This window comes from Astatotilapia calliptera, chromosome 19 (assembly GCF_900246225.1).
Source record: "Astatotilapia calliptera chromosome 19, fAstCal1.2, whole genome shotgun sequence".
Lineage (NCBI taxonomy): Eukaryota > Metazoa > Chordata > Actinopteri > Cichliformes > Cichlidae > Astatotilapia > Astatotilapia calliptera.
The window spans coordinates 9,153,460-9,225,548 of record NC_039320.1 but is presented as its reverse complement, the minus strand read 5'-3'; the positions used below and the strand labels follow the sequence as shown (position 1 = coordinate 9,225,548).

The window sequence follows — 72,089 nt, the reverse complement described above, 5'->3', positions numbered from 1 at the left end:
TCCTCCACCATTCTTTGCATCATCACCCACCTCTTTAAAAGGGAGAACACATGAGCATGTCAGGATGCTTGTGTTTTACATGTGAACTTCTGAATTAGACATAGGGGTTAAAACGTCTTCAGTGCCACACAGGAATATCAGACAGTAAACGGTAAAACCTGGGAGAAGCCAAAGAAGAAGAGGACCTAACTCTTCTGCTCCCTGATGTAGTTTTACTTCAAGGTAAGGTAGACACGACTGGGTAAGGCAGGGGACCTTTGGTGTGCCCCCTCTCCTCTGTCTCGCTTTTCTTTTGCATCGTCTGCTCCACCGACGCTGCGCTGCCTGATGTGATGTGACATTTATGAAAGGACTTCTGCTTGATGGAGAGAAAGCTTGTAAGGATGTGGGAAAGCAGAGGACGTGTTAGGAAGTAAAGAAGGCGAGATGTTGAATGTATATTAGAGGCAGCCGGGGATGCTAAAAAGACACAGCTGAAAAATAAAAAAATAGATTCATGAATCTCAAAATCTCCTCCGGCTGCAGCTGCTTGTGTGTTCAAGCCTCCTTGAGTTATTGATGAGCCTGTCAAAGCTGCTCTTCATCAGGTTGTACGAAGCAGAGGTGTGTGTGTGGTGGTGTGTGGAGTCGAATGGAATGGATGGGAAAAGGGAGGATTGGAGGTTCAGCTGGAGGTCTGCTGAGCCAAAAACAGGTTCCCCTGATAATGGTGAGTAATGACCAGAAACAGAAGAGACGGTGACAGAGGAGCGAAAGCCAGACAGAAAACTAGACTTAACGGTGGAGCTCCAGGAGCAGGGAGAATTAAATGAGAAAATAATAATGGAGTTGAGGGATTTGAAAATAACTGAGGGAAAAACTGATATCCTCTAATGTGGTTCATCCCATTTTAATGCCCTGGACATCTCAGCTGTAATGTAATGTCTTTCTGTTCATGCTGTTTATTTTTATGTGTAAACTCATTTTTGCACCAACCAAGCTGAAGACCGTGGACGAAGTCCCTGTGATTTTCTGCTGTCTGAGGTTACAACCGAGCCAAAACGGAGTGTGCAACTCCACCGAAGCTTGCCACAGAAAACTGAGTCATCCCTTCAGCCAGTTGGCTCGTCCTAGATGACCGATTGGGGGGGGAGGCAGCAGCCCTGCAATCCGCCTGTCAGATTCAAACATGACCGTGATTATTCCTCCTCAGCACAATCCAATCCTGTGGAGTGGAACTGGGAAATATGTGACCTATTTTGTATGGTTTGGTTTTGTTTTACCCCCCACTTCTCTTCTTTAGCTTGATATTTAGGTCACAAGGGGACAGCGTTTTCCAGGCAGAAGCCAGGAGCTTACTGTCCACTTGTTCCATTGCCGCCGATATGTAATTGAAAACATACAAATGGATTAGCTGGAGAGAGTTCAATGCCAGTGGGTCTACTGCGGCGGCCAGTGCATTCGGACCCTCTAATACCGCAGAGGGGGGTGGGAGAGAGAGAGACACACACAGACAGAGAGAGAGGGATTTAGGTTCTTGATCAGCTGGAACATGGCAGGACTGGTATTAAAATCAACATGCGCTGGAGGAAAACATGCAAACACACATATATAAGATATACCCACTGCTCCAGCCTGCAATGCACGATACACTGGCTACAGCAGCAACAATGGATGCTCTGCTTCAGTGTGTTTAGATGGAGAACAAAGCTGCTTTCAATACAAAATAGACCAGCAGAGACCAGAAAGTAACCATCCTATTAAAATATCAATAATTACACTATGTAATTAATGATAATTTACTTGTGCTTACCTAAGGAAGAATGTTTTGTTCTCAAAAGTCACCATGAAAACTGAAAATGTTTAGGCTGACTTATTAAAATGCCTTAATTTATCTGCAAATAACCACTAAATGCAACATTTATCCGAAGAACGTTTGAATTCCAAAAACATTTCCTAATCAGCTTAAACTAATTAAGGCAATCAGCAGCCTTTTTTTAAATAATTGCATTTTTTGTTTATTATAGTTAGCTAAAAATGAAGTGAAACGAGATTTTTGCCAATAATGAGAGAAGATAATGGACTGAAGTAAAAATGAATTATATTTATATAACTATACATAAAATGTCCACAGTTTTAGTGTTCATCAGTGTTGCCATATTATACTAATAAAAAAAAAAAAAGAAAAAAAAAAGCTTACATTGAAACTATTGAACACTAAACTGAAACTTTATTTTTATTTAACCACAAAGATCCCAATGAGATTGAAAACCTATCTTTCACGGCAAACCTGGCCAAAATAGGCAGCAGCAAGTATCTCACAGTTACAACAACTACACAATTAAACACAGGCAACAACAACAACACACACAAAAACAACTAAAATGAAACTTCAATTAAAATGACAAGAAATCTAACAGTTGCATGTTGTGGAATTAGTCTCAAGAAGCACTTAATAAAATGAATTCTGTCATTTTCCAGTAGTTCTGCAGTCCGTTCCAAGCCAGCGGTGCTACACAGACAAAAGCACTTTTGCAAAGTTCAGTTTGTGGAAATGGAACAGAAAGCAACAGGTAACCTTGCAGATGAAGAGAATAACCACCAGCATGTTTCACTGCAAGCAGGAAACATATCTAGTAAGGCAGCAATCCGAGTATTGCCTTATATATAAAACTGTATAAATGAGAGTTCCTCTGACTGGCCAAAGCAGGCCATCCTCACAGTGGTGCGTCTGAAATTTATAGTCAGTGAGAATAATCCAGCACAGGACACTTAGCTGACACTACTGGACTCATAGGACACTGACACAAACTGGAGACTTAGCTGAAACTAAATTGTGTTTAAAACAAAAATTTAAAGCAAAAGGTTTACAGGCTAACTTCTAGGTGATGACTCCAAACATTCTTGCTATTAACTGGACATATATTCTGTCTGACATTATGGAAAAAATCATTTATAATCCACATTTCCATCTTACTCAATGTGTCATTACTTATCAGGGTCACCTATTTTTTCCCTGTCGGTCACAGACAGTAAAAAGAATGGTCATAGCTACCAGGGATTTGACAGTCACCATTTCGTGTTTTCAAACCGGGAAGTGAACGTGAGGGGAAACTGACAGTGGAACCACACTCTCATTCGCTAACGACATCAGTTATGTTATCAGCCAGCAAACATATCCTGGATTATCCCTCCTTCTTACTTAGACCAAAAACTGCAAACTGGATTTAGTGCTTTATTTAGTTGGACTTGAAGTGAGTGACTGAGCCCATACAGTCATCAGTGAAGCTTTTAGAGAGGTTACGTCGAAGGTGGTTTTCTCATAGACATCTATAGGGTCGAAAGACTTCTTGTATCACATCTATCGCCCTCTAGTGGGCATTTAAAAAATACAAGTAAAAAGTGAAGGTTTCCTCCATCTTTTATACAGAGTGTGATATCAGCCAGCACTCTTCTCAAATCAGATTTTAAGAATAATCTCTACCAAGGGCATCAACACCTTGTAGGTGTTTATCACTCCTGGATTAAGCCACCAAGTAAAAAGGGACATTTTCATAAATGCCTTTGAAATGATGAGTAGTCCGATGATAAGAATCTCAAATAAGCATCTGTATGTTGAACTTTCTCATCTACTGCTTATGAGGCGGACACGGTATTAACCTGTGATGGCATAAGGCTTATTTTAAATGGTTCATTGCTTTGTGTTCTCAGTCTGGGGTGTCAGACTGACAGATGTGTCACACAGATACACACAATCTTAAAGAGCTCCAAAGTGTGCATCAGGAGGTTAGATGGATGGCTGTGTGGCAGGTCACATGCCTGTCTGCACTTTCTGTGTGATTTAGGATGTCGATAAGGCGCCACAAATCTGCAGGATTTTGGTGTTTTAAATAAAAAAGCCACTCTTGTATATACTAGCATAATATATGCATGAAACAGAGTTACAGATAATAATGATGATCCAACTCAAGACTGGATTATTTTTTGAGGAACAGTAAAAAATTCCTTCATTTTAATTTTGCATCCCTCTCTTCCCGATGTTCCTGGTGGCATCTGTTCTGTCTTCACTGACACTGTGGACACGCTCACAAGGTCACTCTCTGCTAATGTGGTGCTCAGAGCACCACAGTTGGCTTGGAGATGGTTGTAAAAGGCACTGACAGCATGACCTTCTCCTTGACTGATGATGGTCAAGGGGGGCATTAGTAGCTTATCTACTGGCTAAGGTATGTACAGCTGTGGTTAAACATGACTGCAGGTGTGTTTTTAGTCACATGTAAAAATAATCAGAATCACGAGTTGTAAAATGTGGGACAAGAAAAGGGGAAAAAATATGGTTCTAAGATTGGGAAAGATGCAGACAGAGAGGAGATGTGGAGAGATGAGAAAGCAGAAGATGTAAGGAGAAAGGGAGTAGAGGAATACAAATGAGAGGCGAGGAGGGGGGCGAAGAGGAGCGAGAATAGTGGAGGAAAGAGGGGAAGGAAAGCTAGCTGAGAAGACAAAGAGGAGAGAGAAAAAGAGACTCGGTGAAGCCGCCGTCTCAGAGACTCTGTGACCTAGATTCTCCATCTCTCCCTAGATCCCTCTCTCTCATGAATGTTTGATTACGCCTCCAACAATAGCAGTATTTACACCAAACACTTTTTAAATTACAATTCAGCTCTGGTGGAGGAGGAGAAGAAAAAAAATCAAATCCGTTCGAGGTGGAGGGAGAGGAAAAAGAGAAATTGATTTGAAAATTCTCATTTCAGTCGAGAGGCAAGATTTTTGTCCCTTAAGACCAGACAGTGCTGATTGGTGCCCAGTCAATGCTGTTTCACACATGCTGTAGAAAAAGGATTTGGGAGGCTATTAAATACAACTGATTTAAATTAATCTATCAGTCAGAAAATGAAATATAAAAAAGTTATAACTTCACAGCCACCTGATCAACCTTGGTTGGTTTAATTACCTGTATTGATTTTCTCTCCTGGACACGCTTTTTATCCCATCTCTCTTTAATCTGCTTGATAAGTGATGATGCACTGGCTCTGGTTTCATTTTCAGAACACCTTTAAGCTAGGGTATAGGCACTGAAAGCCAGAATGGAGTTAAACAACTGCACATTGTCATGGAAGATACATGAAAGGTTCGTTTTACCATGCAGAGGTTGTGATGAACCTCGTTTTTGACAGTTGTAGTCATCTCTGGCTTTGCACGTTTCTCTTATTTGTACAGCAGCTTCTAATCTTACCGCAAAATAAAAAGAGAGAAGCCCATTCAGAAATGCCTTAAAACTGCATTCTATTTAATGGCCACCAGGGGTGATACCTGTGGTTACAAAAAGATTTGCAATCCTATAGAAGTCAATGGAGAAATGGCCGTGTTATAAATTATGGTCTCAGTCACTCCTTTAAAGTCATAGTGAAAACAAAGTTGCAATTAGCTCACTGGCTAACAACTTGTGATTACTGATGCTTCTAAGTGCTTTATTGTCACCATCTAGCAGTAAAGCAGGGATTATATTTCTGCGTTTGTGACTCCAGTATGGTCCACTCTAGTCCACGCGGATGTCTCCTCGCCCCCTTTTTTTTTAATGACCACGTGGAATCATTGGTGGAGAGTTTACATCACGTGTTCCAAGCCAGTGGACTTGAAGAGCGTAAGAACAGCTGAACAGTCATTGGGTCTTACGCTGTCCATGTTCGCAATGAGTATAACCTACGCTTCAGATGTGCAGCTGATGATAAAAGATGGAAGAGCATATAATTAGACACAGGTTTTAAAAACTGATTATGTATGTTTAGCCGTTGTCTTCCTTGCAATGTTTATTTCAAACAAACATGTAAACAATATACAGGTACATTTAGTAATTTTCGGTTGTGAACAAGTCCTCTGCTACGGTCGCTGGGTTTTTTGTTTTTGAAGTTTGGCTTTGAAGTTCGGGTCCTTGTTTTGTCTTTATTTCGTGGTTCTTTTAGGTTATTATCATTCTTGCCTCTTCAGCGTGAGTTTTTTTTTTTTTGGTTATTTCTGTCTTCATTTGCTGTTTTTCTTACTAATAGATTGTCCTTACTTAGAGTTTTGTCTTGATTATGTTCAGCTGTGTCTTCTTCTCTTCCTGTGCCCAACCTCTGAACAAGTTTTGGAGGCTGGACACAGGTTGTTTCTCTTAAATATGAGTAACATGGTTAACTGTCACAAATCAGATGTATTTTATTCTGTTCTTTGGCCTGTCTTCACTGACTAGTGTTTTAGAAATGGTCCAAGTTTTTGTTTATTGGCCAAGTTTTTGTTTTTGTTTTTGGCCTAGCTTAGCGCTGTCACAGTCAGCGGATGCAGGCTGCGTGGAGTGGAGAATAGAGGATCCCAATGCAGACAAAACACAGTGTGGAAACAAACTTAATATTTACTCAAAGCGAGCTGTTTATTAGAGGCTGGTTTTAATTTTATAAAACAAGGGGCAAAGGTAAAACTAAACACTAACCTAAACTGGTTGAACTAAGGCTAAACACAAAAACAAAAACCCTGAATGTGAACACGAACACCTGAACGGTGAAGACTTGGCGTAAGTACAGATGATTGAACAAGGAAGGAACGAAAACACAGACTAAAAGCACACAGGAGGTGATCAGGGGAAGTGGAAACACATGGGGAAACAGCTGATTAGAATGAACAGTGAACATGGGACACCAGACCTCTTCAAAATAAAACAGGAAACAACGGGACGCATGACTTGAGCAGGACAGGTTAAGACACGCAGACTCAACATGACGAACCGACAAGGGAGACTTAATTATAGGTGGTGATAACACAAAGAAGTATAACTGAGAAACGTAGGAGCTTAAGATGTCTAAATAAACTTAAACATAAACATCAAACTATATTATAATTCAAAGCGCTGGGTCAAACGGCCCAGGATTGTGACAAGCACCAGCTTGTCGCTAGTGTTGTAAAACCTCCTTTCCATGGATGTCTGAAGACTCTGCATCATTGTAACAGCTCACTGTTTGTTTCCTTTTGGGAACTTTGCACCCAGAGATAGCTAAAGCGTACTCACTGTTTACTAAAAGGGGAGAAAAATAATAATAATTAAAAAGCTGTTAAGGGAAATTCAATCCCAGCTCAGTGACTCACTGCTATATTTATTTCTAATATAAAAATTATTGCTGGGTATGTGCAGAGAGACATGGCTAACAAATTCTGCACCCTCGCAGTCGAGAGTTAATATTAGTCTCTATTTATATGTACTTGCACAGTGAATTCAGAGATGTTCCTTTGGAGATTTATTGCTGTTAAATTTAAGCACTCTTTACTCAAATTGTGATGAAATAAAAATTAAAATGTAAACATTAAAATGTATGAGGTCCTATAGGTTTGATTTTAACAGGGCAGGATTAATGTGTTTGTCAGGCACCCGGCCAGAAAAGGACAAAATAAACCACCTCCACTCACGCATGCATGTCCCTGCTGATGCTTAGAAATAAACCACACAGACCACCTTAAAACTGAGCTTTCAGTGTTTGTCCATCTTCTTCACCAAGGTGTGGCTGCCCCCCGCCTCAGCCGTTTGCTCTGACTCCACCGACTCCACCTCATCCCCTAACCACAGCAAGCCACCTCACAGTGCATCAGCCGTCGCCATGGCCACTGATAAACCTCTGTCAGTGTTGCCATGGTTACCATGCTGGGCAGTTAAGCCCGTCGCTACACGTATGACTGCCATGAGAGAGAGATGGAGGGAAGAGCCATAGACGGCACCAAACAACAAAATGGCGGCAAGATTAAACAGACGATTCTGGGCTAAGCCACATTTATCAGGCCAGACAACAAAGGATGCTGGGAAAGCACAAACACACACATGGCTGGCCTCTCTCCATGTCTCCCTTTTCTTTTTTTCACTTGCTCTCCAGCTTTGTCACACATGCACATATGTGCATGCTTGCATAAACATACAAACCTAAGGCACACACACACACACACACAGCAGCAGCAGTTAATCCCGTTCCAGTAACCAGAGAGAACTGGTTCAGAGTCAGTAATCTCCAAAAAGCCTGGTTTTTGGAAGCTGCATGACATCCGGCTCCAAGTAGAACAATCCAGACAGCCAGCTCGTTCGCCATCGCTGCCCTGTTTTTATTCGATTTGTTCAAAAAGAACGAGATTAATTTTACAGTAGCGCCAACACTTTCTGATGGCGGTACTGAAAAATGCACTTTTACTACATTGGTAGTTTCTCCTATTTAACTTCTTACAGCTGGTGTACCGGGTCCAGGCCTAGAAAAATGTCACCAGTGGAGACTTTTAGGAGAGATATGCACCACTCAAGGAATTCTGAATTTAAAATCTGTGGTTGAAATATAACTACAGCTTTTTGTAAAAACTTTAGATTTGATGGGTAATTCTGTACATGCAGTTTTTCTGTGCTGGTGACCAGTGAAAACCATTTAAGGTTATTTTGATAATGCATGAAAAAATACCCCAAAAGGTTTTTTCTGATTGATCAAAGTGGCAACACTTGCTTCTAGATGAACTGTGCAATCACTACATGACTCGAAATAGCTCTACAGTTATTTAATAGAGCCCCAGTTTAGTGAATATACTTCCTGTTTTTTGCCAGTTTTCAAGTTCTCCTAAATGTCTCTTATCCTTCGAGCCCATTTTGGCCTCACACTTTAATTTTTAATTTGGAGGTTTTTCAGCTGCATGTGTCGAACAGTAGTCTAGAGTTTAACAGGTCAGTTCTGATTTAAAATGCCCTTTGAGATTGAGATCCTCATTTTGGAAACTGCGAGTCGACAGAAATGAATTAAGTCGGTGTTGTGTATGTATTCTAACATTTAAACTGACCCCAAATCATTCCCTTATTAAACTCCTCGTCTCTATTTTTTCTCTATCATGAACCAGTAGCGCCACCCCCACCACCACAGAGGTGGTGGAGGCCTCGTCCCCTCATCACCACAGTCTGGCTCGCTCCATAGACCGAATCATTCTGTCTACCCCCTGCACCACAGTTTCCACGGAAACCGTATGTGTGTGTGTGTGAGTGTGTATGTGTGAGTGTGTGTGTTGCTGCTGGGGGATTGGTTGCTGGGGGCTAGATGCTTTCCAATCAAACCTGTTACTGGGGTGTGCCGACCCCCCTCTATGAAAAACACAGAGACAGAGCGAGTGGAGGAGGGATGGTGCCGCCTGTTGGGGCAGACTGTTATCATGATACAGTGATGTTTGGACGGCGTAGCACACAGCATGCAGGCAGACATCACATCACCTTTACTTATATTGAATATGGATATTTGGCTTTCTGTGTGTGTCTGTGTTTGTTTTGGCCACATCAGTGTGCAGCATTGAACCAGCTTGGATATTATGACACCAGTCAGGACAAAACACAGTTACAGCATTATATTTAAGGGTGTATGAGTATACCAAAATGTAAGACTCCCATGCAGATGAAACCATCACGTTTTTTCCGAGGTTTTGGTTTTGTCTTCTCATGTTTCACATGTTTCTTCTCTTGTTTTGTCTGCTTGGTTTTGTCAGTGTACCAAACCCTGATTTTACAGTGAACTCTTACCCGATCTCCCAAGTTGTGGATTTGAGTCCACACGAATGGTGCAAACCAATTTAAAGTTCTGCTTGTGCAGGTTAAAATAACCTAGCTCAAATTCATTTCTTACTTTCCTTTTTATTTGCTCATGTTCTGCTTTTTTAGGGATCTGCTGTAAGCCCCCTTTCCTTAGTAGAACCTTGTTGAGCCTCCAGTCATCTGTCTTCATGCCCTCAGTTGGATAAGTGGTTAAGAAAACAGATACTATAGAACTGCAGATTAACCTTCAATTCAGTGTGAAGTCTCATATTTGTTGCAGATGTTGCTGAGGCGCTAACGTCTTCCAGGTTGCATGAGAGTTTGCGCTGATTTGAAATTCAGTTGAGTTGTACTTCCACTGTTTATAAGGACTGCTTTCGGCAGTGCGTCTTGTAGCTGCTTTGATTAAACCACCAGGTGTGTTATTGTTTTGCACTGTATTTATGGTTCTCACTTAGTGCTGAAATGTTTGTTCATTTGCAGTCGGCTCTCATGTCACGTTCTTCTGTCATAAACGTCCTGTTTTCAATTCCACACAAATTAAAAAGATACGTTTTCATCTTTTTAGATTAATTAGGCACAGTACCAATTTATTTTCTACTTTATTTTAACACTGAGACCAAATGCAGACCTGCCTAAGGTAGCAGCAAACAATATTAAAAATGCTAAATATTGTAAAATACTGGATCTATAACATGGGGGCCCTCAAGAAAAACGTCCACACGCCTCCTTCACCACATTCCTTATGGTGCTTTTAATTTTAATAATACGTATAAGCACACTTAGGTCTTTCAGGAAGGTAAACCCATGTCCAGCTCCATCAGACCCACCAAAACACTTAAAAGCAATGATCTGGAAGACCATAGCTGGTAATTATTGGGATAGAAAAGGGTAGGAAGGTAAACTGGAAGTTTATCCAGTAACATTTTACAGATGAAAACATCACAGGTGTTTTCTGCAAGTGGTAAAACTCTGTGAAACTGAGGAGGTGAGGATGACCGAGCAAAAAGTTGTGTTGTGTTATTGGTGCTGTATAGTTTAACAGCCCAACTGTGTCTCAGGATGATGAAGATTCTCTGTGAGCCAGAAGGACTGTGCTGCACTGCGACTCGGTTCTCTACCTGTCCCTGTTGTCAAAGACGCACAGAACTGCGACAGAGTGACGGACGGACCCTGCAGGACGCCATGCTTCACGGGCCAGCTGGAGACAAGCTGCTCCAAACTGTGCAGGTTGAAGTATTGTGGTTTTCTAGTTTGGCTGCAGGTGGAGGAGAGAAGTCTTGCTGGGAAAACTACTGCACCTGAACAAACCCAATGAGTGCTTTGTGCTGATTTGACAGCCATGTCATTCCTAACTGTAACTCATTATTTAGTCTGACAAGCATGTCACTGTAACCAGTCATTAACCAGCTGAATAAAAACAGTGATTTAAGCCGAGATGTTATTTGTATAGACTAAACCACAAACTGAGTTATGTACTGGGCTTGTTCAAGATCCTGCATTAGTGTGGTTGCATTTTAATTAGAAAATTTTCAATGAAGGCTGGAGGTTACTTTACTCAATATTTTTAAGACAACTTTACTGAAAACTGATAAGAAGTAATAACTTTACACCAACTCCAGGACTCAAGCGTCGATGTACTTGATCCAACACAGCTGATTCAAATGGCTAAATTACCTCCTCAACGTGTGTTGAAGTTCTCCAGAGGTCTGGTAAAGAACTAATCATTTGATTCAGGTGTGCTGACCCAGGGTGATATCTTAAACCTGCAGGACACAAATAACACTAATATAGGTGGGACAGGCCATCACAAACAAAGAAGAAAGTAAAAAAAAAAAAAAAAGAAGGCAAAGAAAAGCAAAGGAAATCGCAAACAATTCAGAAATCAAGGATGCAATTGAGACCATGACACATACCTTGAGTAGATGTAACCATTTTCTCTTTATTTTAGATGAAATGCTAACCAAGTATGGTGGATGATATAAAAGACTATTTTAATAACCTGATAACAACCCGTTAACCTGGATTAGTTAATCCACATCCGTGGTGGGATCCAGGATCTCATGCACCCTGACAAAAGGTGCTTCGTTCCCAAAAGTCAGATCAGATATTAAACAAATCCACAGCAACCATTTGGTGTCAGGTTTTCAGCTTTCTGCACTCTCTAAACAAGCAGCACCTTCCTCTAATCCAAACAGACTATTTCCAGAAGTCAGAACGCTCCTGAAATTATTTCCTGATGTGTTCTGCATGTGAGACCGGACAACGGCAAACTCATTGTCCTGATGTTTTCTGGAGTTCTGTTCCAAATTATTATTTTTTCCACAGTTTGTGTTTAATGGCACATTTTTCTCAATGTGTAATAAGATAAACTTGGGAAAAACAAAAAGGCTTCCAACCAGATGAAAGTGACTGATCCCCGCATGCGTTTTGTCTTTTCATATTAGCCTGCTTGATCCATACTCACTGTTGCCATCAGATTTAGTAAATTGGTGAATTAATTGCTAACTAACCAAAGATATTAGTTTGATGCTGTCATCATGAGGTCTTTCCAATCCATTTGAGACTGTAGAGTCTTTAATTTTCCGATCACCAGAGTGTCTTTAAGACTAAGAGGTCTGAATTGAGTTGCTCTGGTCTAACTTTGCTCCTGTGGTCCAACTACAAAGACCGTCTGTTTGAATCTATCGATGTGGGTGCCTGTCTCGTTTTTCGTGTCCTTCTTTCTTCTTTATCTGATCCACTTTTGCTTACTATACTAGGAGTTCTGCAGCCATCAATCTCTGCCGCTCTCTGTTTCTGTCTTTGTCCCTCATTCTCTTCTTTGTCTCTCAAGTGCTGTCTCTCCCAGGCCTGCTGCCTTTAGATACCCTATATCTTCTCTTAATCTACTTCTGAATTACAGCATAGCCAGCATCCCAAAGGAGTGTTTTAGACTGCTTGCAGAGGAGAATGGGATAAGGAGAGAAACTGAGAGAATGAGTATCAGATAAAGGGAGGAGATGCCATTTGCAACAAAAGATTTCTTAATGGGATGATTTATGTCGTACAGGAGAACAAAAAGACTATTGATTCTCCAGTTCAGTGGAGGAAAGCACACGGAATTATTAAACGACCCAAGAGCGAGAGAAGAAGAACGACAGAGGCGGGTAAATGAAATAACAGAACCGACTTTCCATTCATTCCCTTTAGAGAAGCAGCCATTGTCAAACTGATGGATGCATGATACGCAACATATGACTTACAGAGATGACGCACTGTAGGTAATTGCATTGTTTTTAGGCATGCAGTTTGTTCGCGCCGTCATAATGAGACACCCAGCGCCATCTCTCACTCTCCTGACATTCAGGAAAATTCTGTTGCTAGGAGCCACCGCAGGAGGATGGTGGGAGGTACGTGTCGTAGTGATGGTCTGACGTATCTCTGTAGCACCAAGACTTGCTATCACAGCCTGAAACATGTCTATATTTATAATACTCACCCTGGCACTCCTCTGAGTGATGATAGAATCAACAACTACTCACTGGATCGTCGTAGTAAAAACTGAGTCCAGCCCGTCCAACAGCTACTTACAGCCCAGCAGTAGCGCTTGAAATGCTTTAACAGCGAAATCTTTTTGCAGTCTCAGTGTAATGCATACAGTATACGTCTCAGAGTGGACTTTTCCCTCCAGCCCTGGGGTCAGGTGTAAAATATTCACTATGCGTGAGTCACAGTGTGTTAAACAGACACAACACTTGTTGTAGCAGGGCGCCCACGCAGATGACTGCAGCTATGGATAGCCTCAAATATTCGACAAAGTGAGAGCGGCGATAACTACAGCAGGTTTGTCACAGTGGAAGTGGCAGCGCTGATCGGCGTCAATCAAAAATGTCCCAGCGTGGCAGCAGAAGTGATCGCTGCAACCCTCAGAGAGTTGCAAAGTGTCACTATTGCTTTTCATTGTGTACTGCTGTGCCACCAAACAGATCTGATCCCGGGTGTTAACAGCACCCATCACGCTCTGCCTCACCTTTGCTTCTAAGTTGTGTCTTCTATGATTGGTCATTGTGCACAATGACCAGCTGGGCCATATGGCCCTATGCTCTGGGCCAGGGAGTCAAGGAACAGCAAATTAATTCTACGTACTGAAGGATTAAACTGCTCAGGCTCCAAAGCCAGCGAAACTGTGTCGCTGTGTGACAGTTTCACAGGCGCACACAGCTGCCTCTGCACTACAAACACATGGACACTTCAGATACTGTGCGTACTGTACACGCAAGCAAATGCACAAATCGTTATTAAGGAAATAGATTATTGTCATCTCATTATGTTTAAAATGGTTTTGAATTTGCCACAAATAAAAACACGATTTAAACTGCTACCAATAAGTTTACAGTTACTCTGTCAAGTATGTTGATCAACTGCTGCTAAACAAAAGTGTCTCTATTAGCAACGGAAACCAGTGACTTCAGTTTTTGGCTGCAGGTTCTGGAGAAGACGAGACAAAAACCTGTTTGTACACAATATACGTGACTTACGCAGAGGTGGGACCAAGTCATTGTTTTGCAAGTCTCAAGTAAGTCTCAAGTCTTTATCCTCAAGTCTCAAGTCAAGTCTCAAGTAATGTCAGGCAAGTCAGAGTCGAGTCTCAAGTCACTGGTGTAAAAGTCCGAGTCAAGTCACAAGTCTGAAACTTTGAATTTCAAGTCCTTTCGAGTCTTTAAAAAAAAAAACAACGAAAAAATAATGTTGCAGTTATGCTAAATGTAAATATTAGACCATGTAATTTTAAAATCTGTGTTTTTCTCAACACATGACAAAATAGTGAACTTAGAAAATATACACAAATTGTGAAATTGCACCTCTTTAAAATGCAGCTCAATTAAACCTAGCTCCAAGAATAATTTTCACCGACAGTTCTGAGATAAGCTGCATGTTATTCTTGGATGCGCTTGTAGGACCGGCTTTAAAATCGCATGACAAAAATATCATACACATTAAAAAAAAACTGTATCACCAACATAGCCTGGACAACATTTGCTAGTTAGATGAAGTCAGCTATCTCATCGTAGCATATTTATATGCATATTTATAATCATACGGTTCTTGGAGTGAGTGCACACACTCATGAAGTTTAGTAACTTCAGGTCACTGCAACAAGCCCAGGTACAGTTTACCGACGGATGGGTGCAGGACCTTGAAATGCACCGTGTAGAACGAAAGACCATCGTACGTATCATAAGTTTACCAGTCTCACAAATTGTCGTCATAAATACACATTCCTTAACCGTTTATTAATAGGACCTTTGAGCTCAACGGTAATTAATTAGTAGTGGAAATAATTTCTGGTAGCATCACAGAAATGTAGCAGTGACAATAATACTGTATGCTGTAATCGTACTGGGCAATTAGTGATACAAAAAACCTGTTTTATCCTGTGAATAAAAGCATATGTTTTTGTCAATGTACCATAATAACAGAAGCGAAACGCAATATTGTGTCAGGACAATTCACTATTTATGCACAATAAATAAAGGAGCATAGCGCGACAATTTCTGTTCAGCGCCAGACTTGCTTGTAACCTATATCACCAGTTATGTTATGAAAATGACGTATTAACTACTAAAAAACACTGACCTTCGTGTAAATGCTTGGAGCAGACTAACCTGTGAGCTGGAGTGTTCTGGGACGTTATATTTGATCTTTGAATGGCTGCAATCCAGGCCACCCGTCGCCTCTTTGTTACTTCGGAAACATGGCTCAAACAATTTCTCTTCAACGACGTAATCCGATAACAACCGATCTCTTTACCCGTCGGCTTCCCGTGGCTGTCATGCGACCGGCTATTGCAGTTAATAATACAACAGCTTCTTGACATTTTTGTGTTTCTTTTTATCGCTGTGTGACTGATTTCAATTGAAAGCCTGCGTGCGCTAGTACCGCTTGCCACGAGTTCCCAGAATCCTTTGCGGTTCTACCCGTGAATGACGTCACATTTTCAATCTCTATATAATATGCATGTTAAATTTTATATTTGGGGTAAAATATCAAGTCTTTTCAAGTAAACCGGTTCAAGTCCAATTCAAGTCCCAAGTCATTGGTGTAAAAGTCCAAGTCAAGTCACAAGTCTTAGAACATTTTTTCAAGTCAAGTCTAAAGTCATAAAATTAATGACTCGAGTCTGACTCGAGTCCAAGTCATGTGACTCGAGTCCACACCTCTGGACTTACGTCATCAGAGCAGCTTCATCCTCAGGCAGTGTACACAGCAAGAGTGAAACCAGAGGTGTCTGTAAACAAAAAGGGAGGCCATGAGTGTTCACAAGAGGATCCAGTAATTGCCCTGGCTGCAGGCTTCACAATCACTCTTCTGATGGAATTAGGAGATCAAATAATGGGTTTAATATACACCAGGGACACAGTTCAACAGATTTATTGACAACAGAGGTTTTTGTACAGGAATGAATGTAAACAAACTGAACTCTTGCAGGAGACGTCCAAGCTCAGAGGTCAGTGTTTCTGAAAGAGAGAAGAGGTTGAGTGTAATGGTTGGATGACAAAAAAAAAGTCTCAAAGATGTGGGATAGTTTACTTGGAGCAGGAGACGATGGAGCTTGGATCACTGGTTTGTTCTCCAAAAGAAGTCTGAAAGTTAAAGGAGGATGGGCAGACAGGCAGGGCGAAGTGGTACATCTCCTTGAAAGAATCCTCAGCAATAAAGATTGAGAAGAAGCAACTGTCTAGCAGAAAGGTGCTAGAACATGCACAGGAGCATAGTGATAAGCAGTGTTGGTCAAGTTACTTGAAAAAAGTAATCAGTAACTAATTACTGATTACTCCCCCCAAAAAGTAATCCCGTTACTTTACTGATTACTTATTTTCAAAAGTAATTAATTACTTAGTTACTTAGTTACTTAGTTACTTTTTAAAAACACGATTTACAACCTGAAGAGGTGATAAAGTGATAGCTCTTTCAGCCCAATTCTACTTTTTCTACATAATCCATCATGTAATCAAATGGAAAAGTCTCTTTTTTTTAACTTGTTTTATCAGTTTTAATCTTTTAACTTTATGCATCAAGCAAAACATTTAATTATATGCAACATTCTCTGACTTGAATAAATTAGTTTAACATTTAAACCTATTTTCTACACATTCCAGCACATAAAATAAAATATTTTTTGTGTTTTCACTCACTCTTTCAAACAGATGCAAGTAAAACACAGCAGAAAATAAATAAAGTCAAAGACTCAGCGGTCCTTTTGCTCTATTTTCACCTGTAAAGCAGGAGCAGGGTAGGCGGAGGGTTACCCTGGTGTAGGTGTGCTGCGGTCAGTTGAAGAATCCGCGCGAGTGTCTCTGTGAGTTTCCCATCACGTCGTAGCTACTCGGTGCTTGCTCGGAAGTTTAGGGCTTTTTTTCGCTGTAAAAAGACGTTTTCTTCCCACGCACGATGGACGCTAATGTTTTTGTCACTTTTTATGGAATCAAACTCAAAGTAAGGTCAGTACTTCCACACTTTAAACGCTGCACACTCATACTCTCTCCCGCACTCGATATATTATCCATTGTTGATCTGCACACAGCTGCTGTCACCAACGTCGCACTTGCTTACGTCACTGTCATGAGACATTCTCGCAAAAAAATCACGGTTTTAGTAACGCAGTAACGCAGCGTTCCTACGGGAAAGTAACGGTAATCTAATTACCGATTTTGCAATAGTAATCCCTTACTTTACTCGTTACTTGAAAAAAGTAATCAGATTACAGATTACTGCCCATCTCTGGTGATAAGTACATGGGATTACAGTGAATGGCCAAGAACAAGCCTGATTACACGCTGAGATAGAAAACAATCTGGCAGAGACGTGATGTTAAATACCAGCTGTGGATGAGACCAAAGAGTCACAGGTGCCAAAGAAGAAAGAATTCAGGCTCCTCCGGCTCCCCAACCCATCTTAGACGAAATAATATAAACAATATAAATACAATTCAGTTTAATTTAACAGAAATCTGAACACCTTAAACCAGATCGTACTACGACAAGGTCAGATGTCACTGTTTTTAACATGACTTTAGGTATGGCAAGAAGTTAATCACCTAAATCTCATTCCATACTGGCAGCTTTCATAATATAATACAGAGCACAGGAATAATTTCTCTTATATGTTGAACCCATTGGTGATATAACCCACCAATAATTCTATGACTAAAACCCAGATCTACAAATAAGTAATTTACATTTGAAAAGTTAAAAATTCTCAAATCATTTACAGACTCTTTTGCCTGACAAAAAAACAAACAGGAATTGAAGAATATTTTCTTTGATACACAACAGCAGTCAGTTATCCCGAGAAAAATAGCAGTCTGGCACAGAAGGCTTTCATTGTCAGTGTCAAACATGTTGAACACTCTGGTTTAGACGCTGTTGAAGGAATGTGTCGTTTTGGCAGCAACGACTTAGTCGCTGACACAAAAACTTCATTGACACAAATTTTTATCTGAATTACAGCACTTTGCAGGTTAAATGTGGTGTTTAGTGTATTCGAGGATCCATTCATCTACCCAAACTTCATCCCTGAATAGATCTTTGTGGCTCTCCTACTGCACTTCACTTCCTTTTACTCTCAAAATTATAGTAACAGGAAGATGTTGTCAAAATGAAACTTAATAGGTGTAGTAAGGTGCTTACCATAACACCTTATATTTTCTTTTGCAATACATTTAGAAAGCAGCGAGATCCATCCTGTCCCTCTGTCCAAGAGGGACAGTGTGGATTATAAGGTCATAAACCTTTGATGTCCATTAAGAAAATAAGTCCTTTATAAGCCTCATGAACAGAGAGTAAGGTGAGATGGACTGCAAACCACTCTTGTGTGATTGGATTATGACCTTAAAGTGCCTCTTTCTGCTCATTTCCAGCTCAATGTTTGTATTCCTGGTCTCTTAGTAGAGTAACTTTGAATGATTAATAGTTCAGGATGCTCATTATCTACTTTATACTGTCCTTCATGCAACCATTGAGTTCATCCACTGATGGAAATGGGTTGTTTTTACCTTCTGTCCCTTTGAAGGGACAGAAGGTGTCTGGTCAATTCTTTCACTTCTTCACTTCTCATTAGTACACAGGGATCTGAGAGTCCCCATCAAGGCTTTCCCCAAACCGCAGCTCTGATTAAGTCATTCACTGTAAAACAGTGTAAAACACTGCCAAACCTAAAAAGAGGATGTGGGCCCAGCCATAGCTGGACTGGCCATCGGGCATACCGGGCAGTTGCCCGGTGGGCCGCTGGCGATTTTTTGTTTTTATGGGCCGATGGATTTATTTTTTTTTTTTTAGGAAGGGTGTATATAATGAAAAGTGTTGGATTGGCCAATTGGTCATGATCGACTCTGGGCTGGACCAATTACAGCCGAGGAGGCCGAATGCACCCGCCCCCTTGTTTAGCAATCACGTGATTTTTCGCGCATTGCATGCCGGGAACTCGTGGCGAAACAATCCAAGTACCGCATCAAATGCAAGCATTTGCAGCACCACAAAACGTTCATTCTCCGGTTCCAATACCTTCTTGTTTTTTCTTTGCCGCACAAAAAAGGAATGTACAAAACAAAAGGAGAACAATGCCGGTCCGTACAAAGACAGACTCGACGAAAAGACAAAGAAAAGATACGAGGAAAAAATCAAAGGTGTGAAAGGGTCAGACCCTTACGAGCACACAGAGTGGACAAAGGACGTTAGCATGCTGCCCAACTTTCACCACGCTCAGATTTATAATTACACGGTTCTTGGAGTGAGTGCATGCACTCATGAAGTTTAGTAACTTCAGGTCACTGCAACAAGCCCAGGTACAGTTTACCGCCGGATGGGTACAGGACCTTGAAATGCACCGAGTAGAACGAAAGACCATCGTACGAACAAAGGTAAGTTTACCAGTCTCACAAATCGTCGTCATAAATACACATTCGTTAACCGTTTATTAATAGGACCTTTGAGCTCAACGGTAATTAATTAGTAGTAGAAATAATTTCTGGTTCATTACAGAAATGTAGCAGTGACAATAATATTGTATGCTGTAATCGTACTGGACAATTAGTGATACAAAACAACTGTTTTATCCTGTGAATAAAAGTATGTTTTTGTCAATGTACCATGGTAATAACAGAAGCGAAACACAATATTGTGTCAGGACAATTTACTATTTATGCACAATAAATAAAGGGGCATAGTGCAACAATTTCTGTTCAGCGCCAGACTTGCTTGTAACCTATATCACCAATTATGTTAAGAAAAATGACGTATTAACTACAACAGAAGACTGACCTTTGTGGGAATGCTTGGAGCAGACTAACATGTGAGCTGGAGTGTTCTGGGACGTTATATTTGGTATATCCAGACCATCCGTCGGCTCTTACTTCGGAAACATGGCTTAAAAAATTTCTCTTCAACGACGTAATCCGATTGAAAATAAAAAAAACGATCGGCTTCCCGTGGCTGTCATGCGACCGGCTATTGCAGTTAATAATGCAACAGCTTCTTGCCATTTTTTGTGTTTCTTTTTATCGCTGTATAACTGAGTTCAATTGAAAGCCTGCGTGCGCTAGTACCTCTTGCCACAAGTTCCCAGAATCCTTTGCGGTTTTACCCCTGAATGACATCACATTTTCAATCTTTATCCTGGTGGGCCGGTCTCTAGTCAAAATGCCCCGGCCGATTTTTTGTCCCAGTCCAGCCTTGGGCCCAGCTAGTGAAAGTCTCCACTGTGTTTTACAGATGACAATTGACACTTGCTGTTGTACCTTTGTCCTGACAACTTTGTACATGCTTTTTGAAACACAAATCTCAACTTTGGATTCATCCATAAGGCCTGTTTCACTGATTTTCAGTCCAGTTCTTGCGTAATTTGGCATAAATCAGCCTTTCCCCCCTCGTTCCCTTGCTTAAGAATGGCTTCTTGGCAGCCAAACTTCCACTGAGACCATTTCTGATGATTCTTCAGTGAACAGTAGATGGATCAACTGTAGGGCCATATCTATATTTCAGGTCCTGTCAGGTCTTTGCTAGATTTCTTTCCTATTTCTTGAGGACATGACTTTCAGATACTGCTTATCTGCTGTAGATAGTTTTTTTTTTTTTTTTTTTTTTTTTTTAGGCCTGAAACGTCTTCCTTTGTCCAATTTCCTGGACAACCACAGCGTGCACACCATCCCAAAATATAATCCAAGATTTTGGCTGGTAGCTCATTGAGAATCACCTTTTTGGTGATCATTTAACCTGTCAGTTTGTGTTTTTTCAGGCATGTTTTCATAACTTTAACTAAAGAAATTTAATAAATGATGTGTTTGCTAGAGGCTGCTGGTAACAAAGTGCCCAAAGATACAAGTCTGGATCCTTGGAAGAAAAAACACGCAGCAACGAGGGGTGGCTCAAGACTTTTGCACAGCACAGTATGACAGAAAATAAGGAAAAGCATAACAGATCCATTTAAATAATATAATTTTTTACCATGTTTGAGAAGAAGAGTGTTTGCACTGCACTGGGCTTCGTAAGAATATCCAATATGGAATTAGCTCCTTTTCATCACAACCCCGCTGATACCAATGTCAAAGGACGCCAGCGTTTTACAATCCAATCAGGCCCGAGCAGCTCCAGTTTGTGTAATTTGATTGAGGGAAAAAGGGCAGCTCCAAATGGCTACCTCACAGCTGTTTGAGGCTCTAAAAACATAACACGGCTCATGTGAGTCCCTCGTTTCCAGCTCAGACAGTAATTCACAGCTTGAGCCCAACATCAGAGCCCGATCACAGGGGAAGCTCTCCAGAAGGTGCAGATGGTATTTCTTCTCCTCTGGCAGCCAGAACAGGTCAAACATTTAATAACAAATTCTCAAAAATTTGGCCCTGGAGCACACACACCAGCCAATCAGTGTAATCCAAACCAGCAGACGGCTATAAGCAAGTGTTATTTGTTTCTCATTGCGTCACATATGTAGCCAAGTGAACTAATACTACGCATGGAAAGGGTTTAAAAAGAGGGAATTGTGTTTTTGACTGGTTGCCTGTCTACCGGAGGTCTGTTGTAGGGTTGTCATGGTGATGACTAGACCTCGCGTTTTGGGGGTATACTGTCCCTTTAAGAGCCGCCGTAAGCCAGAGCACGCATGCACTCAAGTTTGTGTCACACTGAGCGCTGTGAGCGGGAGCACTGGAGAGTTAGAGACTGCAAAAGATTCTGTGGCTAGCTACACACGAGGTAAATGTGCTAAAAAGTGTAGCATACTGCAAAATATTGTCACCAGTGCTGTAGTAGACTGTAATTAGCTAAGTTTCTTTAGCAATGACTCCATGTTTGTGACCATTTCTGTACAGTTCTTAACGCGCGATGGGTGCATGTTTAATGGTCACGTGCTGTGAAAGGGACTGAAGAGCGGGTTGGCGTGAGTAGTTACAGTGTCCTAACAGATTTCAAAGTTGTTAAGTTTGTACTTTTACTCACTTTGCATAACTCTGTATGTTTCTGTTTGATTCAGAGGGGAGATTACTTGCTGTGTGATTCCTGCGTGTGTACTTGTCCTAGCACAGTAGCTGTGTGGAGAAACCGAAGTGAGTTCATGATGTTCTCCCATAGAAATGTATGTTTAAAGGTAGAAAGGTAGAAGCCTGGGGATGCTAGTGTTAAAAGAGAGTTTACAGTGCACTTTATTGCCAGTTGACCTGCGAAGTTGTGGGATGTAAACAATGTGTTTATTTGTTTTGTTTTCTCTTTTTTTGTTGTATTTGTTTCTTGACAGGTCACTACTGTTGTCTATACTGTTTGGATTTAACATGTACATATGATAGTTACTGTTGTCTCAGACCCTGAAAGGCAGTTTAGGCTGAGCCAGTGGAATAGTTAAATTTTGCCGTTTCACTCAAAACTACAGAATTAAAACTGTGCTCCTCCGAGTACAGTCAGAGAATAAAAAAGCCCACAAAAGAGTATTTCCTGTGTCCTGTCTCATTCCCCATGACCGGGCCACATAGTTTGGTGTCAGAAGTGGGATTCTCAGGTTAGTTTTGAGTTTCAGTATAGAGAGACACAGTGAGTGGGGCTTTATAGACAACAGTAGTGGCTTAGAAGATCCCAGTCCTTCCCAGAGGGCGGCAATCGCAGTGTGGACGTCATGAGGTGGTTCGGTGCAGTGGCAGTTGGTACAACAGGAGCCTGCTTCAGCCATTGGACGAGGAGGGCGCCTGACACAGATTTTGGACTGTTGAATCTCATCTACAAGTGACTGTGGGAATCTGCTGCAGTAAAGACTCAGAGACATTGCAGTATGTCGCAAGAGGACGAAGGGGAAGGTCCTTCAGGGGCCGGAGCTATCCCCACTGAAGACAGTCAAGCTGCCTCGTTGTTTGACAGTGCAGGTAACCCGTTGGTGGAGCTACAAACAAAGATTAACGAACTGAGTAGGAAACATGATGCTGTTATGTCTAGTATTGCTAACATGGGTAATGTTCCAACCAGATCTGTCGTGTACATTCCAAGAGAAAAGGTGATTGTACCTTTTAGTGGGGAACCAGCTAAAGATGCTTACACTGTTGATGAATTCATAGAAGAGGTGGAAAGAGCAATAAGAACTAGGGGTCTGCGTGGAGAGGATCAAACCGACTTTATCCTCTCACAGCTGAAAGGGTCTGCCCTAGAGGAAGTTAAGTTACGTATGGCAGGCCAGGTGAAGCAACCGAGTGATCTCTTTTCATATTTGAGGGAGGCATTTAGAGAGAAGCGCACCACACCACAGCTCTTGCATGCTTTCTATGCACGCCGCCAACTAGATGGGGAAGACCTGCGAGATTATTCACATGCACTCTCTCAGTTGCTCAATGCTGCAATACAGCAGTCCCCTAATGTAGTACCCAACACACAGCTGGCACTTCGGGATCAATTCATTGAAGGTGTGCATGCCCCAAATCTTCGGCGTGAACTACGTAGGCTCACTAGGGACAAGCCTGAGTGTAGTCTCTTTGATGTTAGAGAGGAGGCAATCATGTGGACTATGGAAGATCGTCCACGCAGCACTAATGTAGCCAGACATAGAAATATAGTGAGTGACAGGCCAGATGAAAGCTGTGAAAAGACAACCTCCACCAGTGATGTACAGACAGACTTTACCATGGCTCTGCAAGAGATGGTTAAAATAATCACACAACAGGGTAAAGCCATAGGGGAGTTAACTAATGCAGTGAGGGAGCTCACAACACAGACTGCCAGTTCTGAAGACAGTAGAGGTGTTAAAGCTAAGCCCAAGCCTAAGTACACTAGAGAGGGTCAGCCTATTTGTCTCCGATGTGAAGGGGTGGGACATATGGCCAGACACTGTAATGCACCCCAACAACCTACGAGCCAGTCTGCAACCATGTCCAGTTCCTCGCTAACGGGAAACGGGAACCCTCCATTGCTATGAGCCGGGCAATGCGAGGCAAATCAGAAGGCTCAAAGGAAGCTCTAACCAAGGAACATTTTCTAGAACATGCTGTTGGTCAGTGCCCTGAAGTAGATATCCAGATAGGTGGTGTATCCCTTAGATGTCTGCTTGACACAGGAAGTAATGTAAGCATTTTGACAGAAAGCTTTTTCAGAAATCATCTCCAGGGAGAGGATGAAGATATGCACTGTACTGCCAAGTGGCTTAAAATCACAGCAGCCAACCAGTTGCCGCTGCCCTATTTAGGCTATGTAGAGTTAGATGTACAGGTCATGGGGCTCACTATACCTGAATGTGGTTTTCTTATAATCAAAGATGATAAAACAGAAAGAGACAATCCCAAATGGTTGGATTTGTCACCCCATGGCATTATAGGGATGAACATTGCAAAACGATGTAGACAGTTAGTACTCTCAGAGTTTGACACCACTCTAGGGGGAGAGCTGGAGTCCAGCTGGAGGAAGGCCTGCCACTGCGTACAAGCTGCTGAGCTTGTGGAAAAGGTGTCTACTGCCCGTGTTGCAAGCAAACACAAAGTGCGGGTGCCTGCCTCATCCCTGACCACTGTCTATGCAAGGGGCCATGGCAAGCAGTTTGGTAGCGCATTGGTTGAACCAGGGAATGTTCAGCTCCCCAGGTGGCTTATTGGTGATCCCAACTCTAGTGTCAACTAACAGCCTGGTATTCCCAGTACAGGTGATGAACATCTCACAAGAGGATGTCTGGCTTCCACCTAAGGCTAGACTAGGCATTATTAGTCCTGGCCGCTGCATTGAGGGTGACCCATGCGAGGTGAAATTTGAGCGCATATCTGCCAACCACGAGGAGGTGACTCTTAACCAAAAGGACTGTCAGGGGGCCAACAGCTGCGTACAGGACTTATTGGGAAGATTACACATAGGTGGCACACCAGGACAACAGGCCGAGGTCAGAACTCTTTTGAAAAGGTATGCGGATGTTTTTGCACTTCATGATGAGGATTTGGGGTACACTGATCGTGTGAAGCATGAAATTCCTGTTGTAGATGAAGCCCCTGTTTCTCAGCCATACAGGCGCATTCCACCAAATCAGTACAAAGAGGTCAGGGAGCACATTTCTGAACTGTTGAGAAAGGGGGTGATTCAGGAGAGTTCGAGTTCCTGTGCTTCACCAGTTGTTCTGGTACGCAAGTCAGATGGGAGTCTTAGACTGTGTGTAGACTACCGCAGACTAAACGCGAAGACCAGGCGTGATGCGTTTCCACTCCCTCGCATTGAGGAGAGCCTGGATGCCTTGAGTGGTGCAGAGTTCTTCTCAACCATAGATCTTGCCAGTGGCTACCATCAGGTAGCGGTACATGAGAAAGACAGAGACAAAACAGCCTTTACCACACCATTTGGCCTGTATGAATACTTAAGGATGCCTTTTGGGTTATGTAATGCCCCCGCGACGTTTCAACGTCTTATGCAGGCCACAATGAGTGATTTGGTCTTTCAGATTGTATTGATCTACTTGGATGATCTGCTTGTGTTTTCATCAACATTCCAGGATCACATTGTGAGACTGGAGACTGTTTTGAAAAGGCTGAGGGATACGGGGCTGAAGGTTAAGGTTGAGAAGTGCCATTTCCTCCAGCCCAAGGTCAAGTTTCTCGGTCATGAAGTGTCGGCTCAGGGAATAAGCACAGATCCTGACAAGATAAGCGCTGTGGCAAAATGGCCCATCACTAGTACTGTGAAAGAGCTAAGGTCCTTTTTAGGATTTTGCAGCTACTATAGGAGATTCATTGAGGGCTTTTCCCAAACTGCGGGGCCACTCCATGATGTGGTGAATGTCTGTGTTAAGGAGATAAGTCCTGTCAGGGCTAAACAGCTTTTTGCTTCAGCCTGGACACCGCAATGCTTACAAGCTTTTGAGTTGCTTAAGGGAAAGTTGACTAGTGCCCCTGTTCTAGGCTATGCTGACTTCAGTCTCCCTTTCACGCTGGAAACGGATGCTAGCAGTCTTGGATTAGGCGCTGTCCTGTCTCAGAAGCAGGGGGGAAGGAATAAAGTCATAGCTTATGCTAGTAGGAGGCTCAGAGGGGCTGAGAAGAATGATCAAAACTTTAGCAGCATGAAGCTCGAACTCCTAGCGTTGAAGTGGGCAGTCACCGAAAAATTTAGGAGTTATCTGCTGGGGTCCAAGTTCACAATCATAACGGATAACAATCCCTTGTGCCACCTGCCCACTGCTAATTTAGGAGCCATTCAACAGAGGTGGGTAGCTCAGCTGTCTGTGTTTGACTTTGATGTTAAGTATCGCCCTGGCCGCTGCAACACTGCCGCTGATGCCCTCTCTCGGCAACCAACAGTTGACACGGCAGAACCTGACAGTGAGGATGCAGAATATGATGGCTCTATAGCCATATGTAATGTGCTAAGGGCAGGTACAAGTCTAGGCTCAGATCTTGTCATGGCTGGAGTTGAGGCTTGTAGGATCAGACTGCTGCAGGCCTCCGAACCAGATGGGGAAGCAGTCAGTGAGGCTGTGCTGGGCAACACCCCAACGATGCCTGGTTATTCCAATGCAGAACTCTATCGCTTCCAAGTGTCAGACCCAACAATTGGTGTCTTGAGAGAGTTTTGGAGCAGACAGAAGAGACCCACCTACAGAGAGAGAGGGGGTCTGTCTAAACCGGTACGTTCTCTACTGAAGCAGTGGCCTCGGATCAGAGAAAAGGATGGACTGCTATACCGTGTAATTGAAGATGCTCACCTTGGACAGTGCCATCAGCTGCTACTACCTGCCTGTCTTAAAGAAAAAGTGCTCAGGAGTGTGCATGATCACATGGGACACCAGGGAATCGAACGCACACTGGGATTGTTGAAACAAAGATGTTTCTGGGGAGGCATGTTTGAAGATGTTGAGCACTGGGTGAAGAAATGTCAGAGGTGTGTGTTAACAAAGATGCCTCAACCCAAAGTTCAGGCACCCCACGCTCCATTTTTGGCTACCCGCCCACTTGAAGTTGTTGCTGTTGATTATACCACCCTTGAGCGGGCTACAGATGGTCGTGAAAACGTTCTTGTAATGACTGACGTGTTCACTAAGTTCAGTCAGGCATTTGCCACACGAGATCAAAAAGCAGATACCACAGCTAAGGTTATCCTGAAAGAGTGGTTCCTGAAGTATGGGGTACCAGAGCGCCTGCACTCAGACCAGGGCAGGAATTTTGAAAGCGCAGTGATTGCTGAGCTATGCAAACTGTATGGAGTGAAGAAAACGCGTACAACACCCCACCACCCTCAGGGTAACCCACATTGTGAGAGGTTCAACAGGACTTTACACAACCTCTTGCGTACACTTCCCCCTGAGAAGAAGCGGCGCTGGCCCGAGCATCTGTCAGAGCTGGTGTATGCTTACAATGTCACGCCGCACTCAACGACAGGGTATTCTCCCCATTACCTGCTGTTTGGGGTCCACCCACATCTACCCGTTGATGCATTGTTGGGCCGGGAGGAAGTGAAGGATGACAAACTGGACTGGTTAGCAGTGCACCAGGAGCGTCTCCAGGATGCACATGCCAGAGCCAGAGAATTTGCAGAACGGAAGGCTGCAGAGAGAGTGGTTCAGCAGCAAGGAAAGGTGTTCTGTCCACCTGTTGACATCGGACAGTTTGTGTATCTCCGTTACCGACCACCAGGAAGGAATAAAATTCAAGATGCCTGGGCAGCCCCTGTGTACAAAGTGGTTGATATCCAAGGGACAACATACACAGTAGTGCCACTGGAAGGAGGGCCGGTGGAAAGAGTCCACAGATCTAACTTGAGGCCATGCGTGGGGTCTATACCTGCACCCAACCCAAGGCTACGTGACCAGGAAGTCAGTTCTGCAGATGAGCACCAAGTGTCTGATACGGAGCTTGAGCATCCAGAGTTTGCCTTGATGGAGGAGGTCCAGTACCCAATGGAGCTGCCAGTGGCTCAGGGACCTGGGAACTTGGTTCCGACGGTCAACGAGCCTGGAAACCAATTGGAGAATGGAACTGAAAATATGGGTGAGGATCTGCTAGGGCAAGAGAGCAGCGACAACCCTGATGACCTCGAGGTGGAGCCAGCAGCTTACCTTCCACCTGGGCCAGGAAGCATTGGATTCTCCAGTGAAGAACCGGTGGCAAAACCTGTTCCAGCTCCTAGGAAAGGAAAGAAAGAGAAAGCGGAGGCCGGTCCACCCACACCTGCTACACGCAGGAGTAGGAGAGAAACTGCAGGGGTCCACACAAACCCATTTAATCTACCTAGGTCAGCATGCAATGCAGTATCCTTCAGTCCAGATGTACTCTCCCAGGTGTTAGCCGGTATGGTTCTCTACACCACCAAACTCAGGGGAATGGTGGATGAGCAGGGGGTCACCGAGGACGTTGACTCGTAGCAGGGGAGAATGTAGCCAAGTGAACTAATACTACGCATGGAAAGGGTTTAAAAAGAGGGAATTGTGTTTTTGACTGGTTGCCTGTCTACCGGAGGTCTGTTGTAGGGTTGTCATGGTGATGACTAGACCTCGCGTTTTGGGGGTATACTGTCCCTTTAAGAGCCGCCGTAAGCCAGAGCACGCATGCACTCAAGTTTGTGTCACACTGAGCGCTGTGAGCGGGAGCACTGGAGAGTTAGAGACTGCAAAAGATACTGTGGCTAGCTACACACGAGGTAAATGTGCTAAAAAGTGTAGCATACTGCAAAATATTGTCACCAGTGTTGTAGTAGACTGTAATTAGCTAAGTTTCTTTAGCAATGACTCCATGTTTGTGACCATTTCTGTACAGTTCTTAACGCGCGACGGGTGCATGTTTAATGGTCACGTGCCGTGAAAAGGGACTGAAGAGCGGGTTGGCGTGAGTAGTTACAGTGTCCTAACAGATTTCAAAGTTGTTAAGGTTGTACTTTTACTCACTTTGCATAACTCTGTATGTTTCTGTTTGATTCAGAGGGGAGATTACTTGCTGTGTGATTCCTGCGTGTGTACTTGTCCTAGCACAGTAGCTGTGTGGAGAAACCGAAGGGAGTTCATGATGTTCTCCCATAGAAATGTATGTTTAAAAGAGAGTTTACAGTGCACTTTATTGCCAGTTGACCTGCGAAGTTGTGGGATGTAAACAATGTGTTTATTTGTTTTGTTTTCTCTTTTTTTGTTGTATTTGTTTCTTGACAGGTCACTACTGTTGTCTATACTGTTTGGATTTAACATGTACATATGATAGTTACTGTTGTCTCAGACCCTGAAAGGCAGTTTAGGCTGAGCCAGTGGAATAGTTAAATTTTGCCGTTTCACTCAAAACTACAGAATTAAAACTGTGCTCCTCCGAGTACAGTCGGAGAATAAAAAAGCCCACAAAAGAGTATTTCCTGTGTCCTGTCTCATTCCCCATGACCGGGCCACACATAATTACCCACCTCCTCCCCAAAGAGAGCTGGAGCCAAGGCAGCTGCGAATGGGAGGATGAGAGGTAAAGATAGAGATAGATAGATGGACAGATGTTCACTTTACATTCAGTGTTTAGAGATCAGGAACCGAGGGAGCTGGGGAAAAGGACGAGGAGGAATTACTCACGGTTGATAAAGCCATCCAAGTCACCTTACGCACTCCCCATCCAACACATTCTCACTCCCAAAGCGTAACATTTTACACTAGGTGAGGTCAACATATTACGTTTTCGGCTACCCACCACATTCCTAAATGACGACCTCGGAAAAAAGAGGGAATATGAGAACCGTCTGGACTCCATCTACACATGTTTGCTCTTTCTCTTCAAATCGCTTAGAAACACACTATTTAACATCATTAAAGTCCTGGTTAAGATCAGGAATAAGGTTAGGTTTAGGGCTGGAATACAGGGCTGGAACGTCTATTACCGCAGGAGCGTCATTGCACTGGATTCCAGGCATCACCCGCCGCGCACCATAAGAACGCCGAAGGTCTCCTTTCGCGTTCCTCAGGAACGCCGCGGGACGTGACAAAACGTCGACATGTTACGCCTCGGGAGTGAGAACGGGCCCCATCCCACCCATTCGTCTCAACCATGTACAAGAGCCCACGAGCCAAGACAGAGCCGGGGTGCGGTGGGCCTTTTGAGAATACACTAATACTAACAGGATGAGGCAGTTTGGCTTATCTCTCTGACACGTTTGTTTTTTCTGTCTCACTAAAACAGTCCTGAGTAAAATCATGTTAAATAAATGCATTTAGTCTGGTGTGGGTGGATGAGCAGGGTCACTCTCATCATCTGGTTTGTAGAGCAAAAATCATGCATGCAGAGTGTTGTGGAGCCATGAATATGACTTGAGGATATCACTCAGTGCTGCTCTGCATTACTGGAAAACAAACTAAAGGTCAGTTGGAGCTAATCAGGCGCTGTATTCCAGCCATTTCGGTTCAGTAATGAGATCTTGGAGATTCCCTGCAGTTGAGGAGGAGGAGATAAAGAAGATGAAGAAGCACAGGGTCAAAGCAAGAAATACATGAACTGCTGGATAATTTCATTCAGGGAGAGGGTTATCAAGAAAGCAAAAGCAGATAAATTTCTCATGCTCTTCATCACGGTGGATCTGGATGAACAGGTGGTGACCAAAGAAACCAAGAAAGACAGAAATTAAGTCAGTGGTTGTAATGCCAAAGATGGGATTACAGGGAATTTGGTCTTTACAGTTATCCCATCATTTTTTGGTGCGGGTGTGAAAAAAATAATTTTTTCACCCCCGTCCCACATTCGATCCTGTGGCCTCGAGTGGCTCAAACCCCCAAACAGTTTTTCCCTGGATGTAAACACTTCCATATGTGTGTATGGAATGTTAAGGAGTGGACTTAATACGCAACCACAATTCTCTAAAGTGTGGACGTCCAACAAAACATCTGTGATGATTCATGATACAAGTCCTCATCATGCATGCATTGCTGTACACATGGGGATGGATAGTTTGTAAGTGAGGAGATGAGGGGTGCAGTAAAAAAAGGGGGGGAGGGGGGAGTACTGGAATGAAAAGTGTCTTGTCAACAAAAGTGAAATATCTGAGGCTTGGCGTGGGACCAGAGTTTGGGGTGGGGCGGTTTATTGTAATCCTCTGCTTTGGAACTCCAGAGCTCGCTCTTTACTCCGGACTGTGGAGTGGTCGAGGATGGGATGCCCTGGGTACGAGGTTGTGCTGTTCACAAAAGAACACTTTGATTTGACTGGGTGTGTTGTGGCTGCAGTGTAAAATGAGGAATGTGCTATGACAGAGGGCAGAGACGTTTTAACGTGTTGCTTTGCATATTTCACCACTGAATTGAGAGACATTTACTTGTGTGATGCATTTTGATGTGGTGAAGGGTGTTCATTGGCAGGTGTGGCCGGACCCCCCCCCCCCCCCCCCCCCCCACACACACACACACACACACACACACCGGCCCACCCCCTCCTGCACACCACATCAATGAGGCTGCTGCGTTAGTACATCCGAGACGTCAGGAAGGCACGTTCATTTGTCACGTACACTCACTGGCCACTTATTTGCCTACACCTTGCCTACACCTCTGATTCCCTGTTGGCTTAAAAACTGCCAGAAATTTTCAAAATTGATATGACAGCATCACACAGTGCTGCAGACGTGTCAGCTGCTCATCCATGATGTAAATGTTTTTTTCCACCACATCCCAAAGGTGCTGTATCGGATTGAGATCTGGTGACTCATCAGCCAATGACCATATGGATAAAACTACTTTCAGAAATTTGCAAATTGAACTGACTTTTTTATTCTTTTGGCTTTTGCATGTAGCTTTGATTTTCAGACCCCAGCGCTACGTCCATCTTTTATTCCATCTGAAACTAATTATCCTCCTCATAACTTTAAAGTAGACTTGTAGTCAAGACCGCCTAATCCGAGACCAAGACAAGACCGAGACCAAGTCGAGACGAGACCAAGACCGAGACAAAAAAGTCTTTAAACTGCAGCCAGATGCTGCTACGTTTACGGGTGTCAGGCATATTTATATGCTTTTGCTTTCGCACAGCCCTCCTCACCGCTGTCAACTGTCTCACTCACTTACTGAGAGGAAAGACAGATGCTCCACTTGACTGTCGCATCTCTCACCCTCTCTGTTTTTCACATAATGATATTATCCTATATCCTCGCATGTGATTGGCCACAATATAGAGGGATTGGAACATAGCTGAGCCACTGTGTGAGAGCTGAGCAGCAAAAGGAAATTAAGTGAGGGTAGAAATGACTGAAAGATTAATTGGCTCTGTTTTGAGTTTTGTTCAAAAAAGAATGACTTCATATAGGGAAAAATATATATCACATATGCAGGACACCTTAAACTAGTTTTTAATTAAGCAGCAAGGCAGAACAAAGTCGGGCTGTATCAAGACACAGGGACTAAACCCCAATTCAACCAGACCCAGAACTGATCCGGAATTAAAACAGGACTACAACAGTTCAAAATCAGGACTACTTAGGACTTAACCAAAACAGAACCAGAATCAAAACTAGATGATAGTAGCACTAAAAATCATCATAGACCTGCACTACACTTATTTTTTAATTCTACCAAAGTCCACTATTTGAGAAACGTTTATATAATTATTTAGCCTTCATAAGCCTGCATAACTTAATAAATATAGAATTTGAAAAGTAACAAATGGTATCTAAAAAGTTACACTAGACACTGGATGCATGTTCTGATGAGTTTTGGCAAACAACCATTTGACTAACATGTGTGTCTCACCTGCTCTTGTTCCATCTCTGTTCTGTCCTCATTCTCCATCTCCCTCTCTCTCCCCCTCTCTCTCCCTCTTTGTGCTGACAATCAAGCCAAACACCAACATCATCAAATATACAGTCGAAACCAGATATTTACACACTCTTCAGATAAAAACACAAACACTTTTTTAATTGTAACATCAAATCAAACTTAAGCTCTCCTCTGTCTGCAGCAAACTCGCAGGCAGCAGCTTCTCCCCCCCTCGCTCACATGGGTGCTGCGCTCAGTCGCCCAGTGCCTGAGCTCGGATCATACCAAAATTAGGGGGAATTTACGACGGTGCGCTCTGTGCTTCGTGTGTTGTTTTTGTTTTATACAGTTGTCAGTCAGGCATCTAACTAACAAATTACACTCCAAAAGACCCCATGCTTCTGAAAAAATGACCCGGGCTTAAGCCCAGTAAACCATCCCCCCGCTCCGCTGATGGTTGACTCCAAATCTCCCGAACACTATGTCGATTTGAGAACGCAAGACCGAGACAGCGAGACCAAGACCAAGACAAAAGTCCGTCGAGACCAAGACGAGACCAAGACCACGTAAAAGGCGAGACCAAGACCGGTCTCGAGACATCCAACTCTACTTTAAAGTGGGCTTTTTAAAAATAACTCAACTGTTTAAATTCTATTAAGGCTTAGATATTTTACAGAGTTAATAGGACTTACTTGTCTGCTAGTCTTAACCACTGCCAATCAAATGACTGAACTGAACCTCTTGACTGTGTTTGTGGTATGCTGGGTTTTGGAGCATTTATAAGAGCACTATTGAACAAAAAAAGTATTATTTTTGTGGGATGTGTGATGGATTCTAGTTTTCTTAGTCTGTTACTTAGAACTAATGATCCTACTTCTTTGCAATAGACCTAATGATGCACCTGCTTGCTAACCAGGTCCTGCAGTAGGCTACTTTAGTAATGCACAGAAAGTATGATGCCAGAATACAAAATATGTAGAAGTGATGGATATAAAGGCGCATGAATGTGGATTAATCTATTCTGCATGAGCTCCCTTGACAAGGACTCTTTATTAATATGCAGAATGACAGTGTAATGCTTTTGTCAGTGTTTCTTACTCACTGCCATGTGTTGGTTATTGGAACCAGACAAAAATAATCTGAGGGAGGAAAGTATTTCAGCAGAGAAACTGGTGGATTTGATATTGATTTGGGTTTTTCTGGAGTCAGCAATCATCAGAGAATTTTCCTCCTTAAAGCACTTCTCCATTGGCTCTCGTATTGAGCCTGCTGTTTGATGGGTGTGAATACAATTCCACTTCAGTTGTTTATCATTTATAAAACTCGCCAGTGAAACACTCATGCATCCATGAGGCAGGCTGAAGGAGTGGAAAAAGAAGTATGCTGTTATTTAGCAAGTGATTGATGGGTTGGTCTGTGTTTTCATGTGTCAGTGTGTGATTCTGTAGTTTCATATGTTGGGGAGAAGGAGAATTCACACATTTTTGGCTCCCTTCACTCTCCGTCTTTAACCCAAACTTCATCTTCTTCCATGAAATGTCACCACTTTGAGGATAGCATGAGCCTCTTTGAGGAAATACAATAAGTTGATGTGCACATCTGGAACCCAGGAATGCATCAAGTCTCTCTTTGCCCATGCCTCTAACGCAGCAGGAATCTAACGCCTAACTTGTGACTTACTCCATCTGCGATGTAATGTGATTTAATTTTAAGCTGCCAGAAGAAGGAAGTCGATCTCACTGCTAACTCTTCACATACGGACACTTTGTCGGGACACGTTGGTGCCACAGAGTACCCATTTATTTGGTTTAACATTACAAATAGGCATATTCTAAACCTTTACAATATGGTCACTGCCTTGGTTGCATTGCACACCAGCCGTGGCATCACTACAGCCTCATCACTGCTTACAAATGGTGCTTGTAGGAGCGCCAGACTCCACCAGACTGGCAGAGTGCCGCCACTTGCAAATGTTTTCTCCAGAAAATCTTTTCAAGCTGTTCCAGCATCTCCATCTTTATATAATAATAATAATAATAATAATAATGGATACTTTATTGATCCCCATGGGGAATATGCTGATAGTCTCTGAGATCCTATATCAATATATCATTAAAATGGCAGCAAACAGTGACACATTTCATCGGGCAAAAATCACAATGTTCATGACAAGCTGTAATGACACGAAAGAACTGCATTTTAGTTTTATTTATAATGCCCAAGTTCACAACAGTCTTTACAGTATTCAGCTGGCTGAAGACCCTACAGTATCAGAGAGAAATGCCTGGTGATCAGATAAGCAAGAACTCCTTATTTACAGGAGGGAGGCCTCTGGCAGACCCAGAATTCTGGGTGTGGGAAAGAAACACTTGGAAATAAGTCAATAGTTTCTGATAATAGTTTCTGTGATGAATGCAACTAGATTTTGTACACATGCTGCGGTCAGCTTACCTGTGCTATATGGTTGATTTCCCACTCCTAGACAGTGTAAAGCTGGTATAAAGGTGGAATTCACTGAGTCAATCTAATCAGCATCATCACATTAAATATAATGTGATATCTGCTTCCCTTGAAGTAACCTTAAACTGACTATGAAGAGCACAGCTGCTGTGCACCAGTCCAGGATATTGCATTACTGTATATTTGTCACAGTACTGCAAACAACACTGAAATGAATGAGGTTTGTCACATGTCACCGAATAAACCTTACCTCTTGTCCACTCTCTTGCTTCTTTCTCCATCTCTGAGTTATCTCACAAATATGCACAAATACACAGAAAAACTGTGTGTTTGCAGATATTTGTCAAGCTGTTTGAAATGTAGCATTTGAAATTAGCTGCCACTTACGCACTCCTTTTCAGTGGCACTTGCTAGATGCTAAAATACTGCGACCGCAGCTAATAGACATCTTGATTTGATGTCTGAAGGCACGCAGTTACGTGAACTAATAACTCCCCTCAAATGTCTTACCTTAAAGTGATGAGCCTGTTTTAAAAAGTTAAGGAGTAGAAAGTGGAGTTGTAGATATTTGTGTTAAAATTTAGGGAGTAAAAGTAAAATTTGTCAGACTGATAAATACTGACGTAAAGTGCAGATAACAAAGTATTTGTATACTATATAAAAACAGTCGGTTCACAGCACATTCCAGCGAGCACATCAGACAGGCTGGAGAGGTGTGCAGGTGGATGGAGGAAGAGTGTGACAGAAAAATGCAAAAAGAAAGGTCACATTTCACGCCTTCATCCATCATTTTTACGGTTGGGGTTGCAAACTTTGGGTTTTGCATGTTTTTGCAGTGTGGAGTGGGCGCGAGGGGCGGTAGAGGAGCCAGGCGAGCGTGTCAATGGGGGAGTGTGCACTTTTAAAGTGAACTGGTCTGACGAAAGAGGAGCCCTCGGCCTTGCAGTGGCCCCCATCATCCATCTGGTGATGTCACCTGCAAGCGTCTGTGCCTGCAGTGCGTTGAAATGTAGTCTATTAAGTGACCCTGCAGTAAGGCCTTTGGGGAGAGAGGAGGGTGGTTATGGGTTGTCAGGCTGGAAGGATGATGCTTCTCAGCTCTCCTCGGTCTAAAGCACATTTATGTGTATATGTGTGTGTGTGTTTGTTGTAAGTGTATTAAAGCTCTACGCTAAGTTGCACTTTTTTAGAGACTCCACCCATGTTCAGCTGGAACCTAAAACCTCTCAGAACATGGCAGGACGAAAGGAGGGGAAAAGAAGAAAAATATTGAAGTAGACATTTAAAGCCCCAAAGTGCCAGAGGTATCATTACCTTTCCATTTCACTTGATGAAATCCATTTGGCTGGATTAGTTTCACACTCTCAATGGGACCCTGAGGTAAAGGGAGCCTCTGAACAGGATTAGTGAGCTGCAGAGGGCTGCAGATAGCAGAGTGATGAAGAAGAAGAAGAAGGAGGAGGAGGAGGAGGAGGAGAACCTCTGTGCACTGACTTCACCTTCCTCTACAACAGGGGTTGGCAAATCCAGGCCTCGAGGGCCGGTGTCCCTGCAGGTTTTATATGTGTCCTTGAACCAACACAGCTGATTTAAATGGCTAAATTAGCTCATCAACATGTAGTTGAAGTTCTCCAGAGGCCTGGTAACGAACTAATCATGTGATTCAGGTGTGTTGACCCAAGGTGAGATCTAAAACCTGCAGGACACCGGCCCTCGAGGCCTGGAATTGCCCACTCCTGCTCTACAACAAAGAGGCGCCACTTGTTTCAGTACTGGACTGGAGATGATTTATCTGAATTTCACGAGCGAGACCACACTTTCATACACGCCCCTTCCGGTTCTCTATCTATGTATGACCCCACCGGCTTTAAAGGCTGTTCGTTCTTGTTTTCATGCCCCAGCCTCTTTCCCCCTTTTCAGTTTATTCACTTCTCATTAGTTTAAGGGGATCTTTCCCCTGTGAGGCTTTCCTGAAACCGCAGCCTCAAATCGTGCTCAAGCCATCTGCCTTTACATGCTAGAAATGCGTCAAAACTAAAATGAGGATGCTCTCCCAGCTAGTGCAATGGAGACATGGCTTCATGCTTGGCAAGTGGCATACATTTGTGTACAGTGTGAGAAAGAGTATCTGCAGTGAGAGTCAGCCAAGTTTCCACTCTGAATGAGAATGACGGACGGTGATTGGAGCTGCCAAATTAGAGGGGATATTAAATCTAGGAAGCAAAAACCACTCGATAATGAGATTTTGTAGCAGCGTGTGACAGCGCAAGTATACGGCATATGCATATGTTTGTGCATAAGTATGAATGAGTGTTTGAGTGTTTGTGTTCACACCTGTGGGCTCTGTCATCTTTGCTCCTAATTATCTGCAGCATAAATCAACAGCGGGAGCGTTGCCATAGCAGCCAGACGTAGGCCGGGTGCCGATGATGGCAGTGGGAGACCGCCAGAGCTATTTCATTAACCTTTAAAGGACTTGGTATTTATTTTCGTAGCAGCACTATGAATATAAATTTGTCATTCCGAAAAGGGAAATGACCAGGTAATAAAACGTCTGAGGATCCATCTCACTTCCTCTTTCTCTCTCTCTTACTCGCATCTCTTTCTTCTCCTCTTTCCTTCACTGCCAGTTGTAAACCAGATATTCTCTATGAAAGGCAACGCTGGGGCAGTGAGTCTACTACTATAGCCCAGACTGAACTATGGCATATTACTATTGAATGGATTTTCAAAAATTCTGTACATTCATTTGTGGTATCCGCAGTAAATTTTGTACAGACTTAGTCAAAATATTTTAGCAACTACAGGCTAGGTAATGAGGAAAATTTCGTACAGATATTGATTGTATAAGATTGATGAGAGAATAAATCCTCTGGACATAAACACTCTGGTGATTTCCATCTGCTGCCACATTTTTGTGAAATTTCTAACACACATCTATTTATTACTTTGATTAGTACAAAACAGTTATGCAGAAACACGTTGACACAGTATTAATCTGAATGTCAGGGACTTCTCTAGAAACGCAGTGAGCTTTCTGATAAAACTGTCAGTCTGTTGTTTAAACACACTTTAATATCGCACAAGACTTTTAATGCTTTGGCTTCTCGTGACATACCTGCAAAATGAAATACATTCTTCAAAAGCGTGTTTAATCTCCACTGTCCTCCATGATAAAATATCCAAACTGAGACAAGCTGCCAGCCTCATACTGTTATGGTTCCACTGGCTTCCTGTGCTGGCTCCTTTTTTCTGTGCTCGCTCTCTCCCTCTTTCTTCACCTCCTCTCTAATGTGAGTGAGTGAACAGTGCTGGGGGGGGGGGCGTGGCATCCTTCCACTGCCTGCTGTCGGTTGACTGGCACACCTGTTTCCCATCACTCATCAGACCTCCTTGTATTTAAGGATTGGGTCTACTGCCACTCATCTGCATGTCTCAGACGCCAACTTTCAGTATACTGCACAGCTGTTTGTTACAGCTGTGCAGTAACGGTCTAGACTCGGTGCTCAAGTTTTGTTTGTTCCAAGTCAGTGTTTCCAATACTTGCCTGCCATGTTTGCTGTCTTGCATCCTGTTCACTACCTCCCCCAGTTTTACTTTATCTGGATCAGAACACCGGAGCAACTATTCCCCTGCTTGCTTGACCCCTTATCAAAAGTCTTTCCTACATAATTATTTGGATGAATCCACAGTTCTGGTACAAATATGATTACTTATATACAGTCATGTGAAAAAAGTCAGGTTTCCAAGGTTTCTGGGCAGTATTGTGAAAAAAGAAAAAAAGCACTTTAATAACTGATCATCAGCAAGTATGAGTGTCAAAACCTCTATGATAGCAGAAGTGTTGTCAGCTTGCTGTTCTTAAGCATTCAGGTGTGTGCTAATATAATGCCACAAAATTCCCAGGAGTGGACATTCCAGCAAATTCACCCCAAGGTCAGGCCATACAATACTCCGGAATGGAAATTAGTTTACGCAACAGAACAATGATCCCAAGCACAGCAACAAATCTATAACAGCATGGCTGAAAAAGAAAAGACTCAGTGTGTAGCAATGGCCCATTTAAATGCTGTGGTGGAATCTAAGAGAGCTGTGCATAAACAAATGCCCAGAAACTTCACTGAACTGGGGCCCACAATTCCTTGACAACTATCCGAGAGACTGATAAAGTCATACAGAGAACAATTATTTCAAGTTACTGCTGCTGTAGGTGGTTCTATAGACTATTGAATTATGGGGTGTACCTGGTGTTTTTTACAGGACTGCACAGAGTCTTCCTTTTCCACATGACTGTACATAATTTAAATGGTAAAGAAAACCAAAGTATACTTGAAAAAAAGGCGTTGATACTTTTCTCCTGACATGCAGACATCAGTTGTTAGTTATATGTACCAGCAGTCAGAGCTGCCTATGAGATCTTTATGGTGGATTCCTTTGGACTGAACATCTGCAGCTGTGGATCGAGGCCAGTCAGCAACCGCTACACCCTGTGCTGGAAAGAAAAAGGGGAATAGTCACAGAAAACACAGGCAGGGAGACAGCAGCCCTGTAAAACACACCTGAGATTTATAACTAAATGTGCAGAAGTGAAAATGTATTATCAGAAAATATATACTGTAACACAAGCTGTAACCTATTTTCTGTGCCCTTTGCAGTGTTCTGTTATGCCTGTATTAAATTGCATGTATTAATTTGCAGTAGTGCCTCAGGGCCAACGAGGGCAACAGAGAAGGGTCCCTTTGTGTGCTGGGATCGTGGATGGTTTGGCGGCAATTGGCTGGTTAAAAGGAGCATTCTTCAGATGCCTCAGCAGTAATAGAGGCCTCTGTAAGCAGTGGTAATTCAATTGTGCCACATGATTTCTTGGTGAGTAATCTATAAATGGGCACTCAGAGAAAACAGTTTGGCATCCAGACCTAAAGAGCCAGAGGTAATGTACTGGGGAGAGGGACCGGATGAAGGGGTGTGAAAGAAGAGTAGAAATGCGATGTACAGCAAGATAAAAGTCCAGAAAAATATGAAAAGCAGAACAAAAACATCATTCATGCCCGGGGAAGAAACCACAATAATAATAATAATAACAAAAAAAACTTAGAGCATAAAACTTTTCCATTGTTTTTGTGATGTGATGCATAGCATTAGCTTTGCAAATCAGAGCGGTCTCACTCACTCACCAGGCATGAGACATTAAAAAGGATGCGTGCACTCACACTGCTTTGCATTGCATTTGCATTGCTCTGACCCCGATCGTGTGTCGAGCCGTAGGGCTCCGACTGTGAGGGTTATGGTTGTGTGGATCTGGATTGTTCCAAGGGAAGTGAAGAAAGCTCGTTCTCAGGCAGCCAAAAAGCCTCCCACAACCCTCTTTCTCCAGGCACATTCAGAGTTTGACGAGGTTGTTCATTCATACAGCAAAGAGGAAAAACACAAACGTCGGTTGTGGAATTCTTTGCAAGTGAGCTATAGCGATGGCTCTTTGGACTTCCTGCAAGGAGTCTCATAACTGGGACTGTAATACCGATTATGGAACAGGATTCTTTTTCCTACTAATTGAGGCTGGCATATCTAACAATTACAGTATATAACAACTACGGCAACACCAACAGGATTGCAGACTACAGGAGGATGGGTGGTGCTAATTTGCACCCAGTGTTAAACAAAAATGTGCGACTCCAAATGGACCAGGGGAGAGGAAAGAAAGGCACAGTTTCTATAGTAACCATTTTCAGGCAAAGTGATTGTCTTTGCTCGCTCTCAGTTGTCTCTTGATTTGTTTTCTTTTTTTCTCTCTCTCAGCTTCCATTTCTGGGGGAAATTAACCACCAACGACTTTAGCAAATAAACAGCACAAAGGTGGACTGCATTTATTAGAATTAAAAAACAGGAGACAAGAGGTTCAGGTGTGAATTTAGATACACACACACACACACACACACACACACACACAATGACACACAAAAATACTGAAAGACTGAAGTGGAGACATGAATAAAAGTGTTTTAATAGCACCATCATGGACGTGGTACAACTAAATCTAGACATGCAGCAGCACAACTATTTCTGCCCTATATTTCATATTTAATCTGCTGTGCTGGCGGATTTCTTGGCCCAGTGCACTGTGTAATCTTGTCAAAGGGCAGATGGCACTCTCACAGTGTCTGTCAGATCCCCTGGACTGGGATTGGGACAGAGGAGGAGGAAGAGGGTCCTCCAGCGGCCGCAGCACTAGGATCAGCAGGTTTGGCGGGCCAGCAGCAGCTTTGGCAGCATGCAAACCAACAGTTTCTCCTCCTTTTTTAAAAAAAATTCCTTTTCAAGGCTAAGCCCAGACCTAGAAATGACTTTTGCCACAGGACTTGACATTGGACACAACAGCAGGCTAGGATTAGGATTATCCGAGGATGCTATATAACGGGCTTGTCGTGTTCCTTCTTACTTTACACACAAAAAGCGCATACCTCTGAGATTGTCTCTATTTCTACACATCTCTGCTATTTCCCAAGTGTTAAACTTGCATTTGGTAGCTGTTCACAGGACCTCTCAGTAGGAAGTCTAAAGTTCAAGTCAGTACAAGTGAAAAGCAGAAAACCTAAATAAAGCGCTCAGAGAGACAGAAAGCATGCATGGCTTATTGAAAGTGTTAAATTTACATTATAACATTTTTTTACAATATCAAACATAGCAAGAATTTCCTGTGCATAAATGTTTGTTTGGACCCCTCGAAACGTCTCAGGGGTTTTAACCTGAAAGACTAAATCTGAGTAAAGATAGAAGTGGTCAAATCGACAGCAACGTCCAATCTGACCAGCTCAGCAACACCACAAGGCCTGAAAGATCACAGAAGAGAACTAAGGTGCATGATGACAGATGTATTTCCATGGTTAAGCACATTCATTGTCAAGGTCCAACATCAAGAGATGTCTTCATACAGAGGTGACACAGACAAACGAGCCACAGCAGGCGAAACACAAGAGAAACTGATGACAGGCACAAGAGGGATAAGATGGAGTTGATCGGTTTGTTCTGCCTTATTCAGTTACCACACTGCACAAACATTAGTGCTGAGAAACATCACTGACAAATACACAAACTGCATAAAAACGAAAGTGCAAACTGCAGAAGAAACTGTGATCAGCATAAAGTTTCACCCACAAGCTCAGCCTACCCTCACGTTCGCTAAAACCTGATGAAATGAACAGGTTGGTGTAAATACTTCTAATCTTTTTTTTTAATCAAGTGTTACACCTCACAACTGAGAGCCAATGCAGTGTGTTTCTACAAACCAAACCTTTTAAACCTGCAGGAGGGTTTACAACAAGGTGCAAACCCCCGGTTACACACAAGAACGACCATAAAACATCTAACAGTCTGCTCGGCCGTGAAAAACATCCTCTGGACAGAAACCAAACTTGTACCAAGAGAAGGAGCAGCTCATGATCCAGAGCATACCACATAAACTGTCAAACATCGCAGAGGCAATGTTATGGCATGTGCACGTATGGCTGCTAGTGGAACCGTGCCACTGGTGTTTATTGATGATGTGACTGCTGATAGAAGCAGAAGCATGAACTGTGAAGTGTTCGGGGCTGCTTGGATTCATCCAAATCCTGCAAAAATAATTGGCCAGCGCTTCAGAGTGCAAATGGCCCAAAGCAATCTGCGAAAGGAACCCAAGAGTTTCTCGAGACAGAGAAATGGGAAATTGTTCAATGGCCACCTGACCTGAACCCAACAGAGCAGCTTTTCAAAAACTGAAGGCAGAGGCCCACAAACAAGACGCAACAAAAAGGTGGCTGCACTGAAGGCCTGGCAGAGCGTTTCCACGAGGAAACACAGCATTCGGTGATGTCCATGGTTATGGATATCAGACACTCATAATCGCAAAGGATTATTACCCGAGTATTAAAAAGAACTCTTATATTTAGGATTATTTTCGTTGGTCCAGTTACGTTTGAGTCTCTGAAAATGAAGGACTGTGTATAGAAATAGCTGTAATTCTGAAACAGTTAGATTGCAGCTGAAAGTTTGCACTTCCATCTTTATTGTTTGATTTAAAATTCACTGTACTGGCAAAATTAGAAAAACTGTTGATTATCCAAACTTAGACTTACTGTAACTGTATGTTTCCTGGTTTTGACACTTCATATGTGCTCATATGAATAGACTGACTTACAGAACACAAAAAACATGATTAACCAACCGGTTTCACCGCCTCTAAAGGCATGTTGGTTGAATCTGCAAACAGTAAATGATAAAAAACATTAAAATCACTGTTCTGTTTATTATAAGGGTGAAGTTTCAGACCAGCAGGAGTCCTTATGAGTCCTCCGTTTGTCTTATCTCAAGAGAACACTGTGCACCAGCTTCCCTCCTGGTTTCAGCAATTTACAAGGCAGATTTATGTAACAGCCTAGCTAGCGCCGGCTTATATTCATAGAATAATGGAGACTTCCGTGAAGTTTTGACAGTCTAATTTGCATGGTGCAGACAGTCAAATTCGGCTGCGCCTCAACTCTCCTCCACCACAAAAACAATCTCACCTTCAATTACCAGACATCAGATGAGATGAGGGAGTGTGTGGTCCTGTGATTAGACCAGGGATGGTGGGAGGCAGGGAGGAAAGGAGAGAGACAGTGAGAGAAAGATGAATGGGTCCGTTGGTGTCCCGGAGCAGTGGAGAAGCCTGAGAATAAAACGGATGACTGAATGAATGGGACAGTAATGAAAAGAGGAGGAGGTGGTGGAGGGCAGAATGGAGGGGAAGGAACAGGACATTCAGAGTTGTTGGTCTGGTTGTTAAAAAGAATTGGAGAAGAGGATAAAATGAGCACAGTTGAGTCACAGGTGGAGACTTGTGGGCTATTGTGTCTGCCCGGCTCAGCGGGGAACAGATGGGTTTTAAAGGATTTTTAAAACTTTCATAAAAGTCTCACTCTGCTGTAAAATGACTCACACATTATACACTGTGCTCAGTAAGCTGTTAAACAAAGAATGTTTTTTAACTCACTGAGTAGATGACAGTGTAAGGAAAGACGATGGAGAAGAAACAGGAGCACTGTCAGGTCTGAGAAATAAATCCTCATAGAGTGAAGCGAGAAGTAGTTTGTCTATTGGGTTTTGGTAGATTTCAGAAATTGGACATTTTCTTCTACCAAATAAAATATGCAATTTTATGTAGTAAAACAATAAAGCAGGCATGGACGTAAGAATCATTTGAGCTGTGAAAGCATTCAGCAGAGAGTCAGTGGTTCTCCAAACACTTACTTTCCTGTGCTCTGAATATTTCTGAGTCAGTCTGTCTCTATTTCTGCATTGTTTTATCATGAAAATGTCTTTATTTGAGGAAAACACACAGAAGGTAAATCAGGTTCCAGTTCAACATTTGCAGGAATATAGTGCAGCGAGGCCCACATTTAAATATTTATTCCCAACCTTGTTTGTAATCTGTGGCTTTCAGAGGCTGGATGATTGTTAACCTTAAAATTCCAAAGAGTTCATGCAGTTCCCCCAGTGTATTTCCCATTTTCCAACCTTCAAGCTACACTGAGCTAACTCACTGCTGCCTGTAGCTCAGTTTTTGGCATACAGATATGAAGATATCTGCAGCAAAACTAAGGAGCCGGTATCCTAAATATCAAACTAATATGAAATGAAAATGACCTTTAAAAGCTAAAGGTCTTTTAGAAACCTGAATCATCTTGAACTGCAGGATTATGTGTGCAGAACTGTGCAGATTCCACATTAAAAAAAAACAAAATTATATCGAAATTTGAAGTATACTCAGGTTTCAAAGCTCCTGCTCACACAAAGTGTGCAGAATAAAACCTTTACAGGAAAACTGCTGTTAACATTCCCATACTGTGGCAGAGAGAGGGAGAGAAAGACAGCAGAGGATGTAAAGAATAGCCAGGGGGTTTTGACTAAACATTTGCTTTGGCAGGCCGGGAGAAGAGGGGCGGTGCGCTGCTGGTCCCCTGACATGCATCCAGAGGAGCCCCTCTGTCTTCACCATAAATCTGAATGGAGTGGGAGTTATCATACTTTCTCCCAACTGTCCCCTCCCGGACTAAACCCTGCATTCCTCCCAGACACCGCTTTGCACAAACAAAGTAGCCAGTTCCCACCGCTCAGCATTGGGAAAGGCGATGGTTTGTCATGGAAAAATCTAGAGGCATCTCAAGAGTCCTTTAGAAGCCTTTTTTTCTCCTTCTTCTTTTCCCCCACAAGACTCAGAGATGGATCAGATCTTTGCATGGTGGCTGCATTTTCTCTGTTTTTGGAAGGGAGGAGACTAATGTATGTTAGACATGTAGTTTGCAGAGTTACTGTGAAAGGGAAGGTGAATCATACGTGCATCAAAGCTTATGCAACGCTAGTTTTGAACCTTAATGGATGTAGAATTTAATCAAACCTTCAAAACACGCACATCCTGCATGACAGCACAAAGATGCAGGGGTGAACGGGTGTGAATCTGGAGGCCGGACGTTATAGAAAACCCTGGTAACACATTCCATACGGCCTCCTCCCTCAAAGGGAGTCTTTTGTGCTTACTGAAAGGCAGAGGGGGTTACAGGGTTTCTCCCTTTAGGGTGTCGAGAATAATACTCGCTCTCAAGACAATGACCTCACCCTGACTCTCTATGCATTTTTCTGCTGGAGACTCGAGGTCTACGTGCGGGACCCGGTTAGTGTCTATGTGGCCGTGGATGGGAGCGAGAGAAAGTCAAAGAGCCAGAAAGAGAAGCAGGAAGAGTTTGGTGAAGGATGGATTACCGGGGGGGAGGCGCTGCAGAGATCCTCAGGAGGGGAATATTTCTTTCTCCACTCTGATTGCCTCCCCCCCACCACTCTCCCCCCCACACACTATTAAAATGATCTTTACATGACACTGTTGAAAGGCGGCGTTAATGCAAAGCACACATGCATGCAACTCCAGGCGCAGGGAGCGGTGGGCTTCGACAGGAAATTCTTTTACAGCCTTTCTGCTGACTAAGGCCTCTGAGTGGGAACAGGGTACGAAAGAATGTGATGTATATGGACTCTGTGTTATTTGAGGTCCAGTTAGGGCAGCATATGCACAACCCATTACCACAGTGCTGTGAGTCTGCTGGTTTCAGCATAAAACAGCATCATTATTCTTATTAATAATAATAATAATATAAAAGAAATAGGCAGTTAAACATGGTCAAGTCTTTTAGGTGACTCTGTCCTTGGGAGCCAGCTGTAAGCACCACAAACACACATCTAGGGTCATTCATGTATGGCCCCTCCTGCTATAAAGAGCTGAATGTGATTTGCCTAATCTTTCTTTATTATATCCATAAACACAGCCGCAGGAGACCAAGGTTCAAGGTTGTGTTTATCCATGCTTAAAATCTGAAAATCTGAAATGGAGATTCATCACCAGTCCCCCACCATGACCACACCCACCATACAGACACAGGCAGACAGTAGCCATCTTTTCAGACAGCATCCATGTTGCAGAGGCAGCACGCTGTACAGGTGTCCCTCCACTGTGACCTACATTAGCCCAGCAGATGCCGCCACAAGCACCCACCAAAGCGTTTCACTGACAGCCCCCTCGGGGCATCCGGGAAGGGGGAGGGTGTCAAATTAGATGAGACTGTGTGTGAAAAATGCAAGAAGGAAAACTACTAATGCAACTGATGATAAAAACATCGGTGTGTGTCTGAAACGTGGCTGATCCGTGTGTGAGATGGATGCTGCAGCTGAAAGAAAAGGAGTGGCAGCTTGTGACTAAAACTGTCTAAATGGAGCAACAGCGCCATCAGGTGGCAGGGCTGGTCGTTGCAAACATATGCTCTTGCTGTAGCATATATGCCAGAACTGAAGGTTTTCCAACCCTAAAGGCTAAATATGAAATTATTTACCAGCCACATTCAAATTTGTGATCATTTTTCACCCATGTTTTCCTCCAAATTTTAGACATCTTTGAGTTCACATTCAGTCATTTGTATTCTTATTTTCACATCATAGCAGCGCTCTTCTGTAAAGTCCACAGATGGCTCCGTTATTCCTCAGAGTACGAACACCTGCTCGAACATACCTGCAACTCTCAGGTGTTATTAGGAAGCTTTAATTATTTCTCCATACCTCTGTACGTCTTAATATTACGCATTTATTTAAATAACGGCCAAAGAACTTGGACCAAAAAAGATTAGAAAAAAGTACAGTGAAAGAGGTCACACCTATCTGCTGATGTGCTGGGATTTTCCCACACAACCAACTCTGGGGTTGGTCTGAAAACAGAGAAAATATCAAGCAGTTGCCTTGTTGATGTCAGAGGCCTTGAGCTGATAGGAAGGTAACAGTAACTCAAATAACCACTCGTTACACCCAAGGTCTGCATGCGAGTATCACTGGTTGCCAGTCCTGTCAGCTCTGAGCAGGAGAGTGATGCTAAAACTCACAGACTCACCAAAACTGGACCAGAGATTAGAAAAATGTTGCGTGGCCTGATGAGTCTCAGTTTCTGCTGTGAATTTCAGATGGTAGAGTCACAATGTGGTGTAAACGTCCATCCTGCCTGCTATTAACAACTCAGGCTTCTGATGTTGGTTTAACGCTGTGGGGACTTTGGTTCGCTTGGTACCAAACATCATTTGAACACCACAGCCTGCCTCTACCAGCAAAGTGCACCTAATTATGTAGGCAGTGAATGTATGAACAGACGTACATTTAAACCTCTAGAAGTAGTTTCACAGCTTTTCGCATCATTTTTGATTTTTTCATCTTAAATCCAAATTTGTCCTGACAAAGACACTAATATAAGTACTTTTGTAGTAGCCAAATTTTTACAAATTAAACTGCAAAATTCTAGTGGAAACTTAAGTATCTCCACATATTGTGCATTTTAAACGTTTTTCTTGTCGTCCTGCAGTATGCCGTTAAGCAAGACACGGAGCTCGTTAGCCATGAATCCTTTAATGACAGAGATCACCTGGAAAATAAAGTGAAATAACTGACGTTAAACAAAAAGAAGTCGACAGCTCTGATTAGTTCAACGTGTGATTCTGAAGGGAACACGCAGCCGAGAGTTATATACATGCAACACATCGTCAAAACCTGAAGAACAGCCAAAACGAAACTAAACATACAACTCAACAGTGACCATCTGCACAATGTTTTGCATAATGTTATTGCACAGACATGCAATCTAAAGCACATAATACAATAATTAAGCATTTCTTGTAGTATAAATATTACACCTCTAGGCTTATTTTTCCTCAATACGTTACAGATGATGGATAAGGAAATCGGAAAAGCGTGGAGCGTGCTCACTTCACCCTTTCTTCTACTTGGCACACTGCCTGCTGAGCCATTTTGTTCTGACGATGGACCAACGAAGACAAACAAAAAAAAAAAGAAAAAAAAAAATCATAGGATTGTTGTTCTGACTGAACCTGCGAGCTTTCCTCAAATTCAAACCAAAGCATCTGGAATCACAATACCAGAACCGGTCTGAACTCTATTGGGTCAACTGTGACTGTTCTCTTAACAAACTCCCTCTACCCACATATGACAAACAGATAAACAACTTATAATTACTTGAAAATGACAGACACCAACACAAATCTTGTATATCTGAATCAATCACGCGACGAGGAGAGAGGGAATAACGACACGTCAGCTGGTTGTGTTTCAGATGGTGTCACAAAAACATTTGGATTACATCATCACACTACTGTGTGTTTTACAAAGCCGTACACCAAGCGTCGGGAGTGAGTCCAAAATGAAAAGCAATCTGAAGGAAACGAAAAAAGGCCAAAATATTTTTTACATTTTGAAGATTCACTTGCATAAAACAGATGAGAAAGAAAAGTGTCATCATTCATGATCACTCAAATAGGAAAAAAAAAGAAGAAAAAGTCAGGTTTAAAGTGTTTCATCTTAGAAAGGAGACAAGCAGCATTACAGTTTATGGCTATTTCGCAGCCAGCATTTAAGTCATCGCCTGGAAATACACTCGCAACATATACAAGATGAATTTTATGTGATAAAGAAAGTAAAGAGAAACAGCTCCTCCCCGGCTGCTGCAGTGAAACCCTTCACATTCCGACTCGCCCTCGAGCTTTAAGGTCAGAATGATTACAACCTGTACTACGCTAGTGTCATACACTCTCTAAAGTGAGAAGTTACTCCAAGAAATAGCCAAGAGTCATTTCCCTCGCTAGAGGCCTACAGCTGACAGAGCACTCTAATTCGTATTGCCTTGGTCTTCCCGTTGCGCTTTTCAACAGGTTTACCAATATGGTCCAAACCCGCCAGAAAAAAATCCCCCACTGACAATCATGACATGGTGACAGAGTGGACAAAGAGTTAAAACACATTAAGCATGGTTCGTCTGCAGAGAACTAGCTTTAATGGCGGGACGGGGTTCGTGTAGCAGAGGCACTCACTCCCAGTTCTCCCAGTCTTCATCCAGCTGGTGAGAGGAGGAGGGGAAAAAAAGTGAGCAGAATGTACACAACATGAATTATTCATATAGATCCCCCCATAAAAAAAAAAAAAAAAAAAAAACTCCACAAACCTCTCCAGATGCTTCGATTTTAGAGAGAGCCATCTGGACCTCTTCTTCCGTCATGTCCAGGTCAAAGTCTTTCTCCCAGTCCTCGCTCACATCGGTGCTCGAGCCTGGAGATGGAGGAGAGAGACACAATAAGTTGGGACTTTATGACCTTGACTCTGCGGCTTCTTCTAAGCCTATTAAGTGGAAAACTCATAAACACATCCCTGAACCTAATCCTGTTTCGATTCAACTGGAACAGTAAGACCAACTGCCTCAGGTCATCGCACCTTTCTTGCCGTTCTTGGAGGGCGTAGACTTCCCGCTGTCAGAGTTGAGCTCAAAAACTCTCAGGTCCTGTGGTCCATCTTCTTTTGAGTTTTCCGGTTTTGAGGCCGGGGCTCGTGCTGACACCCCGTCAGCTGTGACCTCGGGCTGGGTAACGGCCTCCACTTGAGCTTCAGGAGGTAAGTCACTGTTTCCGGGCCTCTGCTCGTCTTGCGTCTTGTTTACAACATCCTCCAAGCTGGCCTCTGTCAGTTTCTCTGTCAGTTTCTCTGTCAGTTTCTCTGCCAGCTCTGCGGTTACGGGCTCTGGCCGCACTTCTACCTGAGTTGGCAGACTGACGCTGTCGCTGCTGACCGAGTAGGTGGTTTCACGCTCTTCGCTTGGAGACAGAACGGGACTCAGCACAGCGGCCCCTGTAGGAACTGTTAGGTTGCTGCTGTCCAACGGGGGCGTGAGGTTGAGTTGAGATGACGACGTGGCACCAAGGAAGTCATCTGACAATAAACGCAGGAGCCAGTGTGAGTGAAAGTGTTTCAAAGCAAAGCTGGCAGATAACCATTAAATCTCCCGAACATACCCTCCTCCTCTTCCTCCCAGCCCAGCGTCTCTGTGTGCGCACTTTGCTCTGCTCTCTGCTTCAGCGCCAACCTCCTCGCCTCCTCCTAGATAACACAGAAAAACAAAAGCTTCTATAGTCTCAATATCTGTGAATCATAGACCCATTAAAAATTCAACAAGTCTTTATATGTCTGTCCCAAGCAGCATCCATCCATCCCAAAAAACAGAGCCAGTGTCAATTGCCACCATCTACAGTTCTTCTAATCGCCATCTGAGGCTCCAAAAGTACATTGGCCCCCAAAGCGTCTCAGCTTTAGAGCATTAAAAAGCAGCATTTAGAAGCTGGCACAAAAAATGAATGTTCCCTTCATTAAAAAAAAAAAAAAGAAAAAAAAAAAAAAAAAAAAAAGAGGAAAGCCACTTTGATCGACAGCTAACCCCTAACCCTTTTCAGATCTTTTTAATGGACGTATCTGATTAATCTTACGGCTGTGCAGTTCAGACCATACGAGAAGTTTGTGTTTCAGGTGCTATTTGCTAAGTTAAATTCTAGTAATTACTTAGCGCTAATTAGCCGATATATGTCTGATGTGACCATTCAGTTTATTAATGCAGCGTAGCTAACTGAGGTTGCTAGCATCAGCTGAGTTTGGGGTTGTTCAGATGAGCAGATCTCATGTTTCACCATGAGTGACAAACCCCGAGGACATTCAATCACATGAACACAGCCAAGTACCAGTTCTTTAGTTTAACCTTAAACTCAACTTTAACCTAATAAACCTCAAACAGGACTTGTACTTAGTGTAAAACTGTGACCAGCTTAAAGTTTGTATTGCTCTGATGATTTAAAACTCACATTGGCTCCAACATAATCAGACGTGATTTAATTTTTAATGTACTGATTGTATTTGCCTTCCTTTTGCAAATGTCTTTAAAACAGTTTGGATGTGCAATTTTTGAGAAAACTGCAATCAACAATCTGCTCTAATGTTAGAGACTCTCATAAATAAATTATTGTGTTTGATACATAAAAGTACTCTTTACTGCCGCAGCCTTTATTTCCATAATAATGTGTTGAATAACAACTTTAATGGGAAGAGGAGAACGTCTTCTCCGTTTGGGGAAAAAAAAAAAAAAACAACAACATCATAATAGAAATGCACACGGGCTAATTAGGCGTTAAAAGCATAATTCCTATTTCACACTGAGAGCAACGTGCAGAAAGAATACAAAGAGGCACCAACGGGAATGCTGCTGTTATTCAGCAAATCTCGTCTCCTGTGAGTTCGTGTCAGTGTGAAGAAATCATAATGACAAGAAAACACCACAAATATCCTCCCGCCCAAACACAGACCATGTTACTGGATTAGCTTTCACATTTGGAAAAGAACATTTCATTCAATAGTTCTTTGTGTATGTGGCTCATTTTAAGGTTGCTGTTTGAGCACGTTGGTAAACCTCCTAGAAAAGTCCAAAAACTGGCCAGCAGGTGGCACCCAAGACAAAATATTTAAGTTGCATGAAAGATGTGTATATAGGAAAAAAGAAAATCATATGAAACGGCAGGTTTACCTGATCCAGCTGGAAGACTTTGTAGAAATATCTGTGCCAGAACTCAGAATGTGCTACGGCTGCTGGCACCTGCACAAAAGAGACAAAGTTCTTATCTTCTTTATTTATTCAAAAGGAGACGAGGAGCAAACGTTCGAAGAGAGCAACAAGTGATACCATTTTGGTATAAAGCGCTCGTATAGAGGGACTGTTGACCAAAAGCTCAGAGATTTCGCCTTTCTTATCTTCCAGGCTGAAGGTGGACAGCCAGCTCTCAAACTGTTCAGGGGGGCCTGACAAAGAAAAAACAACATTTCATTATTTAGATGATTTTAAGGAGGACTCCAGTAAATCTGATCAAAAGATTGCAATATATAGCCTAAAGATTTTATAGAGCCCACAAAAGGTAAATACAGGTCTCTCAGAGGTATAAGAGAAAACAAAACACACATTCAAAGTAACCAAAACACTACATCAATACGTCTGTCAACAAATAAAACACACTCAGCAGCCAATTTGTTAGGCAAATCTGTTCAAATGCTTCTTACTACAAATATCTAATCAGCCAATGACGTGGATGGGGATCAAAGGGGATTTAAGTGACTTTAAATGTGGCATGTTTGTTGGTGCCAGATGGGCTGGTATAAATATTTCAGAATACGCTGATCTGCTGGGATTTTCCAATCCAACCATCTCTAAAGTTCACGGAGAATGGCCCAAAAAAGGAGAAAATATCCAATAAGTGTAATTTCTCTGGGAGAGAACGTCCTGTTGATGCCAGGGGTCAGAGAAGAATGGTCAGACTGCTTTGAGCTGATAACTCATTACAAAAAAATATATGCACAACAGCATCTCAGGATCATGCTGATGTGATGCTATTATGTCAATATGGACCAAAGCGTGCGAGGAATGTTTACAGCACTTGTGTGAATCTATGCTCCAAAGAGTTCTGAAGGCTAAAGAGGCTCCAACCCAATAGCAAGGTGTACCTAATGAAGTGTCGACTGTAAATGTCTGCAACAGAACACCGGTTGCAGACCTTCACAGATCAACCAGTTGATCATGATTTTTCTTACCATCTGGCTCGTTGCAGTATGTTGCTGGGTCAGCCTGCAAACTGTAGAGACGTGCCTGCAGGAAACAACAAACGCTGAATGGAGATCGTTTCGTTTCCACATGCACATCATGTGCTCACTTTTGCAGTTTGATAACACAACAGAGACTAAAACTGGAGACGGACTCTGTACTTGATAAACGCAACGTGAAGCATTTTCTTCAAAGATTTTCAGCAAAAAGGTTTTTGCTCTCTCTTCGTCTCACACAAAATTCTGTGCTCCAGCTTTAACAAGTTAATTTACCAGGTCTATCTGTATCATGCAACCTTAGTCTGTCTATATTCACCATATGTGGTAACTTCTATTTCCAAAACAGCCCTATGACAGTGGCCAAAACATTATCAGGAGCAAAACTTGTTGAAAATGGGCAAAAGGCAGAGGAGAGGGTGGAGATGTAGATACATAGCAGGAATTGGAAAATGGCAAGAAAGAGGTCAATATTCAGAGGATCTCTCCCCTCCACAATCCCTTGAAGGGAACATTATCATGATAGTGTTCCAATCAATTTACGCCACTCTATGCAGCTCCAGTAATACTTGTGCCCGGAGCATTTAAGAACAGGATTTAGGGAGTCTCTCAGTGTTAATATAATTTAGTCTGAAGGAGAACAACTCCGTCTGTTAGTGATCCTCCATCCAGCTAGAGACCAAAATTAAAAATACTAAGTTCAGTCTCAGCAAAAATGATAGTGTAAACTCAACTGCACCCACTGCTTGTGGAGCTGGGCCTCCATAAGGATAATTAACAGCTGGGTGAGTCAGGTCAGGATGTTGTCCAAAGTCTTTCCTCTCATGTATCATGTCCTGTTCTCATTGTTAGATCTTCAAAACCTGTTGTTTTATTCTCAGAGCTAATGTCACAAAAAAGTTTCCTTTGACTGTACTGTGAGCATCAGATTTAGGAAACAATAATGAGGCCCTGTGAAGAACTGAAACTGCAGATTTCAACCAAAATCTCAACTGTTACCAAAACCATTAAACAGCCTTTGATGCCTAGACCTAAACAAGTGAGAAAAGGTGCAAACAGCATGATGCATTCGGACCTCATGTGCGTTTAGCCATTTTTAACTAATGAATTAACAGGCGTGCTAATACAAACACTTTAATACTCACCTTTGAACTGTCATAAACTTCTGTGGTTCCTGCTGGTGTTGCCACCAGCGTGATTACATCACAGTCAATAGTTTTATCAGGAGGTGGAGCAAGCGTGTCTGATATTACGCCTAAGAAACTAGAGAGGCTCTTCTTCACTTTTTCTGTAGTCTCAGAGGAACCTTCCACCTAAAAAGCAGAATAAATACACAATCGATCTGCATGTAAGCAGGCATTTGGGAGATATTCATAAAAGACACGATGCAGTTAAAGCCTAATACTTACTGCAAGTTTGTTTCTGACGGCAGTGGCCGTAGCTGCAATTGAGCAGGCTGTATCATGCTGCACCACAGTGGAGAACTCAGTCAGGTCTCGCTTTATGAATTCTAAGGCTTCAGATGACTGTAAAGAAAAAGGACAAAGATCAAAATCCAGATTCAACCTTATCATATCTCTCAGGAAATTGCTGCTTCAGCCTATCAAAGTCACAAGCGGCGATACACCAAGACGGTGGCAAAATTCTTAAAAATATGAGTTGGTCTTTTGTTTAATTACTCTAAAGAAATCATTTATTTGGAACCATTTCATCTTTTTGTATCCGAGTTGATCTAAACTGAGTGGTTGTACAATGCTACCGAGTATGAAATTTAAAATAAAAGATCATGTTTTTTTTCTTCAACTTTTACAGCAACATTTTTTATTAAGGAAAAAGGAGAAACTGTTGAAACTGTTGCAGTAAAGTGAGTTTTTAAACGTATACTGATATGACATTCAAATGCTGGCTGACACAACCCTGTTGCTTTATATAACTCATTTCTTCTATAAAACTGTGCCCCTGTCTTCATCTCTCCTCTCACATCCTGTCCAACAGGTAATGTTGACAACAGTTTGGTTTTTTTGTGAAGCACCATAATAAAAGTACTGCTGAGTGTCTCCTTGTCCACTTACAGTACAGGCGCTAGAAGGAGCCAAAATGGATGCTTACAGACTGAAAACATATTACATCCATTAGTGGTTCTGAAACTGTGGAGCACATAACTACAACTCGTAAAGGTGTGAACAACATCCACTCATGACAGGAATGAATGTCAAGGGAATTTGGGACTTTAATGATTTCTTTGAACTGTTCATTTTCCAGGGTGGAACGATTGTACACCATACGGCTTTAATGACTTTGAATTTATTTTGGGGCTTTCTCTAATCCGCACAGGGCCAAAAGTATCCATATAGGCTAAAAGATTTAAGTGACTGTTTGTATACATTTAAATAAATGGTGCAGAAGGTTCTATAATATCTGACAAGTCCTATGCATGTTTAACTTCATTAGTCATCATTATTGTTTCTCTTTGCCTTCATAAGGAATGTTTGGCAGATGTCACTGGAAAGGCCAATACTCAGAACAATGGGAAAGTCTAAAGAACTCAGTGAAGATCTAAGAAGAATTGTAGATTCACACAAATCAGGAAGATCTCTTGGAGACATTTCTAATCAACTGCAGACTCCAAGATCATCAGTGCAAACAACTGTACTTAAGTAAAAGTCATTCCTTTGTGTCCAGAAGACCCAAACTGTCATCTTCAGGTGAGTGAAAATTGATTAGCATATTCAAGAACAACCCAGAACCACCAAGGCTCAGATGCTCAAACCTGCCATGAACTGGGAACTGCTGGAACCTCAGTGTCACTGTCCATCGCAAAGCTAGTTTTACGTCGCCATAGACTGAGGTACCAAGAAAAGAGCCCCACCTCCAAAACCTATACCTTGAAGCGTGTCAAAACAAAGATTGAGCTGTTTGGTCACAATGACAAGAGGTACGTTTGGAGAAGTAACAATGAGGTATTCAACCGGAACAGCCTGTCAAGCGTGGTGGTAGCATTGCAGATGGAATAATAAAGACGTAGAACTAATTCCAAATTCTCCAAATCAGCAGCTTGACGGTTGAAGCTTGGACACAACTGGTTGTTCCAACAGAAAAAATGATCCAAAAACACAACAAAATAGCCTAAAACAGACTAACTTTGAGCTTCCAAAATTCCTCACCATGTTGAAAATTTGTGGACTGTTGTTAAAAGCCAGATCTACACCAAGAAACCAACCAATTTATACTAAATCCACCAAGAAGAGTGGTTAAATATCCACCTGCAATTATCAGAAGCTTGTCTGTGTGTGCCAAAAGGATCTGGTCAAGGTGTAACTTTCTAAGTGACATTTAACCAAATATTATTGGGGGGTATACTTTTGATCCCATATGGATTAGAGAAAATCCCAAATAAATTCAACCTTGTTTGCTGTACAATCACTCCACCCTGGGAAAAAGAACAGTTTAAAGAAGTCGTTATAAGCCTAAAATTACCAAAATATTCATGATAAATGGATGGAAATTCTGACCACAACTGTCTATTCTGCTAAAAACTCAACTTTGGTTATTTGTTATAAAAAAGGATTCAATCATTAAATTGTGAGGCATGAATTTGAATGGGTTTCTGGAGGAGAATATGCCAGAGAAAGTGCGAAAGCAACAGGTTTACATAATTCTTCTGAAAATTGCATTAGTGCTAAGAAACCACATGCTTTGCCCAAAATCTGGTTTAGAGCAGATGCTTGTGACATGCGTATTTCTCTGCCACACAGTTCCACATTTATACCATTGAGATTTATTTTGTGGATCAGCATCCAACCTCAAAACACTTTAAAACTGTGCCCCTTGAAGGCACTAGAAAAAAACTGAGAAACAGCTGGCACTGTTACTCAGCAATGACTCTATGAAAATGTGTTGTCTGGTGTATTTTGGCTCTTCCTCTTTATTAAAACCTCAAAGTATTTCATAATATTCCTGAGCATTAACATAAACAAAGGCTTACTAACTGTCATAACGTGGAAGTCTTTTGGTTTGACATCATTACCTTGTCTTTGACGGCCTGGAAGCTCTGCTGCAGCCAGCCTCCCCACCAGCCTTCTCTGTGACCACGCACATAAATCCAGAAAGAGAAGAGGAAATATTAACAATCAGCACCAAAGCTTTTCATTTACAGTCTGTTCGTAATCGATCAAAGGATCTGAGTTTGAGAGTCTCAAGGATTCCAGAAACACACGCAGCTTTGACAGATAACGAGTAAGCTAACGTCAGCTCTGCTAGATTAAATGTTCGAATAAGTCACGAAGTGATTTTCAACGCTAAATATGATCACTGAGCGTAAAAATGATGAGTCAACACAGCCCAGAGTTTCTCACTGCGTGATTTAAAAAGATAAACAGCAAAAGCTAACTAGCATATGCTAACGCTAGCCAGGCTGTGTTTTGGTAAACAAACGCACTTCCTGAAAAGATTCCGAGAGCTTTACACGCTAGAGTTAACGCAAAGTAAACACACTATATCTGGTTAGATACACGACACAATGAGACATAAAACAAATGCATGACACCATCGCTCTTTGTAAGATTAAAGTGTAAAAGTTAAAATAATTTGCGACTTCACTCTCACCCTTCAGCCATCTTCACACGATGACATCATCAGTATTTACTGAACTCTCACCCCGACAGCGTGGCTTTAAAAAAAAAAAAAAAAAAAAAAAAAAAAAAAGAGTAGAAGAAAACACAGACTTTAATGACTTCTCATCTACAGCATACCAATGTCCACATCACATTCTCAATTAAATAAACCCATTAAAAACCAATGTTTGGTTTTATAAACAACTATTTTAGTTTCTGTGTCCTGTCTACGGTGGCTGCAGAGGACCAAACAGTTCGGGAGCGCGTATGATCAGTTTCTCTTCGCATGTATTTCGGCGTACCTGCAATAATGAGGTAAAAACAATAGCACAGAATCAAATCACAAGTTGACAGAAACTGTTTAACGTAAATTACCGTTACTATAAATGTTTTAAGCCGTGTTTTTACAGTAAAAAGCATCGTGAAATGTTAATTAAACAAAATTATTATTTTCAAAAGTGGAAAGTGCTAATATTGTTGCCAGCACCACGTTTGAAAAAAAAAAAAAGGACTAAGCACTTAAGAGTTTGGGATTTGAGTAATACAGTTATGTTTCATAAAGTTTGCTGCATCTTTTAAATTTGATTGTTTTTATTTGCTTCTATGATTTAGTGAAGAACAATCATAACAATTTCTTAAGTAACTTCTGAAATTCTTTGTGGCATCTTGGATAGCATAGTCTGGGCCAAACCCTGATTCATTGAAATCCATTCTTGCCTCATCATTTGATATCACTTCATCACATTTTGTGAGCTACTGTCATTGCTCTGGGTGTTTCCCAGCTTTTTGTGTTTAAGTTAATTTCCTGATTATTGGTTATTCATTGTTTGGTTCTCTTGATGTTATTTGTTGTTCTGGTTTCTAGTTTAAGTCACTATCTTCCTTGTGTCACGTGTGTCATATTCTTTCAGTCTGTCTCTCAGTGTCTAGTCCACGTCTTTGTGAATCGTGTCTTGTTTCCTGTTTTATTTTGATATTCCCAGTCCTACGTGCAGTGAGTTTCATTTTGCATCCCCTTGTCTCGTTATGTATAATTTACCCCAGCTGTGTCTCCCTCGTGTTTCTCATTCCCTGATTGCTCCTGTGTGTATATAAGCCCTGTGTTTTCTCTTGCTTGTTACTGGTCCATCTTTGTTCCTCCATGCTCTGTTACGTCCCTGTATCACATCGTGTTATTGCCCTGAGTTTCTCTCTTTATGTCCTCCTGGGGGTTCAGGTTTCAGTTTTGTTTCTTTAGTTTTCCCAGTTTAGAGTCTTTCTTAGTTCTCTTTCTTGCTGCCCTCACTCTTGTTTGTATGTCACTCTCCATAATAAAGCTCATTCAGATCAGCAGTGCCTGCGTATTGGGTCCTTATCTTACCTCCACACAGCCTGCCACTGCAGCCGTGACAGCTTCTGCTTGTACACCTGCCTTTCTTTTTTGACAAAACTAAAAACATACTGAAAGATCAACTTCTTTCAGTTTGGTGACAATTTATGCATTATGAAACATGGTGGATCACCGTGGCACAGGGCAAAAGTAATAATTCGTGACAAGTACATTTTGAAACCATGGCCAGAAAACTTCCCTGATCTTAATCTGAATGGGAATCTATGCTCAGTCCTTTAAATGCAGGTGGGCAAGCAGAAGCCAACAAACTGATCAGCCAAGGCTCTTTTACCATGGGCCCACAATGCTTTGTATTGATGAAATATGCACTTTCCATTTATGGCAGCTCACTCAAACCTGTATGTAATGTTCAACGTTAATGTGAACAAATGCACCAAAACACCATCATGGATGCTGCTTTTAAACAGTCTTCAAGAGTTATTATTCATGATGTACATTCCGGATTTCTGCAATTTAAGTTTGCTGAGAACACAGGACAGATTTCCACTTAATTCATCTTCACTGAGCTTTGGCTTGTACAAGTCTGCTTTGTTTCTTGATCTTTTTTTTTTTTTTGGCCTTTTTTTTTTTTTTTTGGCCTTTTTAATATTTTTCCAGACATGGTAAAGTGTTGATGTGCTTTTTTGGATGCTGCAAAAACTTGTATGTTCTTATTGGTGTTCCTGAGCCTGTGGAGTGATTTCCAAGTCTGGCTGTCCTTAGTTCACCACCCAAAAGCCAACGCCATTCAGTAGTGGTTTTTGCCTTGCCCCTTGCATGCAGGCAAGAGTGCTTAGCTTTCCTCACCTTTACTTCTGGAAATCTCTGCTTTTCTTGGATGGTATTTTTTTTTAATAATAGCCTAATATCCTACTGACTAGTTTAAAGATGTTCCACCAGTTATTTTCCTAAGTATTACACAACCTTTCCATTTAAAATTTTCAGATTAAGGGAGGGTTTAATTGACCTACAAATAATTTTTTATTGACAGTTACACGGTCTCATCACTCATTTTTGGAAACAATAGTCTTGCTGTTGTGACCAAAAGCAGGCAACCAATCTTACAGCATAGTTTGGAGAAGTGCATCAGAGAGACAATGAGAAACTATAACCCAGATCTTTCATGGAGGAAAGTAATAATTTAAAAATATGCTGATTTTTCTCTTTTAATTAACACTAATTTAACCAATAAGCTGTTTATGAAACCCATCAAATCCAGACCGGTGCGTTCCTTCTTCAGACATTATGTTGACTAATCAGCATTAAGCAGTTCCAGCCTGAGTCCCCCCCATCAATCTCCCTCCTCTGTACATCTGTGTGCATACATGTGAGCGTATGTGCACACCATACTGTATATGTGTGTTGACCCCCAGCAGCTGTGCTTTCCCCTCATCAGTATTCTGAGTGAAAAGGGGTGGTGGTGGGGAGCTGGGCTTTACTAAGCATAAAATGTAAAAAGAACAGGCATCAAGCTTCTGGAAGTGTGCTCTCCCTTAATTGAAGTTCTCTTTTATCTAGAATCTGCACAATGTGTGCGTATGTCCTCCAATACAAGTCCCCCGTCCGGCCCCTCATTCCTCTTAATTGGGTCTTTCAGTCCCCTAATTAACTCTGTCAGTGCAGGTTGGCCTGAGCCAAGTTGGGATAAGTACTCCACTATTGATCAGTATCTGAAGCGGTTAACTTATCCATCTGTCTACATTTCATCTACAAAAGGTCATGGTGTAATAACATCAGTGCATCCTTTGTGCTGTTAAAAGATATTTCTGTCTTTTTTGACTCCATATGTCTTTGCCAGATTATAAACTGTGTTTATAATCAAAATTTATGTTCAGTTCAAGGCTTTCAAAATAGCTTCATGGCTAATATTATCTATCTATCTATCTATCTATCTATCTATCTATCTATCTATCTATCTATCTATCTATCTATCTATCTATCTATCTATCTATCTATCTATCTATCTATCTATCTATCTATCTATCTATCTATCTATCTATCTATCTATCTATCTATCTATCTATCTATCTATCTATCTATCCATTTAAACATTCATTTGGATCAACTACACCAAATAAAATGCATTAACTGGTGTAACAGTCTACAGCTACATCAAAGGATGATGTAATACTTTTGTGTGTTTATTTGTTAAATATTTAACAGCTTCAAAATACAAATTAATATCAGTTAGAAGTCATTTAAGTGATGGCACTGAACTGAGAGGAAAAAGTGAAGAGAAATCATTTTATCTTTCTTTCAAAATAGATGATTATAATTTTTTCTTATCAGCAGTAATTATGAGTGTTGTTTTGCAAAATATATTATACAGTTTTGCATCCCTGGAGCAAATGACTTTCTATATCTTAACTTTTTATATTTCAGTCTACAAAAAGACAGCTGAGGTCAAATTAGTTGGGGTTGCGAGACTAACGGGGCTCTAATTAAACATTTAAAGGCTGTTGCTCTGAGCACCGTGCCTCGGTTAATTGTTGCTGTAACAGTAATGAAATTAGTGTTCTTGGGGTTATCCAGAGTGCATGAAAACAATGTTTTTAACCTGATAGAATAAATAAATGCATGTCAAATACCTTCCTGCCAGTACCTTTTGCTTTCAGCCTCCTAAAATTGTGTCTTTTGGACATATTTGATGCAATATTTTAAGATAGCTATCTTTAAAGTTGCTTGGAATAAACCATGCCTTGGGCGATGCACATAAATCACCAAATGTATGTAAAATGAGAATTAATCTTATATTCTCAGTTGTATTCTCAGAGGCATTCAGCAGAGCAGCTACTTTTGTTTAGGCGATATTTTAAATGCATAACTTTCACTCACTGTTGAGTATTATAAGTGCAGAAAATGGAAACATAAAGGATTTGAATACTTGTTCCACCCTTGCTAATATAGACCAGCGTGTGTAATTTTCGGAGTTAATTGTGCACAACATTGTGACTGAAACCAGTGCTGCCACTGCTGGTTAGCGTATGCTAAAGAGCACTGTGGTGACAGCAGCGGCTGACCATAATGGTGCACAGAGGACATGTCCATATTGTATGATTTAAGAGGTATATCCATTACACACCGCAGTCATCACACCCACACTTGCACGCACTCTGCAGACCGCTGATGCCGTACTGTGGGTTAACACCATCTGGTGCCAATCAGGAAACACCAGCTTTGCACAAGTCACTGTCTCTAATTATCTACCTAGAGCAAAGGGAGGCCGATCCCCACTAATCTCTACAATGTGTTCTGCTTCCCATTCCCACCTGTGTCCCAATAAAGGGGGGTCTTGTGGGAGGACCGGGGGTCTCTGTGTCAAGGGACTGGGGACCAGGTGACGCTGCAGCGCCAGTCCCCACGACAGAAGCTTCATCGCTTGGTTTGGCTGGCAGCTGCTTCCCCCCACTGAGACATCCCACAGCTGACAATCCCCCAGTACTGACAGGGGCTCTTTACAGTGTCAATAGCCTCATATATTAGAGCTAACCGCCTTTGTGGTGAGCGAGGGTGTCAGGCCTTTTGGCCCGACAGCGCTTGTTACCATGATGAAATGTAGATTGAATGGAGGGGGTCTGTGTCCCAGGCACGAGAGCTCGGACTCCCCCGGCCTTTGTGTCCCACGCATGGCTATTGTTCGAACCTATTCAGCACTTTCAAGAGCAGAAGGAGGGGTAAAAGTGAGAGGTGGGTGAGAATGATTTACATCTCTTCATCTCTCCCCTGGTCTCCAACTCATCTGTCAGCCGTGGGAGGATAAGCATGTATTTTACACGCCTGATTTGCTGCTAAGTGAAGGCTAGTCCTTGTTGAGCTGTTTGACTAAATCATGTTCATGGCAGTGTGCGTGTGTAAAGTGAACGTATGCTTGTTCAGTTTTTTATTTTTAGAAGAAAGCTGGAACTTGATTTGATGTCTTAATGTGCTGATAGAAATATTCATCCTGTATGAATTAAAATGACCTGTTTTTTTTTAATATAGACTCCATTATGTCCTTTGCTTAAAATCTGCCCTTTGTGTTCCTATATCCATGTTCTTATGAGACAGTGACAAATGGCTGGCCTAGAGCTGAGGACATGGCTATGTCCCTTGCCTGCGTCAGACAAAAGTGACGCGCCTTCCCGGCGCCTGTGTCGTCCTTTCATCTCCTACACCCTGTTGAGGTGAAGATGGATGGTCCCCAGGCTCAAGAACACCACATTCAGCTTCTGTTCTGGTGTATTGTCTCGCCCTTCTGTCCCTTTTTAGCTCTTCAGAGGTTAGGCTGTCTGAAACTGGTTAGCAACAAATGACAACCTTTTTTCCTGAATGTCAGCTTTAGCACTTCTAAGTTTGTCCTTTAAAGCACCAATAAATGCCCTTGTAGTATTGCTGTGATATTACTGTGTATTTGTACATGTCCAGAACGTTTCCAAAATAGTGACGCTGAGAAAGAAGAGACATTTTTCACAAACTAAAAATCAACTGCACATTTAAAAGAAGACGCCCAGAAGTAGTTATTATCAAAACAACATTTTAATTTAGGAAAATAGCATTTGTGCCAGTCAGACACAACAGTTCCATTTTGACAGTGTTTCATCACCACTTATTTCACATAAGCTACTCTGATGAAAAAAAAATCCCCAGAACATTTAGAATACTTCTGTAAAAAAAAAAAAGAAGAAAAGAAAAAGAGGCAATTAATAAAAAAAATAGCAGCAGTTTGTATCCCAAAAGATAGCTATATGTGTATATACAGTATGTACAAGGTTTTACCCCAGCCATCATTTTATAATTTTTTTTTTCATCAGTCTCCTGTTTGTGGTCCGGACAGTCTATTTTAAGAGAGACCTGCTCACTTGCTCATAGACAGGCTGTGTAATGTGGAGGTAGTGGTGGGCAGAGGCTGGCAGAGTGAGCAAGGGCACGGCATGCCGGGGAAGTGTCTGTAGGAGCTGCTCAGGTGGAGAGGGTCCTTCAGGAGGCTCTGGACTGGAGCGTGAAAGCCCAGGAAGCCGGCTGATGGAGGGGAGTGTGGAGCTGGGGCTGAGGAGGCAGAAGATGAGTGATGCTGAAGAGCTGAAGGTGTGCTGCCCACCAGAGAGTGAAGGGACTGGGCCAGAGGATGCAGAGGGAGGTGGGCGGTCGTGGCCGCAGGGGTAATGGTGGGATGGGGAGCTGTGCGACTCTGGACGGCGGCATTGCCACCATAAACGTCCCCAACCAGTTTCTTCATCTCCTCCAAAGAGCTGGAAAGCATGAGGATGTAATTGCGAGCCAAGAGCAAGGTGGAAATCTTTGACAGCTTGCGGACCGAGGGTCCATGTGCGTATGGCATGACCTCTCTGAGGCCATCCATCGCCTGGTTCAGATCATGCATCCTCTTCCTTTCTCGACTGTTAACTTTCAGCCTCTGATCTTGCATCTCTTCCTTGCTGAGCTCAGATCTGGATTTGCTCTTACCGCCCACGCTACAGCAGTCCGTCCTGCCTTGGCCGGCCTCACTGTCTGCTCTGTTCTCGTGGCAGTACTTCTGGAACATCTTATTGGAGAAGAAGCTCCCTGCAGAGTCATCCACCACCAGGTCTGGAGACGAGGAGCGACTGCAGGTGGAGCCAGCATCGGAATCCATTTCAGCTGAGGGAGAAAATTCAGGAACAAAAACAAGGATCCAAAAAACCCCCCAAAACTCTGAAATCGTGACAGCTTGAGCTTAGGACCTGAACTGTAGGTTTCCAAACTCTCTCAGTTCCCTGCAGTTTTTGTACAGCCTCACTTTTCCCTGAGTTTGTGCTGTTCGGCCTGATGCTCAGCCTCTCCCCAGGAGTGAGTGTGTCTAAACTGTCACCCCATGGGCCTGCTGGGGTGTATTTATACCACCGACACAACAAAGGAACAATACACCGCATAATGAGACACTTATGGCCCCAGCCAATTGCAGAAGGGACACACTTTTACCCCCCTCTCTTAACAACTCCTTCCTGCGCCCCCCAGTCCACCTCCCCACAACCACATTAATTCTCCCACTTGCTGATGAACCCCCCTGCACGTTAACCAAACAGAGGTATGATCCCATGTAAGGCTGAGTTAACCAGAGCTCTGTTAAAACTTTAATTAAAAACTGGCAGTATTTGCATATTTTTTTATGTTTCAGCACAGATTTTAAAGTAATCCTGGAACAAGGGAGAGGTGATTTAATAATAATAGAAAAAATCCAAGAAAAAAAGATGAATAAACATAAATTTATGACTTTATTATCTCAAATTTTAAAATTCTTCTCGTATTAATTTACCTCTATAATCTGCAAAAGTTTCTTCCTCAGCTGTAAAAACATGTTTACTTTACTTGAAAGTTCTCTACGCGGATGTTAAAGTGAAAGTGAGCAGGCCACCGTTTTTATTGCCCCCTTCCATAACACCAGATAGATGATGCCTTTAAGGCCTTATTTACATATGGTATCCATGAGATACTTTGGAGGAAGGTATGAGGCACCATATGAGGCTCTTAAACATGTAAAGGGCAGCGTTAATGGCAGACTAGATACAATTCAACCAGAAGCTCAAAACAAAAGGGGTCAGATAAATTTGACTTGGTTTCCCAAACAGTCTGTGAAATCACATCACTATCACTGGAAGGGGGTCTTTCAGTCCAGGGGGAGGTAGTTAAAAAGATACTAAATGAGTGGGCGCAGCATTGTCTCCCTATAATTCAACCATAAAGCTACTGGCACCTATTGTTCTTTGTTTTTTTACTTTATCTTGCTAGCTATCAGGAACACAAGGAAAACGTTCTTCCTCGTTTAAATTTATGGCATTAAAATTCCTTCCAGGCTTCGCATCCAACATATATCTGCTGCTTTAATGTTGTGGCGCTGTGACCAAGCAGAGTTCTCCACGTGGTGTTCAGAGGCTGGCTTTCACCACGCAGCTCAGGAATTTCCTGCCTTCCTTGTGCCAAGCAAAGCACCAAGTGAAGCAGTGCTGGAGGGCCGGGACTTTGAGAACATAACGCTTTTCTAAGGATGGCAAAAACAGCAGTTTTGTGAATTGATTCGTTGCATTGATTCTTGCCTGGAGCACAACAACTGAAAAGCCATCATAGAAAAGTATATTGTGTTCATTTCACAGGCATCAGGTCTGGATTTTTGTGTTCATCTGGTTGCTCGGCTAAGAAAATATTTGCCTTTCTCTGCGTTGTAAACAGCAGGATGAATCTTTTGATGAATCTAAATCTTTTACTCGCTGTAGTATGAACCTAGTGCAACATTTATGACATATATCTCATGCTCTTTGCTTTTAAATTTGTTTTTGTTCTTGCTTAATGCTCTCATGTTGAGTCTTTTGATATCCTGCTAATGCCACTGCTGATGCATATGCGAGCAAAGTTAGACTGATCTCACCAGTCCTCTGATTATCTGATGAGATGACAGACCAAAGTATGGTTTAATAAATATTTCAGCAGTCAGCAAGAGAGTGTGCGAGAGTCCCATTGAATTGTTCCAACCATTAAATAGTCTTTTGAAAGCAGTGCAAAATCACATCTCTTCTTTTACAAGAATATTTTTAAGTCAAACTAATTACAGAGTCAACCACATTGTCCTCATCAAAAACTTCTAACTGTTCTCAGATAACTAATGTGAGGGCAGTTAAAATCCAGTTGAGGTTCTCAGAAGAGTTTTGAATAATATAAATATATTTGAATTCCAAATCAAGTTGCTTTATTGTCATGTGCAGTGGTACAGTACACAGTGAAACGAGACAATGTGCAAGACCATGGTGATACATATAGCATATAACAGACCAGCAAACACAGGACTACATAAAGTGCAAAATGCAAAAATTGCAAAAACCCCCCAAAACTAAGACACCAGACAGAAAAGTGCAACAATGACAGCGGATTGTGCAACAGACTGAGCATTGTGCAAAAAACAACTTGGTGTATGAAGGAGTGTTTGTGTGCGTGTGTGTGTGTGTAAGATTGTTTTTGCATTAGTGGGGTTTTTGTATGAATAGAAAAAAGGCCCATGTAAAGGGCTGCAGCACAGCACTGCACCATCAGTATTTGATTTATTAAAGCTACATTTCCAATGTTTAATACGACTAAATACGCACGTTTTTGTGATCATGCAGCGATGCCAAGACGACCTTGTACTTTCATTTAACCTGGTTTTTCTCGTATGTTCCTCGGTGAGGGATTAGTGAGGAGGTCGTGTTCGTGTTCAAACAGATTTTCTTTGCTTTGTTTTGTGGTTGAAATGCTGCAGCAATTCAACCACAAAAAACAGTTTTCTTGATTTTTGTCTATTATTAATAATCTTAAAATTGGCCTCCCTCCGGCAGTGAACTTAACTGTGTTTGCTGCTTTTTGTGTTGGTGAGGTTTTATGGAAGCTGACTGCAAAGTGGTTTATTTAATTTTCTTTATTCTACTTATTATAGTGGATTTTTTCCCCAGAGTTGTGCATGACTCATATGCATCATTTAAAGTACCCCCCATTTGAGAATAGACCACACAAAAATGTTTGAAAGGTTTAAGCCCATCAGGCTTGAGGTAATCAGGTTAGAAATTCAGACTGTTTCTCTCTGACGATGCGGTTCTTCTGATCATCTTACTTTATCTGATAAAGTCAGGTCCCTTATAGTAAACGGACAACGTGGAATCAGTCATTTCCAGGTAAGTGTGCTTATTAGCTTCTAATAATCTGTGCCTAAATTCTCCTTCTTCCTACAGGGGCACACTGAGGAAACACAACTTCACTTGAGCTTGAATCTAAAGAACCACTAATTTTAAAATATGTGCAGATTTTGGTAAATCTATTGCTGGTCTCCGTGTCAGTGGGCTTGTGATCCCTTACACTCACAAACCCACACAAAGTTAGAACCGAGAATCAAGAGGGCTCTCGATACCCCCCCACCACAGCTCCGTCGGGGGGCCCTGCAGGGTGCTTTGGCTCGGCCACCATTCAGTGATATTATAATTGGGGAACTTTGAGAGCCAGCATGGGCCAGATATTTGGAGCATATGGATTTTCCCATCGTTAGGCTTGGAGCCAACATGGCTGCTGGACTCTCCTTTGCTAATTGGGTCAGTTCCTAATTAACTGAGTTGAACACAATGCTCCAGATTTCATTCTTTTTTTCCAGTCTTTCAGGCCCTTCAATGGCTGGTTCTGTGCCACAGTTTTCATTGTGTTTTACACACAAGGAAAGGAGAAAGGGATTTATAGTGGGTCATCAATAGTCTTAATAAATTATCTATAAATACAGGAAAATGTGCCAAGCTACTTATTAACCATACATGAAGTTAGATTAGCGAGAATGTCACTTATATGAAACGAATGAGGAACAGCACATCAGTGGAATAGAGCTGAAACCAGGAGCTGTGTATTAGTAAAAGTACAGAATGTATATCGGGATCACCGACAGGAACTTTATCCAAGTAACAAGTGTAATCAGTCCTCCTTTTACTCCATTATTTTATGCATGAGCCCGATAAATCCCATTCTTGGCCTCAATCTTATTCTTATTCATGTGTTTACAGAGGCAACGGGCCACACAGAGAGACTTAAGGATCTCTGCATTTTACAAATGAAAGCGTAGCCACCCTTCATGTGTCCACATAATCCTTCAATTTTTAACCCTGCACTAGAGTGTTTGACTTTCTTCTCTGGGTGCCACCTTTCAGGGCCCTTCATCCAATTCTGAGCTCTGCAACAGACTTTTTTTAGGCTTTAGAGACCCCCTCACTGCTGCCCTTTCTGGTGCACTCCAGTGAAAGTGCTCAGGTGACCAGAAAATGAGGGCATTATCACAGGCATATGCTTGTAGTGACAGAGGATCAGGCAAGATTAGGGCCTATCATGGCTCAATAAAGCGCTAAGCTGGAGAGCAAACCTGCGCTGTGTACCATAAGGCTTCCTTCACTCTCTGCTGGTCATTGTTCAACAGGATCAGTGGCTTGATCTTCTGTACACACACACACACACACACACACACACTGGGGTTTAATCTGCTGCTTGAGAGCCTGTAGAGGACATACAGCTGCCTTTAGTTTCCACCGTTTGTCTCAGTGTTGCTTCCACATCAGGACTGTGAGATCACAGCGGGGCGAGTGTTCAGCAGAAGCTGATATGAGGAATCGGGTTGTTTTGATTCATCTGTGGATCTAAACATTTCCCTCTCAGTACCGGTGTCTGTGCAGAGAGATATAAAGTTGTTTCATGAAGTAACTGAACAGGCAGACAAGTGTTTCTGAGAACGGGGAGTGCTGCCCTTTGTTATCTCTCACCGCTGGGACAAACTGCTCGGTGATTTATTCATTTACACTGCCTGAAACAATTGCATTATCTCGGCCGCAACACAAAGACACAAAGGCACTATGAAAATCCCCTAGGATGTTTATGAGTCACTAAAGAGTCCAATAACTTTCCCCTTCATCTTTAAGCGGCCATGAAGGATTGCATGCTGAGGAGGGCTGCAGGGCGAGAGGAGTGAGGATGGGGATTCGGGCTGAGGGAGAGGTGCTGATTATGAGCAGGATGAAAGGAGTGCAGGCCCTCTCCTCTGGAGCTGAATGGAGCTCGGTCAGCAGGCTGTCCCATACACCGACCTGCTCCATGCTGCTAGAACTTCATAAATTACCCCACTATTACCCTGGGGGGACACCGAGGGAGGACAGACAGGCGAGAGGGGGAGAGAGTGAAAGGGGACAGAGCAGAACCGGTTGCTGAGCAGACCATCGTCAGGAGTTGTAGGCATCGGGTCCAGATGTTAGCCTTCAGGTTGCTGGGACTCAAATGATGGGGACCTCCTTTGACTTTTCAGAGTAGAAACCACAAATTATTCATTTAAATTGAAAAATGCTGTTGTTTTTTTTTAGTAAACAGGAGTTTGATGGCTCACAGTAGTTTTATTTTTACATTCTAGGTTATATTGCTGCCTTTATTACTCTTTTCTACTAATGTACCTGTATATTTGTGTTTAACATGATCCTAGGGTTCCTCTTGGTGCTTCCTTCTCCACAACGATATTTTGGTAGGTGACGTCTGGTGAAAGAGGAAAATAGTGAAACACATTAAAAATGCTCATAGCAGTATTTGTGGAGCATGTTGATAAACCGAGCAATGAAAGGAGAGACTGCTGCTGAGTCTTTTAAATTAAATTTGTGGTGTGTCGAGCACCTCAAGGCGCATGCCATCTGGTTCCGTTCTCTTAAAGAGAAGGCTGAATTTCTGTATTGATGTTGATATCTCCAAAACTGTGAAACTTGCAGTCGGGGTGTAAACACACTAGAGGAACTGCACTGTGCAAGAGCACTTTTGATCACAAAATTTCTGTTGGTTTAACTCCTATGATCACTGCATGCTGTGTGTTATTAGTTTATTTCATTTTGGGATTATAGAGTTATGAATCACCCACTCTGTTTCTAATTTTGAATATTCAGTTTCTGTTATATTCAGCCTATTTTTGCTGTATTCCCATCTTACCCAGTGACTCTTTCCTCCTGTTTGTCCTGAAATTTCATGCTGAATTTGGAAAAACTGTGCAGCCCTCGACTCGGGGAATCAGCTGTTAAATCTTAAGCAGCCGGTCTCACTGAATTTATTTAAGGTGATTTTTGGTTGTATTTTTTGTATTTTACACTTTATCTGATATACATAGTATACTTGTTCTGTGTATTTGTACTAATCTGTGCAGCTAGTAGTGATTGTAGTGTTGTCTGTCTTGGCCTAAAAACTCTTGCAAACAACATTTTATTTATTTTAAGAGTCATGAATAAAAAATAAAGTAATTGCACTGGGTTTAATGTTTTGTCTGTTTTTATTACTAAGGCTGACAGGTCTCAGGATTTGCAGTGAGGGACTTGGACATGTGTCATTAGGATTTTCTGCAAGCGTTTACATTCTATGTAATATGTGAATGTAAATATTTATGATAAATATGCCGATGTTTCTGCTGCAGAAATCAGGTCAAATGTGTATTTCTCTATTTAATAATACATTTTATTACCTGGCCAGGTGGTGCAGCAAATATAGGTGAGGCTTAATAGGCAGAAGGTATTCTTTAAGAGGGGGTGACAGCTTTCTGCAAGTCTTCCTTTTTGCACCCATTTTCACTTTAACATACATACATACATAAAACTTTCTGGTTCCCAAAAAAATGGTCCTTTACAAGGTAACTAAACAACAGATTTAACAAATAAATAAATAAATAAATAAACTTTTTATTGTTTAAAGCAGGCAGCACGGTGGCATGGTGGTTAGCACTGTTGCCGCACAGCAAGAAGGTCCTGAGTTCAATTCCAACATCAGGCCCGGGTCTTTCTGTGTGGAGTTTGCATGTTCTCCCCGTGTTTGTGTGGGTTCACTTCGGGTACTCCGGCTTCCTCCCACTGTCCAAAGACATGCAGCTTGTGGGGATAGGTTAATTGGGTAATCCAAATTTCCATTAAGTGTCACTAGGTGTGAATGTGAGAATGAAAGTGAGTGTGAATGGTTGTCTGTCTCTGTGTGTTGGCCCTGCGACAGACTGCCGACCTGTCCAGGGTGTACCCTTCCTCTCGCACTATGACAGCTGGGATAGGCTCCCGCGACCCTGAAAAGGATAAGCGAATGGATGGATTGTTTAAAGCAGAAGGCACCTCTACGTTCCTTCTGCTTTAAAGGGTTGATCCAAAAATTATATTTATTAATTCAAATTATGATTTAGTGTCTCAGAAAACTTTTCTGCAGCAAGCCCCACAAGTGAAACTGAACCTGGGTAGCTTAATTATGTTTTCCTTTTTGTTCCTCTAAGCTTTGATAACATGTCATGGCTCAAAAGGACATAAAATTAAGTAAACGTGAGAATTGGCTTCAAGTAGTCCGAATGAGCTTAAAACATTTAAATACATTCCAATCAGTCAAAAAAGTCACACGCATGCTTACAAGCCTATACAGATGCTCA

General features: G+C 42.2%; 2 protein-coding genes across 2 annotated transcripts; both read right to left on the bottom strand.

The window, feature by feature from the left end:
- Nucleotides 1-48,105: 48,105 nt before the first annotated feature.
- bsdc1 (BSD domain containing 1) lies at nucleotides 48,106-57,852 on the bottom strand. The gene is made up of 11 exons (XM_026152531.1): nucleotides 57,791-57,852; nucleotides 57,213-57,267; nucleotides 54,595-54,711; nucleotides 54,331-54,498; nucleotides 53,180-53,234; nucleotides 52,281-52,396; nucleotides 52,125-52,193; nucleotides 50,572-50,656; nucleotides 49,997-50,488; nucleotides 49,731-49,834; nucleotides 48,106-49,625 (listed from the first exon to the last, which is right to left on the bottom strand). Exons 1-11 carry the CDS (start codon nucleotides 57,799-57,801, stop codon nucleotides 49,596-49,598), a joined length of 1,302 nt encoding a protein of 433 aa, XP_026008316.1. The 5' UTR covers nucleotides 57,802-57,852; the 3' UTR covers nucleotides 48,106-49,595.
- A 5,996-nt stretch (nucleotides 57,853-63,848) lies between these two features.
- olig4 (oligodendrocyte transcription factor 4) lies at nucleotides 63,849-65,182 on the bottom strand. Its single transcript, XM_026151048.1, has one exon. The coding sequence runs from the start codon at nucleotides 64,776-64,778 to the stop codon at nucleotides 64,002-64,004; it is 777 nt and encodes a 258-aa protein (XP_026006833.1). The 5' UTR covers nucleotides 64,779-65,182; the 3' UTR covers nucleotides 63,849-64,001.
- Between the last annotated feature and the right edge of the window lie 6,907 nt (nucleotides 65,183-72,089).

Coding starts and splice junctions, on each gene's coding strand:
- olig4 (XM_026151048.1), bottom strand. CDS start 64,778: ATGGATTCCGATGCTGGCTCCACCTGCAGTCGCTCCTCGTCTCCAGAC.
- bsdc1 (XM_026152531.1), bottom strand. Junction 53,235..54,330: donor AAGTTTATGACAGTTCAAAG/GTGAGTATTAAA, acceptor TGTTTCCTGCAG/GCACGTCTCTACAGTTTGCA. Junction 50,489..50,571: donor CTGGGAGGAAGAGGAGGAGG/GTATGTTCGGGA, acceptor GTTTATTGTCAG/ATGACTTCCTTGGTGCCACG.